At 44.3% G+C, this 70,077-nt stretch overlaps 22 non-coding genes and 2 pseudogenes across 22 annotated transcripts; 22 read left to right on the top strand and 2 right to left on the bottom strand.

Moving 5' to 3' along the window:
- The first annotated feature begins 32,489 nt into the window (after positions 1-32,489).
- LOC135025907 (U1 spliceosomal RNA) lies at positions 32,490-32,653 on the top strand. Its single transcript, XR_010222591.1, has one exon. It is a non-coding gene; the product is annotated as a U1 spliceosomal RNA (small nuclear RNA).
- A 152-nt stretch (positions 32,654-32,805) lies between these two features.
- LOC135025912 (U1 spliceosomal RNA) lies at positions 32,806-32,947 on the top strand (annotated as a pseudogene).
- A 673-nt stretch (positions 32,948-33,620) lies between these two features.
- On the top strand, positions 33,621-33,784 carry LOC135026013 (U1 spliceosomal RNA). The gene has a single exon (XR_010222683.1). It is a non-coding gene; the product is annotated as a U1 spliceosomal RNA (small nuclear RNA).
- Positions 33,785-33,936: 152 nt separating this feature from the next.
- Positions 33,937-34,099, top strand: LOC135025961 (U1 spliceosomal RNA). Its single transcript, XR_010222640.1, has one exon. It is a non-coding gene; the product is annotated as a U1 spliceosomal RNA (small nuclear RNA).
- Positions 34,100-34,773: 674 nt separating this feature from the next.
- Positions 34,774-34,937, top strand: LOC135026003 (U1 spliceosomal RNA). Its single transcript, XR_010222673.1, has one exon. It is a non-coding gene; the product is annotated as a U1 spliceosomal RNA (small nuclear RNA).
- A 972-nt stretch (positions 34,938-35,909) lies between these two features.
- LOC135025949 (U1 spliceosomal RNA) lies at positions 35,910-36,076 on the top strand. The gene has a single exon (XR_010222631.1). It is a non-coding gene; the product is annotated as a U1 spliceosomal RNA (small nuclear RNA).
- A 152-nt stretch (positions 36,077-36,228) lies between these two features.
- LOC135025914 (U1 spliceosomal RNA) lies at positions 36,229-36,391 on the top strand. Its single transcript, XR_010222597.1, has one exon. It is a non-coding gene; the product is annotated as a U1 spliceosomal RNA (small nuclear RNA).
- A 671-nt stretch (positions 36,392-37,062) lies between these two features.
- On the top strand, positions 37,063-37,226 carry LOC135025997 (U1 spliceosomal RNA). Its single transcript, XR_010222668.1, has one exon. It is a non-coding gene; the product is annotated as a U1 spliceosomal RNA (small nuclear RNA).
- Positions 37,227-37,378: 152 nt separating this feature from the next.
- Positions 37,379-37,541, top strand: LOC135025939 (U1 spliceosomal RNA). The gene has a single exon (XR_010222622.1). It is a non-coding gene; the product is annotated as a U1 spliceosomal RNA (small nuclear RNA).
- Positions 37,542-38,212: 671 nt separating this feature from the next.
- Positions 38,213-38,377, top strand: LOC135025920 (U1 spliceosomal RNA). The gene has a single exon (XR_010222603.1). It is a non-coding gene; the product is annotated as a U1 spliceosomal RNA (small nuclear RNA).
- Positions 38,378-38,529: 152 nt separating this feature from the next.
- Positions 38,530-38,692, top strand: LOC135025919 (U1 spliceosomal RNA). Its single transcript, XR_010222602.1, has one exon. It is a non-coding gene; the product is annotated as a U1 spliceosomal RNA (small nuclear RNA).
- A 674-nt stretch (positions 38,693-39,366) lies between these two features.
- LOC135026027 (U1 spliceosomal RNA) lies at positions 39,367-39,530 on the top strand. The gene has a single exon (XR_010222696.1). It is a non-coding gene; the product is annotated as a U1 spliceosomal RNA (small nuclear RNA).
- Positions 39,531-39,682: 152 nt separating this feature from the next.
- LOC135025908 (U1 spliceosomal RNA) lies at positions 39,683-39,845 on the top strand. The gene has a single exon (XR_010222592.1). It is a non-coding gene; the product is annotated as a U1 spliceosomal RNA (small nuclear RNA).
- A 674-nt stretch (positions 39,846-40,519) lies between these two features.
- On the top strand, positions 40,520-40,683 carry LOC135026034 (U1 spliceosomal RNA). The gene has a single exon (XR_010222703.1). It is a non-coding gene; the product is annotated as a U1 spliceosomal RNA (small nuclear RNA).
- Positions 40,684-40,835: 152 nt separating this feature from the next.
- On the top strand, positions 40,836-40,998 carry LOC135025927 (U1 spliceosomal RNA). Its single transcript, XR_010222610.1, has one exon. It is a non-coding gene; the product is annotated as a U1 spliceosomal RNA (small nuclear RNA).
- Positions 40,999-41,672: 674 nt separating this feature from the next.
- On the top strand, positions 41,673-41,836 carry LOC135026033 (U1 spliceosomal RNA). The gene has a single exon (XR_010222702.1). It is a non-coding gene; the product is annotated as a U1 spliceosomal RNA (small nuclear RNA).
- A 152-nt stretch (positions 41,837-41,988) lies between these two features.
- Positions 41,989-42,151, top strand: LOC135025923 (U1 spliceosomal RNA). The gene has a single exon (XR_010222606.1). It is a non-coding gene; the product is annotated as a U1 spliceosomal RNA (small nuclear RNA).
- A 674-nt stretch (positions 42,152-42,825) lies between these two features.
- LOC135026030 (U1 spliceosomal RNA) lies at positions 42,826-42,989 on the top strand. Its single transcript, XR_010222699.1, has one exon. It is a non-coding gene; the product is annotated as a U1 spliceosomal RNA (small nuclear RNA).
- A 152-nt stretch (positions 42,990-43,141) lies between these two features.
- On the top strand, positions 43,142-43,302 carry LOC135025959 (U1 spliceosomal RNA). Its single transcript, XR_010222638.1, has one exon. It is a non-coding gene; the product is annotated as a U1 spliceosomal RNA (small nuclear RNA).
- Positions 43,303-43,976: 674 nt separating this feature from the next.
- LOC135026035 (U1 spliceosomal RNA) lies at positions 43,977-44,140 on the top strand. Its single transcript, XR_010222704.1, has one exon. It is a non-coding gene; the product is annotated as a U1 spliceosomal RNA (small nuclear RNA).
- Positions 44,141-44,292: 152 nt separating this feature from the next.
- LOC135025926 (U1 spliceosomal RNA) lies at positions 44,293-44,455 on the top strand. Its single transcript, XR_010222609.1, has one exon. It is a non-coding gene; the product is annotated as a U1 spliceosomal RNA (small nuclear RNA).
- An 824-nt stretch (positions 44,456-45,279) lies between these two features.
- LOC135025913 (U1 spliceosomal RNA) lies at positions 45,280-45,442 on the bottom strand. The gene has a single exon (XR_010222596.1). It is a non-coding gene; the product is annotated as a U1 spliceosomal RNA (small nuclear RNA).
- A 152-nt stretch (positions 45,443-45,594) lies between these two features.
- Positions 45,595-45,758, bottom strand: LOC135026037 (U1 spliceosomal RNA). The gene has a single exon (XR_010222706.1). It is a non-coding gene; the product is annotated as a U1 spliceosomal RNA (small nuclear RNA).
- A 3,497-nt stretch (positions 45,759-49,255) lies between these two features.
- LOC135025971 (U1 spliceosomal RNA) lies at positions 49,256-49,434 on the top strand (annotated as a pseudogene).
- Positions 49,435-70,077: the final 20,643 nt, after the last annotated feature.

Here is a 70,077-nt window from a genome sequence, read left to right as displayed (position 1 = left end):
CTTTTTGCAAAGTGTCTCTGTGGCGCAATCGGTTAGTGTGTTCAGCTATTAATCAAAAGGTTGGTGGTTCAATCCCACCCAGGGACGTAATTGACCTTGTGATCAGATTTTGGTGATATTTAAGTAGACAAGTCAAAATTTCGAAAACCCCTGTTATGGTGTAGGGTACCTGGCCTTCTCTGATGTAATCAGAGTTAGATTTGATTAAGTGATTTTATAAAAAATCAGCTAGGAAGCACAATTTAGCAGTGGGTTGCAGAGAAAAAGAAAAATGCTGGCAGAAAAATCCAATTGAGTGATTAAACAGCTCTTCATTTTCTGGCTTTATTTTTATGATAACAAATTTGTTCTCTGAAAAGTGTCCACAAAGCCAAGTATCTGATTAACATCTTTGTAGGGATGGTTTTTCACCTATTACTAAATTAAACTTGCTTCATTGGAAAGGCAGCAAGATGCATCCTCATTTCAATATCTACGGAAATAATACAGGTTGACACCAGGAAACATTAATGCCACTGCATCTTTGCTGTTTTCTCATGTGGAAGTCTGTTTAATGTGAAAACAAGGTGATATCTAATTAGCACACAGGTAAGGAATTAAGAAAATCTTTATTTAAGGGTGAAGATGTTTCTCACAAAATCGTTGCCCCAATGCATCATTGAAATTCAAGCTGGAAAGATGATTTTAATATATCACTTGTACATTTTGTATTGCTCTTCTGGTGACAATGTAGTTTGTTTTTGTCAATTACCATTTTAATAATCGGGTAAAGAAAATTAATTGGATTTTTGAAAGAAAACAATACTGTCAATATACTATTAAAACAAATTAAAATGGTAAAAGTTATTGTACTTTAAGTAAAAATAAAAGAGCAAAAATATCAATCCCAGTTTTGGATTACTTTAATTAACAAAAAAAATGCATATAGCAGAGGATAGTTTCAATCTGCCTACCTCTGGGTTATGGACCCAGCATGCTTCCATTACAGTACTCTGCTGCACATGTAAGTGCAAGAGATCCTGAAGCACTCACTCATCATGGGAAAGTACCAATGTGTTTCTTCATTGGTTGATGGAAGAAACATCTTACAAAAACTCTCCACATTATTGACTTTTTAAAATGTTTCTAGGAATCGTTCTAGATGAATGCTTATTAGCCTTTGTCAGTACATAGTTTTGCAAAGTGTCGCTGTGGCGCAATCAGTTAGTGTGTAAGGCTATTAACCAAAAGGTTGGTGGTTCAATCCCACCCAGGGACTTAATTGACCTTGTTATCAGATTTTGGTGATCTTTAAGTAGACAAGTCAAAATTTCAAACCCCCTGTTATGGTGTAGGGTACCTGGCCTTCTCTGATGTAATCAGAGTTAGATTTGATTCAGTGATTTTATAAAAACAGCTAGGAAGCACAATTTAGCAGTGGGTTGCAGAGAAAAAGAAATATGCTGGCAGAAAAATCCAATTGAGTGATTAAACAGCTCTTCATTTTCTGGCTTTATTTTTATGCTAACTAATTTGTTCTCTGAAAAGTGTCCACAAAGCCAAGTATCTGATTAACATATTTGTAGTGATGGTTTTTCACCTATTACTAAATTAAACTTGCTTCATTGGAAAGGCAGCAAGATGCATCCTCATTTCAATATCTACTGAAATAATACAGGTTGACACCAGGAAACATTAACGCCACTGCATCCTTGCTGCTTTCTCATGTGGAAGTCTGTTTAATGTGAAAACAAGGTGATATCTAATTAGCACACAGGTAAGGAATTAAGAAAATCTTTATTTAAGGGTGAAGATGTTTCTCACAAAATCGTTGCCCCAATGCATCATTGAAATTCAAGCTGGAAAGATGATTTTAATATATCACTTGTACATTTTGTATTGCTCTTCTGGTGACAATGTAGTTTGTTTTTGTCAATTACCATTTTAATAATCGGGTAAAGAAAATTAATTGGATTTTTGAAAGAAAACAATACTGTCAATATACTATTAAAACAAATTAAAATGGTAAAAGTTATTGTACTTTAAGTAAAAATAAAAGCTAAAATATCAATCCCAGTTTTGGATTACTTTAATGAACAAAAAAAAATGCATATAGCAAAGGATAGTTTCAATCTGCCTACCTCTGGGTTATGGGCCCAGCATGCTTCCAGTGCAGTACTCTGCTGCACATGTAAGTGCAAGAGATCCTGAAGCACTCACTCATCATGCGAAAGTACCAATGTGTTTCTTCATTGGTTGCTGGAAGAAACATCTTACAAAAACTCTCCAGATTATTGACTTTTTAAAGTTTTTCTAGGAAACGTTCTAGATGAATGCTTATTAGTCTTTGTCAGTATGTACTTTTTGCAAAGTGTCTCTGTGGCGCAATCGGTTAGTGTGTTCAGCTATTAATCAAAAGGTTGGTGGTTCAATCCCACCCAGGGACGTAATTGACCTTGTGATCAGATTTTGGTGATATTTAAGTAGACAAGTCAAAATTTCGAAAACCCCTGTTATGGTGTAGGGTACCTGGCCTTCTCTGATGTAATCAGAGTTAGATTTGATTCAGTGATTTTATAAAAACAGCTAGGAAGCACAATTTAGCAGTGGGTTGCAGAGAAAAAGAAATATGCTGGCAAAAAAATCCAATTGACTGATTAAACAGCTCTTCATTTTCTGGCTTTATTTTTATGCTAACAAATTTGTTCTCTGAAAAGTGTCCACAAAGCCAAGTATCTGATTAACATCTTTGTAGGGATGGTTTTTCACCTATTACTAAATTAAACTTGCTTCATTGGAAAGGCAGCAAGATGCATCCTCATTTCAATATCTACTGAAATAATACAGGTTGACACCAGGAAACATTAACGCCACTGCATCCTTGCTGCTTTCTCATGTGGAAGTCTGTTTAATGTGAAAACAAGGTGATATCTAATTAGCACACAGGTAAGGAATTAAGAAAATCTTTATTTAAGGGTGAAGATGTTTCTCACAAAATCGTTGCCCCAATGCATCATTGAAATTCAAGCTGGAAAGATGATTTTAATATATCACTTGTACATTTTGTATTGCTCTTCTGGTGACAATGTAGTTTGTTTTTGTCAATTACCATTTTAATAATCGGGTAAAGAAAATTAATTGGATTTTTGAAAGAAAACAATACTGTCAATATACTATTAAAACAAATTAAAATGGTAAAAGTTATTGTACTTTAAGTAAAAATAAAAGAGCAAAAATATCAATCCCAGTTTTGGATTACTTTAATTAACAAAAAAAATGCATATAGCAGAGGATAGTTTCAATCTGCCTACCTCTGGGTTATGGACCCAGCATGCTTCCATTACAGTACTCTGCTGCACATGTAAGTGCAAGAGATCCTGAAGCACTCACTCATCATGGGAAAGTACCAATGTGTTTCTTCATTGGTTGATGGAAGAAACATCTTACAAAAACTCTCCACATTATTGACTTTTTAAAATGTTTCTAGGAATCGTTCTAGATGAATGCTTATTAGCCTTTGTCAGTATATAGTTTTACAAAGTGTCGCTGTGGCGCAATCAGTTAGTGTGTAAGGCTATTAACCAAAAGGTTGGTGGTTCAATCCCACCCAGGGACTTAATTGACCTTGTTATCAGATTTTGGTGATCTTTAAGTAGACAAGTCAAAATTTCAAACCCCCTGTTATGGTGTAGGGTACCTGGCCTTCTCTGATGTAATCAGAGTTAGATTTGATTCAGTGATTTTATAAAAACAGCTAGGAAGCACAATTTAGCAGTGGGTTGCAGAGAAAAAGAAATATGCTGGCAGAAAAATCCAATTGAGTGATTAAACAGCTCTTCATTTTCTGGCTTTATTTTTATGCTAACTAATTTGTTCTCTGAAAAGTGTCCAAAAAGCCAAGTATCTGATTAACATATTTGTAGTGATGGTTTTTCACCTATTACTAAATTAAACTTGCTTCATTGGAAAGGCAGCAAGATGCATCCTCATTTCAATATCTACTGAAATAATACAGGTTGACACCAGGAAACATTAACGCCACTGCATCCTTGCTGCTTTCTCATGTGGAAGTCTGTTTAATGTGAAAACAAGGTGATATCTAATTAGCACACAGGTAAGGAATTAAGAAAATCTTTATTTAAGGGTGAAGATGTTTCTCACATAATCGTTGCCCCAATGCATCATTGAAATTCAAGCTGGAAAGATGATTTTAATATATCACTTGTACATTTTGTATTGCTCTTCTGGTGACAATGTAGTTTGTTTTTGTCAATTACCATTTTAATAATCGGGTAAAGAAAATTAATTGGATTTTTGAAAGAAAACAATACTGTCAATATACTATTAAAACAAATTAAAATGGTAAAAGTTATTGTACTTTAAGTAAAAATAAAAGCTAAAATATCAATCCCAGTTTTGGATTACTTTAATGAACAAAAAAAAATGCATATAGCAAAGGATAGTTTCAATCTGCCTACCTCTGGGTTATGGACCCAGCATGCTTCCAGTGCAGTACTCTGCTGCACATGTAAGTGCAAGAGATCCTGAAGCACTCACTCATCATGCGAAAGTACCAATGTGTTTCTTCATTGGTTGCTGGAAGAAACATCTTACAAAAACTCTCCAGATTATTGACTTTTTAAAGTTTTTCTAGGAAACGTTCTAGATGAATGCTAATTAGTCTTTGTCAGTATGTACTTTTTGCAAAGTGTCTCTGTGGCGCAATCGGTTAGTGTGTTCAGCTATTAATCAAAAGGTTGGTGGTTCAATCCCACCCAGGGACGTAATTGACCTTGTGATCAGATTTTGGTGATATTTAAGTAGACAAGTCAAAATTTCGAAAACCCCTGTTATGGTGTAGGGTACCTGGCCTTCTCTGATGTAATCAGAGTTAGATTTGATTCAGTGATTTTATAAAAACAGCTAGGAAGCACAATTTAGCAGTGGGTTGCAGAGAAAAAGAAATATGCTGGCAAAAAAATCCAATTGACTGATTAAACAGCTCTTCATTTTCTGGCTTTATTTTTATGCTAACAAATTTGTTCTCTGAAAAGTGTCCACAAAGCCAAGTATCTGATTAACATCTTTGTAGGGATGGTTTTTCACCTATTACTAAATTAAACTTGCTTCATTGGAAAGGCAGCAAGATGCATCCTCATTTCAATATCTACTGAAATAATACAGGTTGACACCAGGAAACATTAACGCCACTGCATCCTTGCTGCTTTCTCATGTGGAAGTCTGTTTAATGTGAAAACAAGGTGATATCTAATTAGCACACAGGTAAGGAATTAAGAAAATCTTTATTTAAGGGTGAAGATGTTTCTCACAAAATCGTTGCCCCAATGCATCATTGAAATTCAAGCTGGAAAGATGATTTTAATATATCACTTGTACATTTTGTATTGCTCTTCTGGTGACAATGTAGTTTGTTTTTGTCAATTACCATTTTAATAATCGGGTAAAGAAAATTAATTGGATTTTTGAAAGAAAACAATACTGTCAATATACTATTAAAACAAATTAAAATGGTAAAAGTTATTGTACTTTAAGTAAAAATAAAAGAGCAAAAATATCAATCCCAGTTTTGGATTACTTTAATTAACAAAAAAAATGCATATAGCAGAGGATAGTTTCAATCTGCCTACCTCTGGGTTATGGACCCAGCATGCTTCCATTACAGTACTCTGCTGCACATGTAAGTGCAAGAGATCCTGAAGCACTCACTCATCATGGGAAAGTACCAATGTGTTTCTTCATTGGTTGATGGAAGAAACATCTTACAAAAACTCTCCACATTATTGACTTTTTAAAATGTTTCTAGGAATCGTTCTAGATGAATGCTTATTAGCCTTTGTCAGTATATAGTTTTGCAAAGTGTCGCTGTGGCGCAATCAGTTAGTGTGTAAGGCTATTAACCAAAAGGTTGGTGGTTCAATCCCACCCAGGGACTTAATTGACCTTGTTATCAGATTTTGGTGATCTTTAAGTAGACAAGTCAAAATTTCAAACCCCCTGTTATGGTGTAGGGTACCTGGCCTTCTCTGATGTAATCAGAGTTAGATTTGATTCAGTGATTTTATAAAAACAGCTAGGAAGCACAATTTAGCAGTGGGTTGCAGAGAAAAAGAAATATGCTGGCAGAAAAATCCAATTGAGTGATTAAACAGCTCTTCATTTTCTGGCTTTATTTTTATGCTAACTAATTTGTTCTCTGAAAAGTGTCCACAAAGCCAAGTATCTGATTAACATATTTGTAGTGATGGTTTTTCACCTATTACTAAATTAAACTTGCTTCATTGGAAAGGCAGCAAGATGCATCCTCATTTCAATATCTACTGAAATAATACAGGTTGACACCAGGAAACATTAACGCCACTGCATCCTTGCTGCTTTCTCATGTGGAAGTCTGTTTAATGTGAAAACAAGGTGATATCTAATTAGCACACAGGTAAGGAATTAAGAAAATCTTTATTTAAGGGTGAAGATGTTTCTCACATAATCGTTGCCCCAATGCATCATTGAAATTCAAGCTGGAAAGATGATTTTAATATATCACTTGTACATTTTGTATTGCTCTTCTGGTGACAATGTAGTTTGTTTTTGTCAATTACCATTTTAATAATCGGGTAAAGAAAATTAATTGGATTTTTGAAAGAAAACAATACTGTCAATATACTATTAAAACAAATTAAAATGGTAAAAGTTATTGTACTTTAAGTAAAAATAAAAGCTAAAATATCAATCCCAGTTTTGGATTACTTTAATGAACAAAAAAAAATGCATATAGCAAAGGATAGTTTCAATCTGCCTACCTCTGGGTTATGGACCCAGCATGCTTCCAGTGCAGTACTCTGCTGCACATGTAAGTGCAAGAGATCCTGAAGCACTCACTCATCATGCGAAAGTACCAATGTGTTTCTTCATTGGTTGCTGGAAGAAACATCTTACAAAAACTCTCCAGATTATTGACTTTTTAAAGTTTTTCTAGGAAACGTTCTAGATGAATGCTTATTAGTCTTTGTCAGTATGTACTTTTTGCAAAGTGTCTCTGTGGCGCAATCGGTTAGTGTGTTCAGCTATTAATCAAAAGGTTGGTGGTTCAATCCCACCCAGGGACGTAATTGACCTTGTGATCAGATTTTGGTGATATTTAAGTAGACAAGTCAAAATTTCGAAAACCCCTGTTATGGTGTAGGGTACCTGGCCTTCTCTGATGTAATCAGAGTTAGATTTGATTCAGTGATTTTATAAAAACAGCTAGGAAGCACAATTTAGCAGTGGGTTGCAGAGAAAAAGAAATATGCTGGCAAAAAAATCCAATTGACTGATTAAACAGCTCTTCATTTTCTGGCTTTATTTTTATGCTAACAAATTTGTTCTCTGAAAAGTGTCCACAAAGCCAAGTATCTGATTAACATCTTTGTAGGGATGGTTTTTCACCTATTACTAAATTAAACTTGCTTCATTGGAAAGGCAGCAAGATGCATCCTCATTTCAATATCTACTGAAATAATACAGGTTGACACCAGGAAACATTAACGCCACTGCATCCTTGCTGCTTTCTCATGTGGAAGTCTGTTTAATGTGAAAACAAGGTGATATCTAATTAGCACACAGGTAAGGAATTAAGAAAATCTTTATTTAAGGGTGAAGATGTTTCTCACAAAATCGTTGCCCCAATGCATCATTGAAATTCAAGCTGGAAAGATGATTTTAATATATCACTTGTACATTTTGTATTGCTCTTCTGGTGACAATGTAGTTTGTTTTTGTCAATTACCATTTTAATACTCGGGTAAAGAAAATTAATTGGATTTTTGAAAGAAAACAATACTGTCAATATACTATTAAAACAAATTAAAATGGTAAAAGTTATTGTACTTTAAGTAAAAATAAAAGCTAAAATATCAATCCCAGTTTTGGATTACTTTAATGAACAAAAAAAAATGCATATAGCAAAGGATAGTTTCAATCTGCCTACCTCTGGGTTATGGGCCCAGCATGCTTCCAGTGCAGTACTCTGCTGCACATGTAAGTGCAAGAGATCCTGAAGCACTCACTCATCATGCGAAAGTACCAATGTGTTTCTTCATTGGTTGCTGGAAGAAACATCTTACAAAAACTCTCCAGATTATTGACTTTTTAAAGTTTTTCTAGGAAACGTTCTAGATGAATGCTTATTAGTCTTTGTCAGTATGTACTTTTTGCAAAGTGTCTCTGTGGCGCAATCGGTTAGTGCGTTCAGCTATTAATCAAAAGGTTGGTGGTTCAATCCCACCCAGGGACGTAATTGACCTTGTGATCAGATTTTGGTGATATTTAAGTAGACAAGTCAAAATTTCGAAAACCCCTGTTATGGTGTAGGGTACCTGGCCTTCTCTGATGTAATCAGAGTTAGATTTGATTCAGTGATTTTATAAAAACAGCTAGGAAGCACAATTTAGCAGTGGGTTGCAGAGAAAAAGAAATATGCTGGCAAAAAAATCCAATTGACTGATTAAACAGCTCTTCATTTTCTGGCTTTATTTTTATGCTAACAAATTTGTTCTCTGAAAAGTGTCCACAAAGCCAAGTATCTGATTAACATCTTTGTAGGGATGGTTTTTCACCTATTACTAAATTAAACTTGCTTCATTGGAAAGGCAGCAAGATGCATCCTCATTTCAATATCTACTGAAATAATACAGGTTGACACCAGGAAACATTAACGCCACTGCATCCTTGCTGCTTTCTCATGTGGAAGTCTGTTTAATGTGAAAACAAGGTGATATCTAATTAGCACACAGGTAAGGAATTAAGAAAATCTTTATTTAAGGGTGAAGATGTTTCTCACAAAATCGTTGCCCCAATGCATCATTGAAATTCAAGCTGGAAAGATGATTTTAATATATCACTTGTACATTTTGTATTGCTCTTCTGGTGACAATGTAGTTTGTTTTTGTCAATTACCATTTTAATAATCGGGTAAAGAAAATTAATTGGATTTTTGAAAGAAAACAATACTGTCAATATACTATTAAAACAAATTAAAATGGTAAAAGTTATTGTACTTTAAGTAAAAATAAAAGAGCAAAAATATCAATCCCAGTTTTGGATTACTTTAATTAACAAAAAAAATGCATATAGCAGAGGATAGTTTCAATCTGCCTACCTCTGGGTTATGGACCCAGCATGCTTCCATTACAGTACTCTGCTGCACATGTAAGTGCAAGAGATCCTGAAGCACTCACTCATCATGGGAAAGTACCAATGTGTTTCTTCATTGGTTGATGGAAGAAACATCTTACAAAAACTCTCCACATTATTGACTTTTTAAAATGTTTCTAGGAATCGTTCTAGATGAATGCTTATTAGCCTTTGTCAGTATATAGTTTTGCAAAGTGTCGCTGTGGCGCAATCAGTTAGTGTGTAAGGCTATTAACCAAAAGGTTGGTGGTTCAATCCCACCCAGGGACTTAATTGACCTTGTTATCAGATTTTGGTGATCTTTAAGTAGACAAGTCAAAATTTCAAACCCCCTGTTATGGTGTAGGGTACCTGGCCTTCTCTGATGTAATCAGAGTTAGATTTGATTCAGTGATTTTATAAAAACAGCTAGGAAGCACAATTTAGCAGTGGGTTGCAGAGAAAAAGAAATATGCTGGCAGAAAAATCCAATTGAGTGATTAAACAGCTCTTCATTTTCTGGCTTTATTTTTATGCTAACTAATTTGTTCTCTGAAAAGTGTCCACAAAGCCAAGTATCTGATTAACATATTTGTAGTGATGGTTTTTCACCTATTACTAAATTAAACTTGCTTCATTGGAAAGGCAGCAAGATGCATCCTCATTTCAATATCTACTGAAATAATACAGGTTGACACCAGGAAACATTAACGCCACTGCATCCTTGCTGCTTTCTCATGTGGAAGTCTGTTTAATGTGAAAACAAGGTGATATCTAATTAGCACACAGGTAAGGAATTAAGAAAATCTTTATTTAAGGGTGAAGATGTTTCTCACATAATCGTTGCCCCAATGCATCATTGAAATTCAAGCTGGAAAGATGATTTTAATATATCACTTGTACATTTTGTATTGCTCTTCTGGTGACAATGTAGTTTGTTTTTGTCAATTACCATTTTAATAATCGGGTAAAGAAAATTAATTGGATTTTTGAAAGAAAACAATACTGTCAATATACTATTAAAACAAATTAAAATGGTAAAAGTTATTGTACTTTAAGTAAAAATAAAAGCTAAAATATCAATCCCAGTTTTGGATTACTTTAATGAACAAAAAAAAATGCATATAGCAAAGGATAGTTTCAATCTGCCTACCTCTGGGTTATGGACCCAGCATGCTTCCAGTGCAGTACTCTGCTGCACATGTAAGTGCAAGAGATCCTGAAGCACTCACTCATCATGCGAAAGTACCAATGTGTTTCTTCATTGGTTGCTGGAAGAAACATCTTACAAAAACTCTCCAGATTATTGACTTTTTAAAGTTTTTCTAGGAAACGTTCTAGATGAATGCTTATTAGTCTTTGTCAGTATGTACTTTTTGCAAAGTGTCTCTGTGGCGCAATCGGTTAGTGTGTTCAGGGACGTAATTGACCTTGTGATCAGATTTTGGTGATATTTAAGTAGACAAGTCAAAATTTCGAAAACCCCTGTTATGGTGTAGGGTACCTGGCCTTCTCTGATGTAATCAGAGTTAGATTTGATTCAGTGATTTTATAAAAACAGCTAGGAAGCACAATTTAGCAGTGGGTTGCAGAGAAAAAGAAATATGCTGGCAAAAAAATCCAATTGACTGATTAAACAGCTCTTCATTTTCTGGCTTTATTTTTATGCTAACAAATTTGTTCTCTGAAAAGTGTCCACAAAGCCAAGTATCTGATTAACATCTTTGTAGGGATGGTTTTTCACCTATTACTAAATTAAACTTGCTTCATTGGAAAGGCAGCAAGATGCATCCTCATTTCAATATCTACTGAAATAATACAGGTTGACACCAGGAAACATTAACGCCACTGCATCCTTGCTGCTTTCTCATGTGGAAGTCTGTTTAATGTGAAAACAAGGTGATATCTAATTAGCACACAGGTAAGGAATTAAGAAAATCTTTATTTAAGGGTGAAGATGTTTCTCACAAAATCGTTGCCCCAATGCATCATTGAAATTCAAGCTGGAAAGATGATTTTAATATATCACTTGTACATTTTGTATTGCTCTTCTGGTGACAATGTAGTTTGTTTTTGTCAATTACCATTTTAATAATCGGGTAAAGAAAATTAATTGGATTTTTGAAAGAAAACAATACTGTCAATATACTATTAAAACAAATTAAAATGGTAAAAGTTATTGTACTTTAAGTAAAAATAAAAGAGCAAAAATATCAATCCCAGTTTTGGATTACTTTAATTAACAAAAAAAATGCATATAGCAGAGGATAGTTTCAATCTGCCTACCTCTGGGTTATGGACCCAGCATGCTTCCATTACAGTACTCTGCTGCACATGTAAGTGCAAGAGATCCTGAAGCACTCACTCATCATGGGAAAGTACCAATGTGTTTCTTCATTGGTTGATGGAAGAAACATCTTACAAAAACTCTCCACATTATTGACTTTTTAAAATGTTTCTAGGAATCGTTCTAGATGAATGCTTATTAGCCTTTGTCAGTATATAGTTTTGCAAAGTGTCGCTGTGGCGTAATCAGTTAGTGTGTAAGGCTATTAACCAAAAGGTTGGTGGTTCAATCCCACCCAGGGACTTAATTGACCTTGTTATCAGATTTTGGTGATCTTTAAGTAGACAAGTCAAAATTTCAAACCCCCTGTTATGGTGTAGGGTACCTGGCCTTCTCTGATGTAATCAGAGTTAGATTTGATTCAGTGATTTTATAAAAACAGCTAGGAAGCACAATTTAGCAGTGGGTTGCAGAGAAAAAGAAATATGCTGGCAGAAAAATCCAATTGAGTGATTAAACAGCTCTTCATTTTCTGGCTTTATTTTTATGCTAACTAATTTGTTCTCTGAAAAGTGTCCACAAAGCCAAGTATCTGATTAACATATTTGTAGTGATGGTTTTTCACCTATTACTAAATTAAACTTGCTTCATTGGAAAGGCAGCAAGATGCATCCTCATTTCAATATCTACTGAAATAATACAGGTTGACACCAGGAAACATTAACGCCACTGCATCCTTGCTGCTTTCTCATGTGGAAGTCTGTTTAATGTGAAAACAAGGTGATATCTAATTAGCACACAGGTAAGGAATTAAGAAAATCTTTATTTAAGGGTGAAGATGTTTCTCACATAATCGTTGCCCCAATGCATCATTGAAATTCAAGCTGGAAAGATGATTTTAATATATCACTTGTACATTTTGTATTGCTCTTCTGGTGACAATGTAGTTTGTTTTTGTCAATTACCATTTTAATAATCGGGTAAAGAAAATTAATTGGATTTTTGAAAGAAAACAATACTGTCAATATACTATTAAAACAAATTAAAATGGTAAAAGTTATTGTACTTTAAGTAAAAATAAAAGCTAAAATATCAATCCCAGTTTTGGATTACTTTAATGAACAAAAAAAAATGCATATAGCAAAGGATAGTTTCAATCTGCCTACCTCTGGGTTATGGACCCAGCATGCTTCCAGTGCAGTACTCTGCTGCACATGTAAGTGCAAGAGATCCTGAAGCACTCACTCATCATGCAAAAGTACCAATGTGTTTCTTCATTGGTTGCTGGAAGAAACATCTTACAAAAACTCTCCAGATTATTGACTTTTTAAAGTTTTTCTAGGAAACGTTCTAGATGAATGCTTATTAGTCTTTGTCAGTATGTACTTTTTGCAAAGTGTCTCTGTGGCGCAATCGGTTAGTGTGTTCAGCTATTAATCAAAAGGTTGGTGGTTCAATCCCACCCAGGGACGTAATTGACCTTGTGATCAGATTTTGGTGATATTTAAGTAGACAAGTCAAAATTTCGAAAACCCCTGTTATGGTGTAGGGTACCTGGCCTTCTCTGATGTAATCAGAGTTAGATTTGATTCAGTGATTTTATAAAAACAGCTAGGAAGCACAATTTAGCAGTGGGTTGCAGAGAAAAAGAAATATGCTGGCAAAAAAATCCAATTGACTGATTAAACAGCTCTTCATTTTCTGGCTTTATTTTTATGCTAACAAATTTGTTCTCTGAAAAGTGTCCACAAAGCCAAGTATCTGATTAACATCTTTGTAGGGATGGTTTTTCACCTATTACTAAATTAAACTTGCTTCATTGGAAAGGCAGCAAGATGCATCCTCATTTCAATATCTACTGAAATAATACAGGTTGACACCAGGAAACATTAACGCCACTGCATCCTTGCTGCTTTCTCATGTGGAAGTCTGTTTAATGTGAAAACAAGGTGATATCTAATTAGCACACAGGTAAGGAATTAAGAAAATCTTTATTTAAGGGTGAAGATGTTTCTCACAAAATCGTTGCCCCAATGCATCATTGAAATTCAAGCTGGAAAGATGATTTTAATATATCACTTGTACATTTTGTATTGCTCTTCTGGTGACAATGTAGTTTGTTTTTGTCAATTACCATTTTAATACTCGGGTAAAGAAAATTAATTGGATTTTTGAAAGAAAACAATACTGTCAATATACTATTAAAACAAATTAAAATGGTAAAAGTTATTGTACTTTAAGTAAAAATAAAAGCTAAAATATCAATCCCAGTTTTGGATTACTTTAATGAACAAAAAAAAAATGCATATAGCAAAGGATAGTTTCAATCTGCCTACCTCTGGGTTATGGGCCCAGCATGCTTCCAGTGCAGTACTCTGCTGCACATGTAAGTGCAAGAGATCCTGAAGCACTCACTCATCATGCGAAAGTACCAATGTGTTTCTTCATTGGTTGCTGGAAGAAACATCTTACAAAAACTCTCCAGATTATTGACTTTTTAAAGTTTTTCTAGGAAACGTTCTAGATGAATGCTTATTAGTCTTTGTCAGTATGTACTTTTTGCAAAGTGTCTCTGTGGCGCAATCGGTTAGTGTGTTCAGCTATTAATCAAAAGGTTGGTGGTTCAATCCCACCCAGGGACGTAATTGACCTTGTGATCAGATTTTGGTGATATTTAAGTAGACAAGTCAAAATTTCGAAAACCCCTGTTATGGTGTAGGGTACCTGGCCTTCTCTGATGTAATCAGAGTTAGATTTGATTCAGTGATTTTATAAAAACAGCTAGGAAGCACAATTTAGCAGTGGGTTGCAGAGAAAAAGAAATATGCTGGCAAAAAAATCCAATTGACTGATTAAACAGCTCTTCATTTTCTGGCTTTATTTTTATGCTAACAAATTTGTTCTCTGAAAAGTGTCCACAAAGCCAAGTATCTGATTAACATCTTTGTAGGGATGGTTTTTCACCTATTACTAAATTAAACTTGCTTCATTGGAAAGGCAGCAAGATGCATCCTCATTTCAATATCTACTGAAATAATACAGGTTGACACCAGGAAACATTAACGCCACTGCATCCTTGCTGCTTTCTCATGTGGAAGTCTGTTTAATGTGAAAACAAGGTGATATCTAATTAGCACACAGGTAAGGAATTAAGAAAATCTTTATTTAAGGGTGAAGATGTTTCTCACAAAATCGTTGCCCCAATGCATCATTGAAATTCAAGCTGGAAAGATGATTTTAATATATCACTTGTACATTTTGTATTGCTCTTCTGGTGACAATGTAGTTTGCTTTTGTCAATTACCATTTTAATAATCGGGTAAAGAAAATTAATTGGATTTTTGAAAGAAAACAATACTGTCAATATACTATTAAAAAAAATTAAAATGGTAAAAGTTATTGTACTTTAAGTAAAAATAAAAGCTAAAATATCAATCCCAGTTTTGGATTACTTTAATGAACAAAAAAAAAAATGCATATAGCAAAGGATAGTTTCAATCTGCCTACCTCTGGGTTATGGGCCCAGCATGCTTCCAGTGCAGTACTCTGCTGCACATTTAAGTGCAAGAGATCCTGAAGCACTCACTCATCATGCGAAAGTACCAATGTGTTTCTTCATTGGTTGCTGGAAGAAACATCTTACAAAAACTCTCCAGATTATTGACTTTTTAAAGTTTTTCTAGGAAACGTTCTAGATGAATGCTTATTAGTCTTTGTCAGTATGTACTTTTTGCAAAGTGTCTCTGTGGCGCAATCGGTTAGTGTGTTCAGCTATTAATCAAAAGGTTGGTGGTTCAATCCCACCCAGGGATGTAATTGACCTTGTGATCAGATTTTGGTGATATTTAAGTAGACAAGTCAAAATTTCGAAAACCCCTGTTATGGTGTAGGGTACCTGGCCTTCTCTGATGTAATCAGAGTTAGATTTGATTCAGTGATTTTATAAAAACAGCTAGGAAGCACAATTTAGCAGTGGGTTGCAGAGAAAAAGAAATATGCTGGCAAAAAAATCCATATGACTGATTAAACAGCTCTTCATTTTCTGGCTTTATTTTTATGCTAACAAATTTGTTCTCTGAAAAGTGTCCACAAAGCCAAGTATCTGATTAACATCTTTGTAGGGATGGTTTTTCACCTATTACTAAATTAAACTTGCTTCATTGGAAAGGCAGCAAGATGCATCCTCATTTCAATATCTACTGAAATAATACAGGTTGACACCAGGAAATATTAACGCCACTGCATCCTTGCTGCTTTCTCATGTGGAAGTCTGTTTAATGTGAAAACAAGGTGATATCTAATTAGCACACAGGTAAGGAATTAAGAAAATCTTTATTTAAGGGTGAAGATGTTTCTCACAAAATCGTTGCCCCAATGCATCATTGAAATTCAAGCTGGAAAGATGATTTTAATATATCACTTGTACATTTTGTATTGCTCTTCTGGTGACAATGTAGTTTGCTTTTGTCAATTACCATTTTAATAATCGGGTAAAGAAAATTAATTGGATTTTTGAAAGAAAACAATACTGTCAATATACTATTAAAACAAATTAAAATGGTAAAAGTTATTGTACTTTAAGTAAAAATAAAAGAGCAAAAATATCAATCCCAGTTTTGGATTACTTTAATTAACAAAAAAAAAATGCATATAGCAGAGGATAGTTTCAATCTGCCTACCTCTGGGTTATGGACCCAGCATGCTTCCATTACAGTACTCTGCTGCACATGTAAGTGCAAGAGATCCTGAAGCACTCACTTATCATGGGAAAGTACCAATGTGTTTCTTCATTGGTTGATGGAAGAAACATCATACAAAAACTCTCCACATTATTGACTTTTTAAAATGTTTCTAGGAATCGTTCTAGATGAATGCTTATTAGCCTTTGTCAGTATGTACTTTTGCAAAGTGTCGCGGTGGCGCAATCAGTTAGTGTGTAAGGCTATTAACCAAAAGGTTGGTGGTTCAATTCCACCCAGGGACTTAATTGACCTTGTTATCAGATTTTGGTGATCTTTAAGTAGACAAGTCAAAATTTCGAAAACCCCTGTTATGGTGTAGGGTACCTGGCCTTCTCTGATGTAATCAGAGTTAGATTTGATTCAGTGATTTTATAAAAACAGCTAGGAAGCACAATTTAGCAGTGGGTTGCAGAGAAAAAGAAATATGCTGGCAAAAAAATCCAATTGACTGATTAAACAGCTCTTCATTTTCTGGCTTTATTTTTATGCTAACAAATTTGTTCTCTGAAAAGTGTCCACAAAGCCAAGTATCTGATTAACATCTTTGTAGGGATGGTTTTTCACCTATTACTAAATTAAACTTGCTTCATTGGAAAGGCAGCAAGATGCATCCTCATTTCAATATCTACTGAAATAATACAGGTTGACACCAGGAAACATTAACGCCACTGCATCCTTGCTGCTTTCTCATGTGGAAGTCTGTTTAATGTGAAAACAAGGTGATATCTAATTAGCACACAGGTAAGGAATTAAGAAAATCTTTATTTAAGGGTGAAGATGTTTCTCACAAAATCGTTGCCCCAATGCATCATTGAAATTCAAGCTGGAAAGATGATTTTAATATATCACTTGTACATTTTGTATTGCTCTTCTGGTGACAATGTAGTTTGCTTTTGTCAATTACCATTTTAATAATCGGGTAAAGAAAATTAATTGGATTTTTGAAAGAAAACAATACTGTCAATATACTATTAAAACAAATTAAAATGGTAAAAGTTATTGTACTTTAAGTAAAAATAAAAGAGCAAAAATATCAATCCCAGTTTTGGATTACTTTAATTAACAAAAAAAAAATGCATATAGCAGAGGATAGTTTCAATCTGCCTACCTCTGGGTTATGGACCCAGCATGCTTCCATTACAGTACTCTGCTGCACATGTAAGTGCAAGAGATCCTGAAGCACTCACTCATCATGGGAAAGTACCAATGTGTTTCTTCATTGGTTGATGGAAGAAACATCATACAAAAACTCTCCACATTATTGACTTTTTAAAATGTTTCTAGGAATCGTTCTAGATGAATGCTTATTAGCCTTTGTCAGTATGTACTTTTGCAAAGTGTCGCGGTGGCGCAATCAGTTAGTGTGTAAGGCTATTAACCAAAAGGTTGGTGGTTCAATCCCACCCAGGGACTTAATTGACCTTGTTATCAGATTTTGGTGATCTTTAAGTAGACAAGTCAAAATTTCAAACCCCCTGTTATGGTGTAGGGTACCTGGCCTTCTCTGATGTAATCAGAGTTAGATTTGATTCAGTGATTTTATAAAAACAGCTAGGAAGCACAATTTAGCAGTGGGTTGCAGAGAAAAAGAAAAATGCTGGCAGAAAAATCCAATTGAGTGATTAAACAGCTCTTCATTTTCTGGCTTTATTTTTATGCTAACTAATTTGTTCTCTGAAAAGTGTCCACAAAGCCAAGTATCTGATTAACATATTTGTAGGGATGGTTTTTCACCTATTACTAAATTAAACTTGCTTCATTGGAAAGGCAGCAAGATGCATCCTCATTTCAATATCTACTGAAATAATACAGGTTGACACCAGGAAACATTAACGCCACTGCATCCTTGCTGCTTTCTCATGTGGAAGTCTGTTTAATGTGAAAACAAGGTGATATCTAATTAGCACACAGGTAAGGAATTAAGAAAATCTTTATTTAAGGGTGAAGATGTTTCTCACAAAATCGTTGCCCCAATGCATCATTGAAATTCAAGCTGGAAAGATGATTTTAATATATCACTTGTACATTTTGTATTGCCCTTCTGGTGACAATGTAGTTTGTTTTTGTCAATTACCATTTTAATAATAGGGTAAAGAAAATTAAGTGGATTTTTGAAAGAAAACAATACTGTCAATATACTATTAAAACAAATTAAAATGGTAAAAGTTATTGTACTTTAAGTAAAAATAAAAGCTAAAATATCAATCCCAGTTTTGGATTACTTTAATGAACAACAAAAAAATGCATATAGCAAAGGATAGTTTCAATCTGCCTACCTCTGGGTTATGGACCCAGCATGCTTCCATTGCAGTACTCTGCTGCACATGTAAGTGCAAGAGATCCTGAAGCACTCACTCATCATGCGAAAGTACCAATGTGTTTCTTCATTGGTTGCTGGAAGAAACATCTTACAAACACTCTCCAGATTATTGACTTTTTAAAGTTTTTCTAGGAAACGTTCTAGATGAATGCTTATTAGTCTTTGTCAGTATATACTTTTTGCAAAGTGTCTCTGTGGCGCAATCGGTTAGTGTGTTCAGCTATTAATCAAAAGGTTGGTGGTTCAATCCCACCCAGGGACGTAATTGACCTTGTGATCAGATTTTGGTGATATTTAAGTAGACAAGTCAAAATTGCAAACCCCCTCTTATGGTGTAGGGTACCTGGCCTTCTCTGATGTAATCAGAGTTAGATTTGATTCAGTGATTTTATAAAAAAACAGCTAGGAAGCACAATTTAGCAGTGGGTTGCAGAGAAAAAGAAAAATGCTGGCAGAAAAATCCAATTGAGTGATTAAACAGCTCTTCATTTTCTGGCTTTATTTTTATGCTAACTAATTTGTTCTCTGAAAAGTGTCCACAAAGCCAAGTATCTGATTAACATCTTTGTAGGGATGGTTTTTCACCTATTACTAAATTAAACTTGCTTCATTGGAAAGGCAGCAAGATGCATCCTCATTTCAATGTCTACGGAAATAATACAGGTTGACACCAGGAAACATTAACGCCACTGCATCTTTGCTGTTTTCTCATGTGGAAGTCTGTTTAATGTGAAAACAAGGTGATATCTAATTAGCACACAGGTAAGGAATTAAGAAAATCTTTATTTAAGGGTGAAGATGTTTCTCACAAAATCGTTGCGCCAATGCATCATTGAAATTCAAGCTGGAAAGATGATTTTAATATATCACTAGTACATTTTGTATTGCTCTTCTGGTGACAATGTAGTTTGTTTTTGTCAATTACCATTTTAATAATCGGGTAAAGAAAATTAAGTGGATTTTTGAAAGAAAACAATACTGTCAATTATAAGGGCACGGTCGTGCCCTTATATTAAGGCTGAATCGAACAAACGGAATTCTCCCATAGGGAACTTCTGAGATGGGGGCATGGTGTTTGAGGGGCTACACCTCAAAACTGATAGGACGTACTGAGCTGAAATTTGGCATGGACGCGTAGAATCGTCACCCGCTGCTGCAGGCCAAATTTCAGGGCAAAATAATAAAAAATGAGGAATTGGGAGTAAGCTAAATTCCAACTGTCAGTTTTTTTCTGCCACTCCCTCTGTGGCTTTTTGACAACGTTTTCCTATAGAGTGAATGAAGATTTTTTTGGGAAGGCATAACTCAGGATAGAGGACGAATTAAGACTTGGGGTTTGTTTTACTAGATAGAGTATGCCCCAGTGTAGTGCCTTTTGGGGTTGTGGTTTTTCAGAAAGTTATAGGGGTTTTTTAATTAAGAGAAATATGCCCCATTATAGAGATAGGGCATTTCAATTTGTTGCGCCTGCGCAGTGACCGCCAGCAGGGGGTGTACAGAGAGTAGCTCTGGCAGTTGGGCACGAGGAGACAGAGCGGGAAGGAGTCACGTGGAGCTGCAGGAGGACAGCCAGCGGTTCCCGGCGTGTGAGTTCATTGAGGTCCATGAAGCGGGAGGAGATCGCCGGAGCTGCGTAGCACTGGGTGAGTTCTGTCAGGCAGCCCACCGCTGTGTACCCAGCTTCCACTTCTCCCCCGCGTGTCCGGCCACCCTCCCTTCCCGCCCGCCCGGCCACCCTCCCCTCCCGCCCGCCCGCCCGCCCGCTCGCCCGCCCGCTTGCCCGCTGTGTGCCCGGCCGCCCGCCGGACCTTCCCTGGTGGCTGCCTGCGTCTCCTCCCCGCGTCTGTGGTGCGGCTGGCAGTAGGAGGCGTCTCGGGCAGTTGTGTCCGGCCACTCCTCCCTCCTCCTCCTCCCGCTGTGTCCGGCCCTCCCTACCTGCAGTATGCGGTATTTATCAAGGTCTCTATGGTCACCAGTCACCCCCCCTTCCCCCTCTCGCCCTCCCTGCTGTGTGTCCGTCTCCCCCCCCCTGCTGTGTGTCCGTCGCCCCCCCCCCTTGCCCTCCCTGCTGTGTGTCCCCCCCTCCTCCCTGCAGTGTGTTCCCCCCGTGCCCTCCCTGCTGTGTGTCCGGCCACCCTCCCCTCCTCCCGCTGTGTCCGGCCACCCCCCCTCCCGCTGTGTCCGGCCACCCCCCCCCCCTCTCGCTGTGTCCGTCCACCCCCCCCCTCCCGCTGTGTCCGGCCACCCCCCCCCTCCCGCTGTGACCGGCCACCCCCCCCACTCCCGCTGTGTCTGGCCACCCCCCCCCTCCCTCTGTGTCCGGCCACCCTCCCCTCCTCCCGCTGTGTCCGGCCACCCTCCCCTCCTCCCGCTGTGTCCGGCCACCCCCCCCTCCCGCTGTGTCCGGCCACCCCCCCTCCCGCTGTGTCCGTCCACCCCCCCCTCCCGCTGTGTCCGGCCACCCTCCCCCTCCCGCTGTGTCCGGCCACCCCCCCCTTCTCCCGCTGTGTCCGGCCACCCCCCCTCCTCCCGCTGTGTCAGGCCACCCCCCCTCCTCCCGCTGTGTCTGTCCACCCCCCCTCCTCCTCTCTGCTGTGTGTCCGTTCTCCCCCCGCCCTCCCTGCTGTGTGTCCGTCCCCCCCCGCCCTCCCTGCAGCGCCTGACACACGCACATGCAGCGCCTGACACACACGCACACACGCAGCACCTGACACACACACACAGACGCAGCACCTGACACTCACACGGACCTGACACACACGCACACACTCACACGCAGCGCCTGACACACACAGACACGCAGCGCCTGACACACACAGACACGCAGCGCCTGACACACACACACTCACGCACCTGACACACACACTCACGCACCTGACACACACTCACGCACCTGACACACACATACTCACGCACCTGACACACGCACACTCACGCACCTGACACACGCACACGGCACGCAGCACCTGACACACACACACACAGCACCTGACACACACACACACACGCAGCACCTGACACACAGACATGCAGCGCCTGACACACACACACAGACACGCAGCACCTGACACACACACGCAGACACGCAGCACCTGACACACACACACACACGCAGCACCTGACACACACACGCAGACATGCAGCACCTGACACACACACGCAGACACGCAGCACCTGACACACACACGCAGACACGCAGCACCTGACACAGACACGCAGCACCTGACACACACACACATACGCAGCACCTGACACACACACACACACAGCACCTGACACATACACACGCAGCACCTGACACAGACATGCAGCGCCTGACACACACACGCAGACATGCAGCACCTGACACACACATGCAGCACCTGACAGACACACACACACACACACACACACACATGCAGCACCTGACACACCCACACACACAGACATGCAGCACCTGACACACCCACACACACACGCAGCACCTGACACACATACATACATGTGGCATTTAACGCACACACGCACAGCACCTGACACACAATCATATACACTCAGAGCACCTAACACACACATACACTCGCAGCACCTCACACACACTCGTATACACACGCAGCACCTGCCACTCACACATATATACACATGTAGCACCTGCCACTCCCACATACATGAACAGCACCTAACACACACATATATACATGCAGCAACTGACACACACATACACGTGCAGCACCTGACAGTCACACACATACAGATGCGACACAAACACATACACGCTCAACACCTGACACCCACGTGGCAGCTGACGCATACAAATGCAGCACCTGAGATACACACATATACACGTGCAGCACCTGAGACACACACATACACGTACAGCACCTGACACACACACACATGTATGTACACGCGCGGCTCCAGGCACACACATACGTACGTACACACGCGGAATTTAACACACACACACACATACACGTGCGGCACCTGACACACATGTACGAACACGCGTGGCTCCTGACACACACACACGCGTGGCTCCTGACACACACACACACACATGTACGAACACGCGCGGCTCCTGACACACACACGTATATACGTATACGCACGGCACCTGACACCTACACGTATGTACGTATACGCACGGCTCCTGACACCCACACGCATGTACACGCGCGGCTCCTGGCACACACACACACACACACGTACGTACACGCGCGGCACCTGACACACGCCTGTACGTACACACATGCACAGCACCTGACATACACACATGTAGGTACGCGCCACCTGACACACACACACACACACACGTACACGTACGACACTTGACACACACGTACGTACACGCACGGCACTGACACGTATGTACGCGCACGGCACCTGACACTCACGTACATACTAGTGATGAGTGGGTTCGGTTCGTCGGAATCCGAACCCCCCGAACTTCACCCATTTTACACGGGTCCGAGGCAGGTTCGAACCTTCCCGCCTTGCTCGGCTAGCCTGAGCGCGCACGAACGTCATCATCCCGCTGTCGGATTCTCGCGAGATTCGGATGTCTGCATTCGTGGAAAGGGATCCCATGTGTAAACATGGGACCCCTTTCAGTCCGTCTGGTCCGGGTGTTCGGTTTGTTGTTTTGCCAAGTACGTGGATTTAATCTGGAACCTGGATCAGGTGAGTATAATTATCTTTTATTTTCAGGTACCCGTGGATTCTACTTGGAGAAGAGGACCGACTGCTTCATGTCAACATAGGTAAGTATGTGTGTGTCGGCAGGTGGGAAATAAAGTTATACTTTCACGGTGTCTGTGTCCTGTTTTTATTTGGGTATTTTTTCCCCAGTAGAACTACAGGTACCAGCGGGCCCGTTTTTCTCCTGCATGCTGGTACTTGTGGTTCTCCAAGTACCAGCTTGCGGGGGAGGCTTGCTGGGACTTGTAGTACTACTAGAAAAAACAATATTCTTTAAATTTTCTCAAGGCTATCAGCCTCCCATCCGCAGCCCTTGGATGGGGGGGACAGCCTCGGGCTTCACCCCTGGCCCTTAGGTGGCTGGGGGGGACCCCTTGATTGAAGGGGTCCCCACTCCCCCAGGGTACCCCGGCCAGGGGTGACTAGTTGGATATTTAATGCCACGGCCGCAGGGCACTGTATAAAAGTGACCCCCGGCTGTGGCATTATCTGTCCAGCTAGTGGAGCCCGATGCTGGTGTAAAAAATACGGGGGACCCCTACTCTTTTTGTCCCCCGTATTTTTTGCACCAGCACCAGGCGCAGAGCCCGGTGCTGGTTTTAAAATTACGGGGGATCCCCTGTCCGTTTTTCCCCCGGATTTTTAGAACCAGGACCGGCTCGAAGAGCCCGAGGCTGGTTATGCTTTGGAGGGGGGACCCACGCAATTTTTTTTTCGGGTTTTTCACATTCCATTTAAAAAATAAATAATATTTTAAAAAATATATAAATAATACTTGTGCCTCCAAAAAAGACAAACCAAGTACCTAATCCCTTCTAATATAAATAGATATGCTATTACCAAAAAAAAAAAACTGCAAAAAAAAAACATGTTTTTAAATTTTTTTTATTAGATTCCGCCAGCAAAGTGTGGCGGATTGAAAATGACGAATTTACTGTTTAAAAGCACTGTTGTCGAATTTACAAACTTCAATTGAATATACTTTTGTCGAATTGCCGCATTTGTACCATTGCAGAAAAGTCGAATTTGTCAAATGTCGAATTTTAAAGTCGAATTTTGAAAGCCTGTAAGAATAGGCTCCGTCCCCTTCTACCCCTGTACCTTGCTCTCTCCTGTCTGTGCTCTCTCCCGTCTGTAGGACTAGGCCCCGCCCCCTTCTTACCATCCTGTGACTGCTCTCTCCTGACAAGTGGACCAGGCCTGCCCCCTACACGCTGCTGGTGTCTTCATTGTTACTTGGTCTGGAGCTCCGTTGGGGAGAGAACTCACGTGAGCTCATTAAGAATGAGGAACTGGGATGTTTTAATTTTATTGTGAGTAGTGTAGTGTGGTGATGTAGTATGTTGTATGGGGGGTATAGTGTAATTATGAAGTGCAGCATATGGGAGGGCTGTAGCATAGTGATGTAGTGTGGCATATGGGGGGTGGTAGCGCATAGGCGTGCGTACAGGGGGTGCCTGGTGCGCACAGGCACTCCCTAATGTTCAGCACCGCTGCACGCCACGCTTGCTGTAGCACAGTGATCGCTGACTGTGTGATCGGTGGAGCCTAGCCTGCAGCTCATTTCCGTACCTCCCACCACCGCTGCACCCGACCCCCCTCTGCCTGCTGCTAATACTATGCTGAGTGCATTCGTCGGCGGCCTCACTGGGGGGACTGGCGTCACCTTGCAATGTGACGTGGTGATGTCCGCCCATGCTCTCCTCCCGCCCACCTGTGCTTTCCTCCTGCTGCGGTCTCTCAGTCCTAGTGTGCCGCGGCCGCCACACCACTGGCAGTGTTCCTCTAGGAGGGACTGGGAGCTGCTGGCAGACACATTCTGCTGAGACTTACTTGTCAGTGCGGGTTCCGGACGGCAGGCGGCGGGTGGGAGGGCAGACGGGGAGCAGGTGTCACAAGGAGTGTGTGGGTAACTAATTCACAATACTTCCGCTCAACGTGGCACTGCTGGTCCTTCATCTCCCATGTCTCTTCACCAGGTGGCGGGCGGCCCGGAAATTAAGTGATGTGTTGTGCAGCAGTCAGTGTGAAGTGACTGTGAGTAACACTGGTGGTGCTGATGATGCTGCTGCAGAATCTGGAAGCAATTAATTCATAAATATAATGTACTCTATCAGTGTTTCTCTGACGTCCTAGTGGATGCTGGGAACTCCGTAAGGACCATGGGGATTAGCGGCTCCGCAGGATACTGGGCACAAAAGTAAAGCTTTAGGACTACCGGTGTGCACTGGCTCCTCCCCCTATGACAATCCTCCAAGCCTCAGTTAGATTTTTGTGCCCGGCCGAGAAGGGTGCACACTAGGGGCTCTCCTGAGCTTCTTAGTGAAAGTTTAGTTTTAGGTTTTTTATTTTCAGTGAGACCTGCTGGCAACAGGCTCACTGCATCGAGGGACTAAGGGGAGAAGAAGCGAACTCACCTGCGTGCAGAGTGGATTGGGCTTCTTAGGCTACTGGACACCATTAGCTCCAGAGGGACCGAACACAGGCCCAGCCTCGGAGCTCGGTCCCAGAGCCGCGCCGCCGGCCCCCTTACAGAGCCAGAAGCAAGAAGAGGTCCGGAAAATCGGCGGCAGAAGACATCCTGTCTTCACCAAGGTAGCGCACAGCACTGCAGCTGTGCGCCATTGCGCCTCAGCACACTTCACACTTCGGTCACTGAGGGTGCAGGGCGCTAGGGGGGGGCACCCTGAGCAGCAATAGAAACACCTTGGCTGGCGAAAATACATCATATATAGCCCCCAGGGCTATATGGATGAATTTTAACCCCTGGCAGATTCCACAGAAAAACGGGAGAAAAGGCCGCCGAGAAGGGGGCGGAGCCTATCTCCTCAGCACACTGGCGCCATTTTCTCTCACAGCTCCGTTGGAGGGAAACTCCCTGGCTCTCCCCTGCAGTTACTACACTACAGAAAGGGGTTAAAAAAGAGAGGGGGGCACTAATTAGGCGTAGTATAACAATACAGCAGCTATAAGGGGAAAAACACTTATATAAGGTTATCCCTGTATATATATATATATATATAGCGCTCTGGTGTGTGCTGGCATACTCTCCCTCTGTCTCCCCAAAGGGCTAGTGGGGTCCTGTCCTCTATCAGAGCATTCCCTGTGTGTGTGTGTGTGTCGGTACGATTGTGTCGACATGTATGAGGAGGAAAATGGTGTGGAGGCGGAGCAATTGCCTGTAATGGAGTTGTCACCCCCTAGGGAGTCGACACCTGAGTGGCTGAGCTTATGGAAGGAATTACGTGACAGTGTCAGCTCTTTACAAAAGATTGATGACATGAGACAGCCGGCTACTCAGCCTGTGCCTGTCCAGGTGTCTCAAAAGCCATCAGGGGCTCTAAAACGCCCGTTACCGCAGATGGCAGATACAGACGCCGACACGGATACTGATTCCAGTGTCGACGATTAAGAGACGAATGTGACTTCCAGTAGGGCCACACGTTACATGATTGAGGCTATGGAAAATGTTTTTACACATTTCTGATAATACCAGTACCACTAAAAAGGGTATTATGTTGGGTGAGAAAAAACTGCCTGTAGTTTTTCCTGCATCTGAGGAATTAAATGAAGTGTGTGATGATGCGTGGGTTTCCCCCGATAAAAACTGTTAATTCCTAAAAAGTTATTAGCATCATACCCCTTCCCGCCAGAGGATAGGGCACATTGGGAAACACCCCCTAGGGTGAATAAAGCGCTCACACGCTTGTCTAAACAGGTGGCACTACCGTCCCCGGATACGGCCGCCCTTAAGGAACCTGCTGACAGAAAGCAGTAAAATATCCTAAAATGTATATACACTCACACGGGTGTGATACTGCGACCAGCAATCGCCTCAGCCTGGATGTGCAGTGCTGGGGTGGCTTGGTCGGATTCCCTGACTGACAATATTGATACCCTAGATAGGGACAGTATATTACTGACTATAGAGCATTTAAAAGATGCTTTCTATATATGCGTGATGCACAGAGGGATATTTGCCGACTGGTATCAAGAGTAAGTGCGCTGTCCATTTCTGCCAGAAGAGGGTTATGGACAAGACAGTGGTCAGGTGATGCTGATTCCAAAAGGCATATGGAAGTATCGCCTTATAAAAGGGAGGAGTTATTTGGGGTAGGTCTAACAGACCTGGTGGCCACGGCAACGGCTGGGAAATCCACATTTTTACCCCAGGTAGCCTCTCAACATAAGAAGACGCCGTATTATCAGGCGCAGTCCTTTGGGCCCCATAAGGGCAAGCGGGCAAAAGGCTCCTCATTTCTGCCCCGTGGCAGAGGGAGAGGAAAAAGGCTGCAGCAAACAGCCAGTTCCCAGGAACAGAAACGGTGGGGGCCCGTCTCATAAATTTCAGCGTGCAGTGGGCTCACTCACAGGTGGACCCCTGGATCCTTCAGGTGGTATCTCAGGGGTACAAATTGGAATTCGAGACGTCTCCCCTTCGCCGTTTTCCTAAAGTCTGCTTTACCGACGTCTCCCTCCGACAGGGAGGCGGTATGGGAAGCCATTCACAAGCTGTATTCCCAGCAGGTGATAATCAAGGTACCCCTCCTACAACAGGGAAAGGGGTATTATTCCACGCTGTTTGTGGTACCGAAGCCGGACGGCTCGGTGAGACCTAATTTAAATCTGAAATCCTTGAACACTTACATACAAAGGTTCAAATTCAAGATGGAGTCACTCAGAGCGGTGATGGCAAACCGGGAAGAAGGGGATTATATGGTGTCTCTGGACATCAAGGATGCTTATCTCCATGTCCCAAATTACCCTTCTCACCAAGGGTACCTCAGGTTTGTGGTACAGAACTGTCACTATCAGTTTCAGACGCTGCCGTTTGGTTTGTCCACGGCACCCCGGGTCTTTACCAAAGTAATGGCCGAAATGATGATACTCCTTCGAAGGAAGGGAGTTTTAATTATCCCTTACTTGGACGATCTCCGGATAAGGGCAAGATCCAGGGAACAGTTGGTAGTCGGGGTAGCACTATCTCAAGTAGTGTTGCGGCAGCACGGTTGGATTCTTAATATTCCAAAATCGCAGCTGATTCCGACGACACGTCTTCTATTCCTAAGGATGATCCTGGACACAGTCCAGAAAATAAGAATTTACTTACCGATAATTCTATTTCTCATAGTCCGTAGTGGATGCTGGGGACTCCGAAAGGACCATGGGGAATAGCGGCTCCGCAGGAGACTGGGCACAAAGTAAAAGCTTTAGGACTAGCTGGTGTGCACTGGCTCCTCCCCCTATGACCCTCCTCCAAGCCTCAGTTAGGATACTGTGCCCGGACGAGCGTACACAATAAGGAAGGATTTTGAATCCCGGGTAAGACTCATACCAGCCACACCAATCACACCGTACAACTTGTGATCTGAACCCAGTTAACAGCATGATAACAGAAGGAGCCTCTGAAAAGATGGCTCACAACAACAATAACCCGATTTTTGTAACAATAACTATGTACAAGTAATGCAGACAATCCGCACTTGGGATGGGCGCCCAGCATCCACTATGGACTATGAGAAATAGAATTATCGGTAAGTAAATTCTTATTTTCTCTAACGTCCTAGTGGATGCTGGGGACTCCGAAAGGACCATGGGGATTATACCAAAGCTCCCAACCGGGTGGGAGAGTGCGGATGACTCTGCAGCACCGAATGAGAGAACTCCAGGTCCTCCTCAGCCAGGGTATCAAATTTGTAGAATTTAGCAAACATGTTTTCCCCTGACCAAGTAGCTGCTCGGCAAAGTTGTAAAGCCGAGACCCCTCGGGCAGCCGCCCAAGATGAGCCCACTTTCCGTGTGGAATGGGCTTTTACAGATTTTGGCTGTGGCAGGCCTGCCACAGAATGTGCAAGCTGAATTGTACTACAAATCCAACGAGCAATCGTCTGCTTAGAAGCAGGAGCACCCAGCTTGCTGGGTGCATACAGGATAAACAGCGAATCAGATTTTCTGACTCCAGCCGTCCTGGAAACATATATTTTCAGGGCCCTGACTACGTCCAGCAACTTGGAATCCTCCAAGTCCCTAGTAGCCGCAGGCACCACATATGAAAAATTAGGTAAGGGCTTTTATAGGATAAAGCCGCCAATTCTGAGACACGATGTACAGAGAGCCAACGTAAAAAATAACAATGTTTATTAATAAAACATATAAAAAGATTAATTGTCAAATAACCGGTGAAAAATATATATAAATATATATAAGAACATTCTACCTTTGAGAAAGTCACGTGAACGTGACGAAACGCGTCAGGACCCGCCCCTATCCACACTCAGCTCAGGTGAAATCTTCCAGGTGTTCCTTGGTCCCCGCTGCACCCTCCTTCTACAGCATCCGACATCAGCGGCTTCAGCGCACACGCCGCCACGACCGGGTTGTGAGAGAGACGGTCCATTCCTTTCCGCTGCACAGCGTATATGGGCATTGCAGGACATTGAAGCCGAGGACGCTCGGCTCTTACCAGCCCATTTTGGAAAGGTATTGAATATCAATTTCAACTGAGGGACTTTTTTATTCATTAGGATCCTACCAACACACCTGGTATTTATCAACTATCTAACAAGTGAATCACTGAACTTTTCACCCCAATAAGCTGAGTCATTACAATATACCACTAGTTCACGTCTAGTGACTGTTCTTATATATATTTGTATATATTTTTCACCGGTTATTTGACAATTAATCTTTTTATATGTTTTATTAATAAACATTGTTATTTTTTACGTTGGCTCTCTGTACATCATGTTTCGTTCCTGATATTCAGCGCAGCCGTTTGTTCTTTTTCTATGCTATCACCACAATACTACACATAGTATTCCGGCAAGCGCAGACTATCAGGAACATAAAATTGTGATTATTTAATTCTATGAAACACGTATTGGTTTTCACTTTTTATTTTGATGATTAGGCGCTCGTTTGTTGCAGTTTTTTGTTTTGGTCAATTCTGAGACACGCCTGGCTGAAGCCAGGGCTAACAGCATTACCACTTTCCATGTGAGATATTTTAAGTCCACAGTGGTGAGTGGTTCAAACCAATGTGATTTTAGGAATCCCAAAACTATATTGAGATCCCAAGGTGCCACTGGAGGCACAAAAGGAGGCTGTATATGCAGTACTCCCTTGACAAACGTCTGAACTTCAGGAACAGAAGCCAGTTCTTTTTGGAAGAATATTGACAGGGCCGAAATTTGAACCTTAATGGACCCTAATTTGAGGCCCATAGACAGTCCTGTTTGCAGGAAATGCAGGAAACGACCCAGTTGAAATTCCTCTGTAGGGGCCTTCCTGGCCTCGCACCACGCAACATATTTACGCCAAATACGGTGATAATGTTGTATGGTTACATCCTTCCTGGCTTTGATCAGGGTAGGGATGACTTCATCCGGAATGCCTTTTTCCTTCAGGATCCAGCGTTCAACCGCCATGCCGTCAAACGCAGCCGCGGTAAGTCTTGGAACAGACATGGTCCCTGCTGGAGCAGGTCCTTTCTTAGAGGTAGAGGCCACGGGTCTTCCGTGAGCATCTCTTGAATTTCCGGGTACCAAGTCCTTCTTGGCCAATCCGGAGCCACGAGTATAGTCTTTACTCCTCTCCTTCTTATGATTCTCAGTACTTTTGGTATGAGAGGAAGAGGAGGGAACACATACACTGACTGGTACACCCACGGTGTTACCAGAGAGTCCACAGCTATTGCCTGAGGGTCCCTTGACCTGGCGCAATATCTGTCCAGCTTTTTGTTGAGGCGGGACGCCATCATGTCCACCCTTTGGTTTTTCCCAACGGTTCACAATCATGTGGAAGACTTCTGGGTGAAGTCCCCACTCCCCCGGGTGAAGATCGTGTCTGCTGAGGAAGTCTGCTTCCCAGTTGTCCACTCCCGGAATGAACACTGCTGACAGTGCTATCACATGATTCTCCGCCCAGCGAAGAATCCTTGCCACTTCCATCATTGCCCTCCTGCTTCTTGTGCCGCCCTGTCTGTTTACGTGGGCGACTGCCGTGATGTTGTCCGACTGGATCAACACCGGCTGACCCTGAAGCAGAGGTCTTGCCTGACTTAGGGCATTGTAAATGGCCCTTAGTTCCAGGATATTTATGTGAAGTGACGTTTCCATGCTTGACCACAAGCCCAGGAAATTTCTTCCCTGTGTGACTGCTCCCCAGCCTCTCAGGCTGGCATCCGTGGTCACCAGGACCCAATCCTGAATGCCGAATCTGCGGCCCTCTAGGAGATGAGCACTCTGTAACCACCACAGGAGAGACATCCTTGTCCTTGGAGACAGGGTTATCCGCTGATGCATTTGAAGATGCGATCCGGACCATTTGTCCAGCAGATCCCACTGAAAAGTTCTTGCATGGAATCTGCCGAATGGAATCGCTTCGTAAGAAGCCACCATCTTTCCCAGGACCATTGTGCATTGTACTGACACTTGGCCTGGTCTTAGGAGGTTCCTGACTATGTCGGATAACTCCTTGGCTTTCTCCTCCGGGAGAAACACCTTTTTCTGTACTGTGTCCAGAATCATCCCTAGGAACAGCAGACGTGTCGTCGGAATCAGCTGCGATTTTGGAATATTTAGAATCCATCCGTGCTGTCGTAGTACTACTTGAGATAGTGCTACTCCGACCTCTAACTGTTCTCTGGACCTTGCCTGCTTACTTTGTGCCTTCCAATGCACAATGCAAACTACAGGTAGTGCTGCAGGGCCCACACCCTTTTACTTGCCGTACAGAGCAGCTCTGGAGCTGTTACAGTGCCCAGCTGCTGCAAGAAATCAGCTTGAATGCTTCAGGGGCTGGGGCATAGCCAACATGAGCCCCACACCGAAGGAGGGTGGAGGTGTTTAATGCGAACTAGGGGTCATCCAAGCACCGCAAAAGGCCGCCATGCCCTGCACGCCCCTTTTCTCTTTTCATATGCAGACGAGGGTTGAAGCCAACTTTGACCCACTGCTTGGATGACATCACCGTATGCAAATCCATCTGCTGCAGGCCTTCCCCCAGGAATGCTTGCACTAGTTGTTGCATTTGGTTTGTTGTTTGACCCACTGCTTGGATGACATCACCGTATGCAAATCCATCTGCTGCAGGCCTTCCCCCAGGAATGCTTGCACTAGTTGTTGCATTTGGTTTGTTGTTTGGGGGTGCTTCATTATTAGGCAGCCTTCTGTCCTCCCATGTTCATCTGAAAATTTGTGTTCTCCCTGCAGTTGTTGTCCCCAGATGAGAGTTCCCTTGTGCTGCCTCAGTTGAATCTCCTTTACTTGACAGAGATGTGCCTGAGCAGCGGCCCTCCCCAGCCCTATCCCAAATCATACTTATTTTGCATAGGAGATACCATGGTCATGAAGATTGTTCTCCCAGGGTGAGGTTCATTCATTGCATTCTGGGTATGCTGACCCCTGTGATTTCCCCAAATGTGGGAAACTCGACTGCATTATTTGTGGTAGTGGGGGACTGTGTTTGTGCTTTCCTCTGGTCAGCTCTGGTAAAAGTCAGATTTATTTGTCTCAGATCTTCCTCTAGCCTTGTTCTTCTTTCGAGAGTTCCCTTGTGCTGCCTCAGTTGGATCTCCTTCACTTGACAGGGTGGTACCCGAGCAGCGACCCTCCCCAGCTCTAGCCCAACTTCTACTTACCTGGCAGGTGAGATACTATGATCATGTAAGTGCTTCTCCCAGGGCAAGGCTCACCCATTGCACTCTGGGTGTGCTGCTCCTGCGATTTCCCCAAATGTGGGAAACTTGACTGCATAATTTGTGTTTCCCCTGGTCGGCTCTCATATAATTCAGATCTCTTTGTCTCAGGTCTCTCTCCAGCCTAGTTTGCTGTCTGTTTCAACTTCTCTTTTCTTGAGCCGCTCCCTTCTATGCCCTTGCGCACTATCCTGACTTCTCCCGTCTGCTTACTTTGTGCCTTCCAATGCACAATGCAAACTACAGGTAGTGCTGCAGGGCCCACACCCTTTTACTTGCCGTTCAGAGCAGCTCTGGAGCTGTTACAGTGCCCAGCTGCTGCAAGAAATCAGCTTGAATGCTTCAGGGGCTGGGGCATAGCCAACATGAGCCCCACACCGAAGGAGGGTGGAGGTGTTTAATGCGAACTAGGGGTCATCCAAGCGCCGCAAAAGGCCGCCATGCCCTGCACGCCCCTTTTCTCTTTGAAGCCAACTTTGACCCACTGCTTGGATGACATCACCATATGCAAATCCATCTGCTGCAGGCCTTCCCCCAGGAATGCTTGTACTAGTTGTTGCATTTGGTTTGTTGTTTGGGGGTGCTTCAGTATTAGGCAGCCTTCTGCCCTCCCATGTTTATCTGGAAATATGTGTTCTCCCTGCAGTTGTTGTCCCCAGATGAGAGTTCCCTTGTGCTGCCTCAGTTGAATCTCCTTTACTTGACAGAGATGTGCCTGAGCAGCGGCCCTCCCCAGCCCTATCCAAAATCATACTTATTTTGCATAGGCGATACCATGGTCATGAAGATTGTTCTCCCAGGGTGAGGTTCATTCATTGCATTCTGGGTATGCTGACCCCTGTGATTTCCCCAAATGTGGGAAACTCGACTGCATTATTTGTGGTAGTGGGGGACTGTGTTTGTGCTTTCCTCTGGACAGCTCTGGTAAAAGTCAGATTTATTTGTCTCAGATCTTCCTCTAGCCTTGTTCTTCTTTCGAGAGTTCCCTTGTGCTGCCTCAGTTGGATCTCTTTCACTTGACAGGGGGGTGCCAGAGCAGCGACCCTCCTCAGCTCTAGCCCAACTCCTACTTACCTGCCAGGTGAGATACTTTGATCATGAAGGTGCTTCTCCCAGGGCAAGGCTCACCCATTGCACTCTGGGTGTGGTGCCCCTGCGATTTCCCCAAATGTGGGAAGCTTGACTGCATAATTTGTGTTTCCCCTGGTCAGCTCTCGTATAATTCAGATCTCTTTGTCTCAGGTCTCTCTCCAGCCTAGTTTGCTGTCTGTTTCCACTTCTTTTTTCATGAGCCCCTCCCTTTTATACCCTTGTGCACTATCCTGACTTCTCCTCCTGTCTGCTTACTTTGTGCCTTCCAATGCACAATGCAAACTACAGGTAGTGCTGCAGGGCCCACACCCTTTTACTTGCCGTACAGAGCAGCTCTGGAGCTGTTACAGTGCCCAGCTGCTGCAAGAAATCAGCTTGAATGCTTCAGGGGCTGGGGCATAGCCAACATGAGCCCCACACCGAAGGAGGGTGGAGGTGTTTAATGTGAACTAGGGGTCATCCAAGCGCCGCAAAAGGCCGCCATGCCCTGCACGCCCCTTTTCTCTTTTCATATGCAGACGAGGGTTGAAGCCAACTTTGACCCACTGCTTGGATGACATCACCGTATGCAAATCCATCTGCTGCAGGCCTTCCCCCAGGAATGCTTGCACTAGTTGTTGCATTTGGTTTGTTGTTTGGGGGTGCTTCAGTATTAAGCAGCCTTCTGCCCTCCCATGTTCATCTGAAAATATGTGTTCTCCCTGCAGTTGTTGTCCCCAGATGAGAGTTCCCTTGTGCTGCCTCAGTTGAATCTCCTTTACTTGACAGAGATGTGCCTGAGCAGCGGCCCTCCCCAGCCCTATCCCAAATCATACTTATTTTGCATAGGAGATACCATGGTCATGAAGATTGTTCTCCCAGGGTGAGGTTCATTCATTGTATTCTGGGTATGCTGACCCCTGTGATTTCCCCAAATGTGGGAAACTCGACTGCATTATTTGTGGTAGTGGGGGACTGTGTTTGTGCTTTCCTCTGGTCAGCTCTGGTAAAAGTCAGATTTCTTTGTCTCAGATCTTCCTCTAGCCTTGTTCTTCTTTCGAGCGTTCCCTTGTGCTGCCTCAGTTGGATCTCTTTCACTTGACAGGGGGGTGCCCGAGCAGCGACCCTCCCCAGCTCTAGCCCAACTCCTACTTACCTGCCAGGTGAGATACTATGATCATGAAGGTGCTTCTCCCAGGGCAAGGCTCACCCATTGCACTCTGATTTCACCAAATGTGGGAAGCTTGACTGCATAATTTGTGTTTCCCCTGGTCGGCTCTCGTATAATTCAGATCTCTTTGTCTCAGGTCTCTCTCCAGCCTAATTTGCTGTCTGTTTCCACTTCTTTTTTCATGAGCCCCTCCCTTTTATACCCTTGTGCACTATCCTGACTTCTCCTCCTGTCTGCTTTCTTTGTGCCTTCCAATGCACAATGCAAACTACAGGTAGTGCTGCAGGGCCCACACCCTTTTACTTGCCGTACAGAGCAGCTCTGGAGCTGTTACAGTGCCCAGCTGCTGCAAGAAATCAGCTTGAATGCTTCAGGGGCTGGGGCATAGCCAACATGAGCCCCACACCGAAGGAGGGTGGAGGTGTTTAATGCGAACTAGGGGTCATCCAAGCGTCGCAAAAGGCCGCCATGCCCTGCACGCCCCTTTTCTCTTTTCATATGCAGACGAGGGTTGAAGCCAACTTTGACCCACTGCTTGGATGACATCACCGTATGCAAATCCATCTGCTGCAGGCCTTCCCCCAGGAATGCTTGCACTAGTTGTTGCATTTGGTTTGTTGTTTGGGGGTGCTTCAGTATTAGGCAGCCTTCTGCCCTCCCATGTTCATCTGAAAATATGTGTTCTCCCTGCAGTTGTTGTCCCCAGATGAGAGTTCCCTTGTGCTGCCTCAGTTGAATCTCCTTTACTTGACAGAGATGTGCATGAGCAGCGGCCCTCCCCAGCCCTATCCCAAATCATACTTATTTTGCATAGGAGATACCATGGTCATGAAGATTACTCTCCCAGGGTGAGGTTCATTCATTGCATTCTGGGTATGCTGACCCCTGTGATTTCCCCAAATGTGGGAAACGCGACTGCTTTTATTTGTTGGTAGTGGGGGGACTGTGTTTGTGCTTTCTTCTGGTCAGCTCTGGTAAAAGTCAGATTTCTTTGTCTCAGATCTTCCTCTAGCCTTGTTCTTCTTTCGAGAGTTCCTTTGTGCTGCCTCAGTTGGATCTCCTTCACTTGACAGGGGGGTGCCCGAGCAGCGACCCTCCCCAGCTCTTGCCCAACTCCTACTTACCTGCCAGGTGAGATACTATGATCATGAAGGTGCTTCTCCCAGGGCAAGGCTCACCCATTGCACTCTGGGTGTGCTGCCCCTGCGATTTCCCCAAATGTGGGAAACTTGACTGCATAATTTGTGTTTCCCCTGGTCGGCTCTCGTATAATTCAGATCTCTTTGTCTCAGGTCTCTCTCCAGCCTAGTTTGCTGTCTGTTTCCACTTCTCTTTTCTTGAGCCGCTCCCTTCTATGCCCTTGCGCACTATCCTGACTTCTCCCGTCTGCTTACTTTGTGCCTTCCTACGCACAATGCGAACTACAGGTAGTGCTGCAGGGCCCACACCCTTTTAGTTGCCTTACAGAGCAGCTCTGGAGCTGTTACAGTGCCCAGCTGCTGCAAGAAATCAGCTTGAATGCTTCAGGGGCTGGGGCATAGCCAACATGAGCCCCACACCCAAGGAGGGTGGAGGTGTTTAATGCGAACTAGGGGTCATCCAAGCGCCGCAAAAGGCCGCCATGCCCTGCATAACCCTTTTCTCTTTTCATATGCAGATGAGGGTTCCAGCCAACTTTGGCCCACTGCTTGGATGACATCACCGTATGCAAATCCGTCTTCTGCAGACCTTCACCCAGGAATGCTTTTACTAGTTGTTGCATTTGGTTTGTTGTTTGGGGGTGCTTCAGTATTAGGCAGCCTTCTGTCCTCCCATGTTCATCTGAAAATATGTGTTCTCCCTGCAGTTGTTGTCCCCAGATGAGAGTTCCCTTGTGCTGCCTCAGTTGAATCTCCTTTACTTGACAGAGATGTGCCTGAGCAGCGGCCCTCCCCAGCCCTATCCCAAATCATACTTATTTTGCATAGGAGATACCATGGTCATGAAGATTGTTCTCCCAGGGTGAGGTTCATTCATTGCATTCTGGGTATGCTGACCCCTGTGATTTCCCCAAATTTGGGAAACTCGACTGCATTATTTGTGGTAGTGGGGGACTGTGTTTGTGCTTTCCTCTGGTCAGCTCTGGTAAAAGTCAGATTTCTTTGTCTCAGATCTTCCTCTAGCCTTGTTCTTCTTTCGAGAGTTTCCTTGTGCTGCCTCAGTTGGATCTCCTTCACTTGACAGGGGGGTGCCCGAGCAGCGACCCTCCCAAGCTCTAGCCCAACTCCTACTTACCTGCCAGGTGAGATACTATAATCAGGAAGGTGCTTCTCCCAGGGCAAGGCTCACCCATTGCACTCTGGGTGTGCTGCTCCTGCGATTTCCCCAAATGTGGGAAACTTGACTGCATAATTTGTGTTTCCCCTGGTCGGCTCTCGTATAATTCAGATCTCTTTGTCTCAGGTCTCTCTCCAGCCTAGTTTGCTGTCTGTTTCAACTTCTCTTTTCTTGAGCCGCTCCCTTCTATGCCCTTGCGCACTATCCTGACTTCTCACGTCTGCTTACTTTGTGCCTTCCAATGCACAATGCAAACTACAGGTAGTGCTGCAGGGCCCACACCCTTTTACTTGCCGTTCAGAGCAGCTCTGGAGCTGTTACAGTGCCCAGCTGCTGCAATAAATCAGCTTGAATGCTTCAGGGGATGGGGCATGGCCAACATGAGCCCCACACCAAAGGAGGGTGGGGGTGTTTAATGCGAACTAGGGGTCATCCAAGCATCGCAAAAGGCCGCCATGCCCTGCACGCCCCTTTTCTCTTTTCATATGCAGATGAGGGTTGAAGCCAACTTTGACCCACTGCTTGGATGACATCACCGTATGCAAATCCGTCTTCTGCAGAACTTACCCCAGGAATGCTTGCACTAGTTGTTGCATTTGGTTTGTTGTTTGGGGGTGCTTCAGTATTAGGCAGCCTTCTGCCCTCCCATGTTCATCTGAAAATATGTGTTCTCCCTGCAGTTGTTGTCCCCAGATGAGAGTTCCCTTGTGCTGCCTCAGTTGAATCTCCTTTACTTGACAGAGATGTGCATGAGCAGCGGCCCTCCCCAGCCCTATCCCAAATCATACTTATTTTGCATAGGAGATACCATGGTCATGAAGATTACTCTCCCAGGGTGAGGTTCATTCATTGCATTCTGGGTATGCTGACCCCTGTGATTTCCCCAAATGTGGGAAACGCGACTGCTTTATTTGTTGGTAGTGGGGGACTGTGTTTGTGTTTTCCTCTGGTCAGCTCTGGTAAAAGTCAAATTTCTTTGTCTCAGATCTTCCTCTAGCCTTGTTCTTCTTTCGAGAGTTTCCTTGTGCTGCCTCAGTTGGATCTCCTTCACTTGACAGGGGGGTGCCCGAGCAGCGACCCTCCCCAGCTCTAGCCCAACTCCTACTTACCTGCCAGGTGAGATACTATGATCATGAAGGTGCTTCTCCCAGGGCAAGGCTCACCCATTGCACTCTGGGTGTGCTGCCCCTGCGATTTCCCCAAATGTGGGAAACTTGACTGCATAATTTGTGTTTCCCCTGGTCAGGTCTCGTATAATTCAGATCTCTTTGTCTCAGGTCTCTCTCCAGCCTAGTTTGCTGTCTGTTTCAACTTCTCTTTTCTTGAGCCGCTCCCTTTTATACCCTTGTGCACTATCCTGACTTCTCCTCCTGTCTGCTTACTTTGTGCCTTCCAATGCGCAATGCAAACTACAGGTAGTGCTGCAGGGCCCACACCCTTTTACTTGCCTAACAGAACAGCTCTGGAGCTGTTACAGTGCCAAGCTGCTGCAAGAAATCAGCTTGAATGCTTCAGGGGATGGGGCATGGCCAACATGAGCCCCACACCGAAGGAGGGTGGGGGTGTTTAATGCGAACTAAGGGTCATCCAAGCGCCGCAAAAGGCCGCCATGCCCTGCATACCCCTTTTCTCTTTTCATATGCAGATGAGGGTTCCAGCCAACTTTGGCCCACTGCTTGGATGACATCACCGTATGCAATTCCGTCTTCTGCAGAACTTCCCCCAGGAATGCTTGTACTAGTTGTTGCATTTGGTTTGTTGTTTGGGGGTGCTTCAGTATTAGGCAGCCTTCTGCCCTCCCATGTTCATCTGAAAATATGTGTTCTCCCTGCAGTTGTTGTCCCCAGATGAGAGTTTCCTTGTGCTGCCTCAGTTGAATCTCCTTTACTTGACAGAGATGTGCATGAGCAGCGGCCCTCCCCAGCCCTATCCCAAATCATACTTATTTTGCATAGGAGATACCATGGTCATGAAGATTGTTCTCCCAGGGTGAGGTTCATTCATTGCATTTTGGGTATGCTGACCCCTGTGATTTCCCCAAATGTGGGAAACTCGACTGCATTATTTGTGGTAGTGGGGGACTGTGTTTGTGCTTTCCTCTGGTCAGCTCTGGAAAAAGTCAGATTTCTTTGTCTCAGATCTTCCTCTAGCCTTGTTCTTCTTTCGAGAGTTCCCTTGTGCTGCCTCAGTTGGATCTCTTTCACTTGACAGGGGGGTGCCCGAACAGCGACTTTCCCCAGCTCTAGCCCAACTCCTACTTACCTGCCAGGTGAGATACTATGATCATGAAGGTGCTTCTCCCAGGGCAAGGCTCACCCATTGCACTCTGGGTGTGCTGCCCCTGCGATTTCCCCAAATGTGGGAAACTTGACTGCATAATTTGTGTTTCCCCTGGACGGCTCTCGTATAATTCAGATCTCTTTGTCTCAGGTCTCTCTCCAGCCTAGTTTGCTGTCTGTTTCCACTTCTCTTTTCTTCAGCCGCTCCCTTCTATACCCTTGTGCACTATCCTGACTTCTCCTCCCATCTGCTTACTTTGTGCCTTCCAATGCACAATGCAAACTACAGGTAGTGCTGCAGGGCCCACACCCTTTTACTTGCCTTACAGAGCAGCTCTGGAGCTGTTACAGTGCCCAGCTGCTGCAAGAAATCAGCTTGAATGCTTCAGGGGATGGGGCATGGCCAACATGAGCCCCACACCAAAGGAGGGTGGAGGTGTTTAATGCGAACTAGGGGTCATCCAAGCACCGCAAAAGGCCACCATGCCCTGCATGCCCCTTTTCTCTTTTCATATGCAGATGAGGGTTGAAGCCAACTTTGACCCACTGCTTGGATGACATCACCGTATGCAAATCCGTCTTCTGCAGAACTTCCCCCAGGAATGCTTGGACTAGTTGTTGCATTTGGTTTGTTGTTTGGGGGTGCTTCAGTATTAGGCAGCCTTCTGCCCTCCCATGTTCATCTGAAAATATGTGTTCTCCCTGCAGTTGTTGTCCCCAGATGAAAGTTCCCTTGTGCTGCCTCAGTTGAATCTCCTTTACTTGACAGAGATGTGCATGAGCAGCGGCCCTCCCCAGCCCTATTCCAAATCATACTTATTTTGCATAGGAGATACCATGGTCATGAAGATTTTTCTCCCAGGGTGAGGTTCATTCATTGCATTTTGGGTATGCTGACCCCTGTGATTTCCCCAAATGTGGGAAACTTGACTGCATTATTTGTGGTAGTGGGAGACTGTGTTTGTGCTTTCCTCTGGTCAGCTCTGGTAAAAGTCAGATTTCTTTGTCTCAGATTTTCCTTTAGCCTTGTTCTTCTTTCGAGAGTTCCCTTGTGCTGCCTCAGTTGGATCTCCTTCACTTTACAGGGGGGTACCCGAGCAGCGACCCTCCCCAGCTCTAGCCCAACTCCTACTTACCTGCCAGGTGAGATACTATGATCATGAAGGTGCTTCTCCCAGGGCAAGGCTCACCCATTGTACTCTGGGTGTGCTGCTCCTGCGATTTCCCCAAATGTGGGAAACTTGACTGCATAATTTGTGTTTCCCCTGGTCGGCTCTCGTATAATTCAGATCTCTTTGTCACAGGTCTCTCTCCAGCCTAGTTTGCTGTCTGTTTCCACTTCTCTTTTCTTCAGCCGCTCCCTTCTATACCCTTGTGCACTATCCTGACTTCTCCTCCCGTCTGCTTACTTTGTGCCTTCCAATGCACAATGCAAACTACAGGTAGTGCTGCAGGGCCCACACCCTTTTACTTGCCTTACAGAGCAGCTCTGGAGCTGTTACAGTGCCCAGCTGCTGCAAGAAATCAGCTTGAATGCTTCAGGGGATGGGGCATGGCCAACATGAGCCCCACACCAAAGGAGGGTGGAGGTGTTTAATGCGAACTAGGGGTCATCCAAGCACCGCAAAAGGCCGCCATGCCCTGCACGCCCCTTTTCTCTTTTCATATGCAGATGAGGGTTGAAGCCAACTTTGACCCACTGCTTGGATGACATCACCGTATGCAAATCCGTCTTCTGCAGAACTTCCCCCAGGAATGCTTGCACTAGTTGTTGCATTTGGTTTGTTGTTTGGGGGTGCTTCAGTATTAGGCAGCCTTCTGCCCTCCCATGTTCATCTGAAAATATGTGTTCTCCCTGCAGTTGTTGTCCCAAGATGAGAGTTCCCTTGTGCTGCCTCAGTTGAATCTCCTTTACTTGACAGAGATGTGCATGAGCAGCGGCCCTCCCCAGCCCTATTCCAAATCATACTTATTTTGCATAGGAGATACCATGGTCATGAAGATTTTTCTCCCAGGGTGAGGTTCATTCATTGCATTTTGGGTATGCTGACCCCTGTGATTTCCCCAAATGTGGGAAACTTGACTGCATTATTTGTGGTAGTGGGAGACTGTGTTTGTGCTTTCCTCTGGTCAGCTCTGGTAAAAGTCAGATTTCTTTGTCTCAGATTTTCCTTTAGCCTTGTTCTTCTTTCGAGAGTTCCCTTGTGCTGCCTCAGTTGGATCTCCTTCACTTTACAGGGGGGTACCCGAGCAGCGACCCTCCCCAGCTCTAGCCCAACTCCTACTTACCTGCCAGGTGAGATACTATGATCATGAAGGTGCTTCTCCCAGGGCAAGGCTCACCCATTGTACTCTGGGTGTGCTGCTCCTGCAATTTCCCCAAATGTGGGAAACTTGACTGCATAATTTGTGTTTCCCCTGGTCGGCTCTCGTATAATTCAGATCTCTTTGTCTCAGGTCTCTCTCCAGCCTAGTTTGCTGTCTGTTTCCACTTCTCTTTTCTTCAGCCGCTCCCTTCTATACCCTTGTGCACTATCCTGACTTCTCCTCCCGTCTGCTTACTTTGTGCCTTCCAATGCACAATGCAAACTACAGGTAGTGCTGCAGGGCCCACACCCTTTTACTTGCCTTACAGAGCAGCTCTGGAGCTGTTACAGTGCCCAGCTGCTGCAAGAAATCAGCTTGAATGCTTCAGGGGATGGGGCATGGCCAACATGAGCCCCACACCAAAGGAGGGTGGAGGTGTTTAATGCGAACTACGGGTCATCCAAGCACCGCAAAAGGCCGCCATGCCCTGCACGCCCCTTTTCTCTTTTCATATGCAGATGAGGGTTGAAGCCAACTTTGACCCACTGCTTGGATGACATCACCGTATGCAAATCCGTCTTCTGCAGAACTTCCCCCAGGAATGCTTGCACTAGTTGTTGCATTTGGTTTGTTGTTTGGGGGTGCTTCAGTATTAGGCAGCCTTCTGCCCTCCCATGTTCATCTGAAAATATGTGTTCTCCCTGCAGTTGCTGACCCAAGATGAGAGTTCCCTTGTGCTGCCTCAGTTGAATCTCCTTTACTTGACAGAGATGTGCATGAGCAGCGGCCCTCCCCAGCCCTATTCCAAATCATGCTTATTTTGCATAGGAGATACCATGGTCATGAAGATTTTTCTCCCAGGGTGAGGTTCATTCATTGCATTTTGGGTATGCTGACCCCTGTGATTTCCCCAAATGTGGGAAACTTGACTGCATTATTTGTGGTAGTGGGGGACTGTGTTTGTGCTTTCCTCTGGTCAGCTCTGGTAAAAGTCAGATTTCTTTGTCTCAGATTTTCCTCTAGCCTTGTTCTTCTTTCGAGAGTTCCCTTGTGCTGCCTCAGTTGGATCTCCTTCACTTTACAGGGGGGTACCCGAGCAGCGACCCTCCCCAGCTCTAGCCCAACTCCTACTTACCTGCCAGGTGAGATACTATGATCATGAAGGTGCTTCTCCCAGGGCAAGGCTCACCCATTGCTCTGGGTGTGCTGCTCCTGCGATTTCCCCAAATGTGGGAAACTTGACTGCATAATTTGTGTTTCCCCTGGTCGGCTCTCGTATAATTCAGATCTCTTTGTCTCAGGTCTCTCTCCAGCCTAGTTTGCTGTCTGTTTCCACTTCTCTTTTCTTGAGCCGCTCCCTTCTATGCCCTTGCGCACTATCCTGACTTCTCCTCCTGTCTGCTTACTTTGTGCCTTCCAACGCACAATGCGAACTACAGGTAGTGCTGCAGGGCCCACACCCTTTTACTTGCCTTACAGAGCAGCTCTGGAGCTGTTACAGTGCCCAGCTGCTGCAAGAAATCAGCTTGAATGCTTCAGGGGCTGGGGCATAGCCAACATGAGCCCCACACCAAAGGAGGGTGGAGGTGTTTAATGCAAACTAGGGGTCAGCCAAGCGCCGCAAAAGGCCACCATGCCCTGCACGCCCCTTTTCTCTTTTCATATGCAGACGAGGGTTGAAGCCAACTTTGACCCACTGCTTGGATGACATCACCATATGCAAATCCATCTGCGGCAGGCCTTCCCCCAGGAATGCTTGCACTAGTTGTTGCATTTGGTTTGTTGTTTGGGGGTGCTTCAGTATTAGGCAGCCTTCTGCCCTCCCATGTTCATCTGAAAATATATGTTCTCCCTGCAGTTGTTGTCCCCAGATGAGAGTTCCCTTGTGTTGCCTCAGTTAAATCTCCTTTACTTGACAGAGATGTGCATGAGCAGCGGCCCTCCCCAGCCCTATTCCAAATCATACTTATTTTGCATAGGAGATACCATGGTCATGAAGATTTTTCTCCCAGGGTGAGGTTTATTCATTGCATTTTGGGTATGCTGACCCCTGTGATTTCCCCAAATGTGGGAAACTTGACTGCATTATTTGTGGTAGTGGGAGGCTGTGTTTGTGATTTCTTCTGGTCAGCTCTGGTAAAAGTCAGATTTCTTTGTCTCAGATTTTCCTTTAGCCTTGTTCTTCTTTCGAGAGTTCCCTTGTGCTGCCTCAGTTGGATCTCCTTCACTTTACAGGGGGGTACCCGAGCAGCGACCCTCCCCAGCTCTAGCCCAACTCCTACTTACCTGCCAGGTGAGATACTATGATCATGAAGGTGCTTCTCCCAGGGCAAGGCTCACCCATTGTACTCTGGGTGTGCTGCTCCTGCGATTTCCCCAAATGTGGGAAACTTGACTGCATAATTTGTGTTTCCCCTGGTCGGCTCTCGTATAATTCAGATCTCTTTGTCTCAGGTCTCTCTCCAGCCTAGTTTGCTGTCTGTTTCCACTTCTCTTTTCTTCAGCCGCTCCCTTCTATACCCTTGTGCACTATCCTGACTTCTCCTCCCGTCTGCTTACTTTGTGCCTTCCAATGCACAATGCAAACTACAGGTAGTGCTGCAGGGCCCACACCCTTTTACTTGCCTTACAGAGCAGCTCTGGAGCTGTTACAGTGGCCAGCTGCTGCAAGAAATCAGCTTGAATGCTTCAGGGGCTGGGGAATAGCCAACATGAGCCCCACACCGAAGGAGGGTGGAGGTGTTTAATGCAAACTAGGGGTCAGTCAAGCGCCGCAAAAGGCCACCATGCCCTGCACGCCCCTTTTCTGTTTTCATATGCAGACGAGGGTTGAAGCCACCTTTGACCAACTGCTTGGATGACATCACCACAAATCCATCTGCGGCAGGCCTTCCCCCAGGAATGCTTGCACTAGTTGTTGCATTTGGTTTGTTGTTTGGGGGTGCTTCAGTATTAGGCAGCCTTCTGCTCCACCCTCCTTTGGTGTGGGGCTCATGTTGGCCATGTCCCATCCCCTGAAGCATTCAAGCAGATTTCTTGCAGCAGCTGGGCACTGTAACAGCTCCAGAGACGCTCTGTAAGGCAAGTAAAAGGGTGTGGGCCCTGCAGCACTACCTGTAGTTTGCATTGTGCATTGGAAGGCACAAAGTAAGCAGACGGGAGGAGAAGTCAGGATAGTGCACAAGGGTATAGAAGGGAGCGGCTGAAGAAAAGAGAAGTGGAAACAGACAGCAAACTAGGCTGGAGAGAGATCTGAGACAAAGAGATCTGAATTATACGAGAGCCGACCAGGGGAAACACAAATTATGCAGTCAAGTTTCCCACATTTGGGGAAATCGCAGGGGCAGCACACCCAGAGTGCAATGGGTGAGCCTTGCCCTGGGAGAAGCACCTTCATGATCATAGTATCTCACCTGGCAGGTAAGTAGGAGTTGGGCTAGAGCTGGGGAGGGTCGCTGCTCGGGCACCCCCCTGTTAAGTGAAGGAGATCCAACTGAGGCAGCACAAGGGAACTCTCGAAAGAAGAACAAGGCTAAAGGAAAATCTGAAACAAAGAAATCTGACTTTTACCAGAGCTGACCAGAAGAAATCACAAACACAGCCTCCCACTACCACAAATAATGCAGTCGAGTTTCCCACATTTGGGGAAATCACAGGGGTCAGCATACCCAAAATGCAATGAATGAACCTCACCCTGGGAGAAAAATCTTCATGACCATGGTATCTCCTATGCAAAATAAGTATGATTTGGAATAGGGCTGGGGAGGGCCGCTGCTCATGCACATCTCTGTCAAGGAAAGGAGATTCAACTGAGGCAGCACAAGGGAACTCTCATCTTGGGACAACAACTGCAGGGAGAACATATATTTTCAGATGAACATGGGAGGGCAGAAGGCTGCCTAATACTGAAGCACCCCCAAACAACAAACCAAATGCAACAACTAGTGCAAGCATTCCTGGGGGAAGGCCTGCCGCAGATGGATTTGCATATGGTGATGTCATCCAAGCAGTTGGTCAAAGTTGGCTTCAACCCTCGTCTGCATATGAAAAGAGAAAAGGGGCGTGCAGGGCATGGTGGCCTTTTGCGGCGCTAGGCTGACCCCTAGTTTGCATTAAACACCTCCACCCTCCTTTGGTGTGGGGCTCATGTTGGCTATGCCCCAGCCCCTGAAGCATTCAAGCTGAATTCTTGCAGCAGCTGGGCACTGTAACAGCTCCAGAGCTGCTCTGTAAGGCAAGTAAAAGGGTGTGGGCCCTGCAGCACTACCTGTAGTTCGCAGATGGATTTGCCGCCATAGAATGCGCCTGCTGAATCGTGTTACAGATCCAGAGAGCAATAGTCTGCTTTGAAGCAGGGGTGCCAATCTTGTTGGCTGCATACAGGACAAACAGTGCTTCTGTTTTTCTGACTCTAGCCGTTCTGGCCACGTAAATTTTCAAAGCCCTGACCACATCAAGGGACTCGGAATCCTCCAAGTCACGCGTAGCCACAGGCATCACAATAGGTTGGTTCATATGAAAGGATGATTCCACTTTTAGCAGGAATTGAGGACGGGTCTGCAATTCCGCTGCCACCGCGCTACAACCCCGGCCGACGCAATTGCCGGTCTGAGTAAGGTACCAGAATGTGTGTAAATGGACTTTAGGGTAACCTCCTGCTTGCGGTCAGCAGGGTCCCTGATGGTAGCCGTATCCTGGGATGGCAGCGCTACCTTTTTGGATAAGCGTGTCAATGCTTTATCAACCCTAGGGGAGGATTCCCACCGTATCCTGTCCATTGGCGGGAAAGGATACGCCATAAGAATCCTTTTGGGAATCTGCAGCTTTTTGTCTGGAGATTCCCAAGCTTTTTCACATAATTCGTTCAACTCATGTGAGGGGGGAAAGGTTATCTCAGGTTTCTTTCCCTTATACATGTGTACCCTCGTGTCAGGGACAGGGGACTCTGTGATGTGCAAAACATCTTTTAGTGCAATAATCATATATCGAATACATTTAGCCAATTTTGGCTGTAACTTTGCATCATCGTAGTCGACACTGGAGTCAGAATCCGTGTCGGTATCTGTGTCAACTATTTGGGATAGTGGGCGCTTTTGAGACCCCGAAGGTCCCTGCGACATAGGGACAGGCATGGGTTGACTCCCTGACTGTTCCCTAGCTTCAGCTTTGTCTAATCTCTTGTGTAATAAGTTTACATTAGCACTTAAAACATTCCACATATCCATCCAGTCAGGTGTCGGCGTTGTCGATGGAGACACCACATTAATTTGCTCCTGCTCCTCTCTAGGAGAGCCTTCTACCTCAGACATGTCGACACACGTGTACCGACACACCATACACTCAGGGAATCCTCTTATCTGAGGACAGTTCCCCAACAAGGCCCTTTGGAGAGACAGAGAGAGAGAGTATGCCAGCACACACCCCAGCGCTATATGACCCAGGAAAAAAACACAATAATTTTATGTTTACCCAGTAGCGCTGTATTTCCATATATATATGCGCCTAATTATGTGCCCCCCTCTTCTTTAAGACCCTCTTTCTACCGTGGTATAAGCAGGGGAGAGTCCGTGGAGCTTCCCCTCAGCGGTGCTGTGGAGAAAATGGCGCTGGTGAGTGCTGAGGGAGAAGCCCCACCCCCTCAGCGACGGGCTTCTGTCCCGCTCAAATATAGTAAAAAAAAGGCGGGGGCTCTTATATATATATACAGTGCCTAGCTGCATATATATTTATTTTGCCAAAGAGAGGTCTATATTGCTGCCCAGGGCGTCCCCCCTGCGCCCTTCACCCTTACACTGACTGCCGTGTGAGAGGTGTATGGGAGCAATGGAGCACAGCTTTACTGCTGTGCGTTACCTCAGTGAAGATCATGAAGTCTTCCGCCGCCTCTGAAGTCTTCTTTTCTTCTCATACTCACCCGGCTTCTATCTTCCGGCTCTGCGAGGGGGACGGCGGCGCGGCGCTGGGACGGACGGCGAGGGTGAGACCTGCGTACCGATCCCTCTGGAGCTAATGCTGTACAGTAGCCTAAGAAGCAGAGCCTATCAACTCACAGAAGTAGGTGTGCATCTCTCCCCTCCGCCCCTCGATGCAGGGAGTCTGTTGCCAGCAGGCTCCCTGAAAATAAAAAAATCTAACAAATATACTTTCTGTCAGGAAACTCAGGAGAGCTCCCTGAAAAGCACCCAGTCTCCTCTGGGCACAGTAGTAAACTGAGGTCTGGAGGAGGGGCATAGAGGGAGGAGCCAGTGCACACCCAGATCTAAAGTCTTTCTTAAAGTGCCCATGTCTCCTGCGGAGCCCGTCTATCCCCCATGGTCCTTACGGAGTCCCCAGCATCCTCTAGGACGTAAGAGAAAAATTATGCTGGCAGAAAAATCCAATTGAGTGATTAAACAGCTCCAGAGCTGCTCTGTAAGGCAAGTAAAAGGGTGTGGGCCCTGCAGCACTACCTGTAGTTTGCATTGTGCATTGGAAGCCTAGTTTGCTGTCTGTTTCCACTTCTTTTTTCTTGAGCCCCTCCCGTCTATACCCTTGTGCACTATCCTGACTTCTCTTCCCGTCTGCTTACTTTGTGCCTTCCAAAGCACAATGCAAACTACAGGTAGTGCTGCAGGGCCCACACCCTTTTACTTGCCTTACAGAGCAGCTCTTGAGCTGTTACAGTGCCCAGCTGCTGCAAGAAATCAGCGTGAATGCTTCAGGGGCTGGGGCATGGCCAACATGAGCCCCACACCGAAGGAGGGTGGGGGTGTTTAATGCGAACTAGGGGTCTCGCACAATGCGAACTACAGGTAGTGCTGCAGGGCCCACACCCTTTTACTTGCCTTACAGAGCAGCTCTGGAGCTGTTACAGTGCCCAGCTGCTGCAAGAAATGTGAACTAGGTGTCATCCAAGTGCCGCAAAAGGCCGCCATGCCCTGCACGCCCCTTTTCTCTTTTCATATGCAGACGAGGGTTGAAGCCAACTTTGACCCACTGCTTGGATGACATCGCCATATGCAAATCCATCTGCTGCAGGCCTTCCCCCAGGAATGCTTGCACTAGTTGTTGCATTTGGTTTGTTGTTTGGGGGTGCTTCAGTATTAGGCAGCCTTCTGCCCTCCCATGTTCATCTGAAAATATGTGTTCTCCCTGCAGTTGTTGTCCCCAGATGAGAGTTCCCTTGTGCTGCCTCAGTTGAATCTCCTTTACTTGACAGAGATGTGCCTGAGCAGCGGCCCTCCCCAGCCCTATCCCAAATCATACTTATTTTGCATAGGAGATACCATGGTCATGAAGACTGTTCTCCCAGGGAGCGGTTCATTCATTGCATTCTGGGTATGCTGACCCCTGTGATTTCCCCAAATGTGGGAAACTCGACTGCATTATTTAATGCGAACTAGGGGTCATCCAAGCACCGCAAAAGGCCGCCATGCCCTGCATACCCCTTTTCTCTTTTCATAAGCAGACGAGGTTTGAAGCCAACTTTGACCCACTGCTTGGATGACATCACTTGCTGCCTTTCCAATGAAGCAAGTTTAATTTAATAATAGGTGAAAAACCATCCCTACAAAGGTGTTAATCAGATACTTGGCTTTGTGGACACTTTTCAGAGCACAAATTTGTTAGCATAAAATAAAGCCAGAAAATGAAGAGCTGTTTAATCACTCAATTGGATTTTTCTGCCAGCATATTTCTTTTTCTCTGCAACCCACTGCTAAATTGTGCTTCCTAGCTGTTTTATAAAATCACTGAATCAAATCTAACTCTGATTACATCAGAGAAGGCCAGGTACCCTACACCATAACAGGGGGTTTGAAATTTTGACTTGTCTACTTAAAGATCACCAAAATCTGATAACAAGGTCAATTAAGTCTCTGGGTGGGATTGAACCACCAACCTTTTGGTTAATAGCCTTACACACTAACTGATTGCGCCACAGCAACACTTTGCAAAAGTTCATACTGACAAAGGCTAATAAGCATTCATCTAGAACGATTCCTAGAAACATTTTAAAAAGTCAATAATGTGGAGAGTTTTTGTAAGATGTTTCTTCCATCAACCAATGAAGAAACACATTGGTACTTTCCCATGATGAGTGAGTGCTTCAGGATCTTTTGCACTTACATGTGCAGCAGAGTACTGTAATGGAAGTGCTGGGTCCATAACCCAGAGGTAGGCAGATTGAAACTATCCTCTGCTATATGCATTTTTTTTTGTTAATTAAAGTAATCCAAAACTGGGATTGATATTTTTGCTCTTTTATTTTTACTTAAAGTACAATAACTTTTACCATTTTAATTTGTTTTAATAGTATATTGACAGTATTGTTTTCTTTCAAAAATCCAATTAATTTTCTTTACCCGATTATTAAAATGGTAATTGACAAAAACAAACTACATTGTCACCAGAAGAGCAATACAAAATGTACAAGTGATATATTAAAATCATCTTTCCAGCTTGAATTTCAATGATGCATTGGGGCAATGATTTTGTGAGAAACATCTTCACCCTTAAATAAAGATTTTCTTAATTCCTTACCTGTGTGCTAATTAGATATCACCTTGTTTTCATATTAAACAGACTTCCACATGAGAAAACAGCAAAGATGCAGTGGCGTTAATGTTTCCTGGTGTCAACCTGTATTATTTCCGTAGATATTGAAATGAGGATGCATCTTGCTGCCTTTCCAATGAAGCAAGTTTAATTTAGTAATAGGTGAAAAACCATCCCTACAAAGATGTTAATCAGATACTTGGCTTTGTGGACACTTTTCTGTGAACAAATTTGTTATCATAAAAATAAAGCCAGAAAATGAAGAGCTGTTTAATCACTCAATTGGATTTTTCTGCCAGCATTTTTCTTTTTCTCTGCAACCCACTGCTAAATTGTGCTTCCTAGCTGTTTTTTTTATAAAATCACTTAATCAAATCTAACTCTGATTACATCAGAGAAGGCCAGGTACCCTACACCATAAGAGGGGGTTTGCAATTTTGACTTGTCTACTTAAATATCACCAAAATCTGATCACAAGGTCAATTACGTCCCTGGGTGGGATTGAACCACCAACCTTTTGATAAATAGCTGAACACACTAACCGATTGCGCCACAGAGACACTTTGCAGAAAATACATACTGACAAAGACTAATAAGCATTCATCTAGAACGTTTCCTAGAAAAACTTTAAAAAGTCAATAATCTGGAGAGTTTTTGTAAGATGTTTCTTCCAGCAACCAATGAAGAAACACATTGGTACTTTCGCATGATGAGTGAGTGCTTCAGGATCTCTTGCACTTACATGTGCAGCAGAGTACTGCAATGGAAGCATGCTGGGCCCATAACCCAGAGGTAGGCAGATTGAAACTATCCTTTGCTATATGCATTATTTTTTTGTACATTAAAGTAATTCATAACTGGGATTGATATTTTAGCTTTTATTTTTACTTAAAGTACAATAACTTTTACCATTTTAATTTGTTTTAATAGTATATTGACAGTATTGTTTTCTTTCAAAAATCCAAGCCACTGCATCTTTGCTGTTTTCTCATATGGAAGTCTGTTTAATGTGAAAACAAGGTGATATCTAATTAGCACACAGGTAAGGAATTAAGAAAATCTTTATTTAAGGGTGAAGATGTTTCTCACAAAATCGTTGCCCCAATGCATCATTGAAATTCAAGCTGGAAAGATGATTTTAATATATCACTTGTACATTTTGTATTGCTCTTCTGGTGACAATGTAGTTTGTTTTTGTCAATTACCATTTTAATAATCGGGTAAAGAAAATTAATTGGATTTTTGAAAGAAAACAATACTGTCAATATACTATTAAAACAAATTAAAATGGTAAAAGTTATTGTACTTTAAGTAAAAATAAAAGCTAAAATATCAATCCCAGTTTTGGATTACTTTAATGAACAAAAAAAAATGCATATAGCAAAGGATAGTTTCAATCTGCCTACCTCTGGGTTATGGGCCCAGCATGCTTCCAGTGCAGTACTCTGCTACACATGTAAGTGCAAGAGATCCTGAAGCACTCACTCATCATGCGAAAGTACCAATGTGTTTCTTCATTGGTTGCTGGAAGAAACATCTTACAAAAACTCTCCAGATTATTGACTTTTTAAAGTTTTTCTAGGAAACGTTCTAGATGAATGCTTATTAGTCTTTGTCAGTATGTACTTTTTGCAAAGTGTCTCTGTGGCGCAATCGGTTAGTGTGTTCAACTATTAATCAAAAGGTTGGTGGTTCAATCCCACCCAGGGACGTAATTGACCTTGTGATCAGATTTTGGTGATATTTAAGTAGACAAGTCAAAATTGCAAACCCCCTCTTATGGTGTAGGGTACCAGGCCTTCTCTGATGTAATCAGAGTTAGATTTGATTAAGTGATTTTATAAAAAAAACAGCTAGGAAGCACAATTTAGCAGTGGGTTGCAGAGAAAAAGAAAAATGCTGGCAGAAAAATCCAATTGAGTGATTAAACAGCTCTTCATTTTCTGGCTTTATTTTTATAACAAATTTGTTCTCTGAAAAGTGTCCACAAAGCCAAGTATCTGATTAACATCTTTGTAGGGATGGTTTTTCACCTATTACTAAATTAAACATGCTTCATTGGAAAGGCAGCAAGATGCATCCTCATTTCAATATCTACGGAAATAATACAGGTTGACACCAGGAAACATTAACGCCACTGCATCTTTGCTGTTTTCTCATGTGGAAGTCTGTTTAATGTGAAAACAAGGTGATATCTAATTAGCACACAGGTAAGGAATTAAGAAAATCTTTATTTAAGGGTGAAGATGTTTCTCACAAAATCGTTGCCCCAATGCATCATTGAAATTCAAGCTGGAAAGATGATTTTAATATATCACTTGTACATTTTGTATTGCTCTTCTGGTGACAATGTAGTTTGTTTTTGTCAATTACCATTTTAATAATCGGGTAAAGAAAATTAATTGGATTTTTGAAAGAAAACAATACTGTCAATATACTATTAAAACAAATTAAAATGGTAAAAGTTATTGTACTTTAAGTAAAAATAAAAGAGCAAAAATGTCAATCCCAGTTTTGGATTACTTTAATTAACAAAAAAAAATGCATATAGCAGAGGATAGTTTCAATCTGCCTACCTCTGGGTTATGGACCCAGCATGCTTCCATTACAGTACTCTGCTGCACATGTAAGTGCAAGAGATCCTGAAGCACTCACTCATCATGGGAAAGTACCAATGTGTTTCTTCATTGGTTGATGGAAGAAACATCTTACAAAAACTCTCCAGATTATTGACTATTTAAAGTTTTTATAGGAAACGTTCTAGATGAATGCTTATTAGCCTTTGTCAGTATGTACTTTTGAAAAGTATCGCTGTGGCGCAATCAGTTAGTGTGTACGGCAATTAACCAAAAGGTTGGTGGTTCAATCCCACCCAGGGACGTAATTGACCTTGTTATCAGATTTTGTTGATCTTTAAGTAGACAAGTCAAAATTTCGAATACCCCTGTTATGGTGTAGGGTACCTGGCCTTCTCTGATGGAATCAGAATTAGATTTGATTCAGTGATTTTATAAAAACAGCTAGGAAGCACAATTTAGCAGTGGGTTGCAGAGAAAAAGAAATATGCTGGCAAAAAAATCCAATTGAGTGATTAAACAGCTCTTCATTTTCTGGCTTTATTTTTATGCTAACAAATTTGTTCTCTGAAAAGTGTCCACAAAGCCAAGTATCTGATTAACATCTTTGTAGGGATGGTTTTTCACCTATTACTAAATTAAACTTGCTTCATTGGAAAGGCAGCAAGATGCATCCTCATTTCAATATCTACTGAAATAATACAGGTTGACACCAGGAAACATCAACGCCACTGCATCCTTGCTGCTTTCTCATGTGGAAGTCTGTTTAATGTGAAAACAAGGAGATATCTAATTAGCACACAGGTAAGGAATTAAGAAAATCTTTATTTAAGGGTGAAGATGTTTCTCACAAAATCGTTGCCCCAATGCATCATTGAAATTCAAGCTGGAAAGATGATTTTAATATATCACTTGTACATTTTGTATTGCTCTTCTGGTGACAATGTAGTTTGCTTTTGTCAATTACCATTTTAATAATCGGGTAAAGAAAATTAATTGGATTTTTGAAAGAAAACAATACTGTCAATATACTATTAAAACAAATTAAAATGGTAAAAGTTATTGTACTTTAAGTAAAAATAAAAGAGCAAAAATTTCAATCCCAGTTTTGGATTACTTTAATTAACAAAAAAAAATGCATATAGCAGAGGATAGTTTCAATCTGCCTACCTCTGGGTTATGGACCCAGCATGCTTCCATTACAGTACTCTGCTGCACATGTAAGTGCAAGAGATCCTGAAGCACTCACTCATCATGGGAAAGTACCAATGTGTTTCTTCATTGGTTGATGGAAGAAACATCTTACAAAAACTCTCCACATTATTGACTTTTTAAAATGTTTCTAGGAATCGTTCTAGATGAATGCTTATTAGCCTTTGTCAGTATATACTTTTGCAAAGTGTTGCTGTGGCGCAATCAGTTAGTGTGTAAGGCTATTAACCAAAAGGTTGGTGGTTCAATTCCACCCAGGGACTTAATTGACCTTGTTATCAGATTTTGGTGATCTTTAAGTAGACAAGTCAAAATTTCAAACCCCCTGTTATGGTGTAGGGTACCTGGCCTTCTCTGATGTAATCAGAGTTAGATTTGATTCAGTGATTTTATAAAAACAGCTAGGAAGCACAATTTAGCAGTGGGTTGCAGAGAAAAAGAAATATGCTGGCAGAAAAATCCAATTGAGTGATTAAACAGCTCTTCATTTTCTGGCTTTATTTTTATGCTAACTAATTTGTTCTCTGAAAAGTGTCCACAAAGCCAAGTATCTGATTAACATATTTGTAGGGATGGTTTTTCACCTATTACTAAATTAAACTTGCTTCATTGGAAAGGCAGCAAGATGCATCCTCATTTCAATATCTACTGAAATAATACAGGTTGACACCAGGAAACATTAACGCCACTGCATCCTTGCTGCTTTCTCATGTGGAAGTCTGTTTAATGTGAAAACAAGGTGATATCTAATTAGCACACAGGTAAGGAATTAAGAAAATCTTTATTTAAGGGTGAAGATGTTTCTCACAAAATCGTTGCCCCAATGCATCATTGAAATTCAAGCTGGAAAGATGATTTTAATATATCACTTGTACATTTTGTATTGCTCTTCTGGTGACAATGTAGTTTGTTTTTGTCAATTACCATTTTAATAATAGGGTAAAGAAAATTAAGTGGATTTTTGAAAGAAAACAATACTGTCAATATACTATTAAAACAAATTAAAATGGTAAAAGTTATTGTACTTTAAGTAAAAATAAAAGCTAAAATATCAATCCCAGTTTTGGATTACTTTAATGAACAAAAAAAAATGCATATAGCAAAGGATAGTTTCAATCTGCCTACCTCTGGGTTATGGGCCCAGCATGCTTCCATTGCAGTACTCTGCTGCACATGTAAGTGCAAGATATCCTGAAGCACTCACTCATCATGCGAAAGTACCAATGTGTTTCTTCATTGGTTGCTGGAAGAAACATCTTACAAAAACTCTCCAGATTATTGACTTTTTAAAGTTTTTCTAGGAAACGTTCTAGATGAATGCTTATTAGTCTTTGTCAGTATATAGTTTTTGCAAAGTGTCTCTGTGGCGCAATCGGTTAATGTGTTCAGCTATTAATCAAAAGGTTGGTGGTTCAATCCCACCCAGGGACGTAATTGACCTTGTGATCAGATTTTGGTGATATTTAAGTAGACAAGTCAAAATTGCAAACCCCCTCTTATGGTGTAGGGTACCTGGCCTTCTCTGATGTAATCAGAGTTAGATTTGATTAAGTGATTTTATAAAAAAACAGCTAGGAAGCACAATTTAGCAGTGGGTTGCAGAGAAAAAGAAAAATGCTGGCAGAAAAATCCAATTGAGTGATTAAACAGCTCTTCATTTTCTGGCTTTATTTTTATGATAACAAATTTGTTCTCTGAAAAGTGTCCACAAAGCCAAGTATCTGATTAACATCTTTGTAGGGATGGTTTTTCACCTATTACTAAATTAAACTTGCTTCATTGGAAAGGCAGCAAGATGCATCCTCATTTCAATATCTACGGAAATAATACAGGTTGACACCAGGAAACATTAACGCCACTGCATCTTTGCTGTTTTCTCATGTGGAAGTCTGTTTAATGTGAAAACAAGGTGATATCTAATTAGCACACAGGTAAGGAATTAAGAAAATCTTTATTTAAGGGTGAAGATGTTTCTCACAAAATCGTTGCCCCAATGCATCATTGAAATTCAAGCTGGAAAGATGATTTTAATATATCACTTGTACATTTTGTATTGCTCTTCTGGTGACAATGTAGTTTGTTTTTGTCAATTACCATTTTAATAATCGGGTAAAGAAAATTAAGTGGATTTTTGAAAGAAAACAATACAGTCAATTATAAGGGCACGGTCGTGCCCTTATATTAAGGCTGAATCGAACAAACGGAATTCTCCCATAGGGAACTTCTGAGATGGGGGCATGGTGTTTGAGGGGCTACACCTCAAAACTGATTGGACGTACTGAGCTGAAATTTGGTATGGACGCGTAGAATCGTCACCCGCTGCTGCAGGACAAATTTCAGGGCAAAATAATAAAAAATGAGGAATTGGGAGTAAGCTAAATTTCCAACTGTCAGTTTTTTTCTGCCACTCCCTCTGTGGCTTTTTGACAACGTTTTCCCATAGAGTGAATGAAGATTTTTTTGGGAAGGCATAAGTCAGGATAGAGGACGAATTAAGACTTGGGGTTTGTTTTACTAGATAGAGTATGCCCCAGTGTAGTGCCTTTTGGGGTTGTGGTTTTTCAGAAAGTTATAGGGTTTTTTTAATTAAGAGAAATATGCCCCATTATAGAGATAGGGCATTTCAATTTGTTGCGCCTGCGCAGTGACCGCCAGCAGGGGGTGTACAGAGAGTAGCTCTGGCAGTTGGGCACGAGGAGACAGAGCGGGAAGGAGTCACGTGGAGCTGCAGGAGGACAGCCAGCGGTTCCCGGCGTGTGAGTTCATTGAGGTCCATGAAGCGGGAGGAGATCGCCGGAGCTGCGTAGCACTGGGTGAGTTCTGTCAGGCAGCCCACCGCTGTGTACCCAGCTTCCACTTCTCCCCCGCGTGTCCGGCCACCCTCCCCTCCCGCCCGCCCGGCCACCCTCCCCTCCCGCCCGCCCGCCCGCCCGCTCGCCCGCCCGCTCGCCCGCTGTGTGCCCGGCCGCCCGCCGGACCTTCCCTGGTGGCTGCCTGCGTCTCCTCCCCGCGTCTGTAGTGCGGCTGGCAGTAGGAGGCGCCTCGGGCAGCTGTGTCCGGCCACTCCTCCCTCCTCCTCCTCCCGCTGTGTCCGGCCCTCCCTCCGTGCAGTATGCGGTATTTATCAAGGTCTCTATGGTCACCAGTCACCCCCCCCCTCCCCCTCTCGCCCTCCCTGCTGTGTGTCCGTCTCCCTCCCCCCCCCTGCTGTGTGTCCGTCGCCCCCCCCCTTGCCCTCCCTGCTGTGTGTCCCCCCCCCCCCTCCTCCCTGCAGTGTGTTCCCCACCGCGCCCTCCCTGCTGTGTGTCCGGCCACCCTCCCCTCCTCCCGCTGTGTCCGGCCACCCTCCCCTCCTCCCGCTGTGTCCGGCCACCCCCCCCTCCCGCTGTGTCCGGCCACCCCCCCTCTCGCTGTGTCCGTCCACCCCCCCTCCCGCTGTGTCCGGCCACCACCCCCTCCCGCTGTGTCCGGCCACCCCCCCCTCCCGCTGTGTCTGGCCACCCCCCCTCCCGCTGTGTCCGGCCACCCTCCCCTCCTCCCGCTGTGTCCGGCCACCCCCCCCCTCCCGCTGTGTCCGGCCACCCCCCCTCCCGCTGTGTCCGTCCACCCCCCCCTCCCGCTGTGTCCGGCCACCCCCCCTCCCGCTGTGTCCGGCCACCCCCCCCTCCCGCTGTGTCCGGCCACCCCCTCTCCTCCCGCTGTGTCCGGCCACCCCCCCTCCTCCCGCTGTGTCCGGCCACCCCCCTCCTCCCGCTGTGTCCGGCCACCCCCCCTCCTCCCGCTGTGTCCGGCCACCCCCCCTCCTCCTCTCTGCTGTGTGTCCGTTCTCCCCCCGCCCTCCCTGCTGTGTGTCCGTCCCCCCCCCGCCCTCCCTGCTGTCCGTCCTTCCCGCCCTCCCTGCAGCGCCTGACACACGCACACGCAGCGCCTGACACACACGCACACACGCAGCACCTGACACACACACACAGACGCAGCACCTGACACTCACACGGACCTGACACACACGCACACACTCACACGCAGCGCCTTACACACACAGACACGCAGCGCCTGACACACACAGACACGCAGCGCCTGACACACACACACTCACGCACCTGACACACACACTCACGCACCTGACACACACACACACACTCACGCACCTGACACACACACACTCACGCACCTGACACACGCACACTCACGCACCTGACACACGCACACGGCACGCAGCACCTGACACACACACACAGCACCTGACACACACACACGCAGCACCTGACACACAGACATGCAGCGCCTGACACACACACGCAGACATGCAGCACCTGACACACACACGCAGACACGCAGCACCTGACACACACACACACACACACACGCAGCACCTGACACACACACGCAGACACGCAGCACCTGACACACACACGCAGACACGCAGCACCTGACACACACACACACACACACAGCACCTGACACACACACACACACGCAGCACCTGACACAGACATGCAGCGCCTGACACACACGCAGACATGCAGCACCTGACACACACATGCAGCACCTGACAGACACACACACACACACACACATGCAGCACCTGACACACCCACACACACAGACATGCAGCACCTGACACACCCACACACACACGCAGCACCTGACACACATACATACATACATGTGGCATTTAACGCACACACGCACAGCACCTGACACACAATCATATACACTCAGAGCACCTAACACACACATACACTCGCAGCACCTCACACACACTCGTATACACACGCAGCACCTGCCACTCACACATATATACACATGTAGCACCTGCCACTCCCACATACATGAACAGCACCTAACACACACATATATACATGCAGCACCTGACACACACATACACGTGCAGCACCTGACAGTCACACACATACAGATGCGACACAAACACATACACGCTCAACACCTGACACCCACGTGGCAGCTGACGCATACAAATGCAGCACCTGAGATACACACATATACACGTGCAGCACCTGAGACACACACATACACGTACAGCACCTGACACACACACACATGTATGTACACGCGCGGCTCCAGGCACACACATACGTACGTACACACGCGGAATTTAACACACACACACACACATACACGTGCGGCACCTGACACACATGTACGAACACGCGCGGCTCCTGACACACACACACACGCGTGGCTCCTGACACACACACACATGTACGAACACGCGCGGCTCCTGACACACACACGTATATACGTATACGCACGGCACCTGACACCTACACGTATGTACGTATACGCACGGCTCCTGACACCCACACGCATGTACACGCGCGGCTCCTGGCACACACACACACGTACGTACACGGCACCTGACACACGCCTGTACGTACACACATGCACAGCACCTGACATACACACATGTAGGTACGCGCCACCTGACACACACACACACACGTACACGCACGACACTTGACACACACGTACGTACACACACGGCACTGACACGTATGTACGCGCACGGCACCTGACACTCACGTACATACTAGTGATGAGTGGGTTCGGTTCGTCGGAATCCGAACCCCCCGAACTTCACCCATTTTACACGGGTCCGAGGCAGGTTCGAACCTTCCCGCCTTGCTCGGCTAGCCCGAGCGCGCACGAACGTCATCATCCCGCTGTCGGATTCTCGCGAGATTCGGATGTCTGCATTCGTGGAAAGGGATCCCATGTGTAAACATGGGACCCCTTTCAGTCCGTCTGGTCCGGGTGTTCGGTTTGTTGTTTTGCCAAGTACGTGGATTTAATCTGGAACCTGGATCAGGTGAGTATAATTATCTTTTATTTTCAGGTACCCGTGGATTCTACTTGGAGAAGAGGACCGACTGCTTCATGTCAACATAGGTAAGTATGGGTGTGTCGGCAGGTGGGAAATAAAGTTAAATTTTTACGGTGTCTGTGTCCTGTTTTTATTTGGGTATTTTTTCCCCAGTAGAACTACAGGTACCAGCGGGCCCGTTTTTCTCCTGCATGCTGGTACTTGTGGTTCTCCAAGTACCAGCTTGCGGGGGAGGCTTGCTGGGACTTGTAGTACTACTAGAAAAAACAATATTATTTAAATTTTCTCAAGGCTATCAGCCTCCCATCCGCAGCCCTTGGATGGGGGGGACAGCCTCGGGCTTCACCCCTGGCCCTTGGGTGGCTGGGGGGGACCCCTTGATTGAAGGGGTCCCCACTCCCCAAGGGTACCCCGGCCAGGGGTGACTAGTTGGATATTTAATGCCACGGCCGCAGGGCACTGTATAAAAGTGACCCCCGGCTGTGGCATTATCTGTCCAGCTAGTGGAGCCCGATGCTGGTGTAAAAAATACGGGGGACCCCTACTCTTTTTGTTCCCTGTATTTTTTGCACCAGCACCAGGCGCAGAGCCCGGTGCTGGTTTTAAAAATACGGGGGATCCCCTGTCCGTTTTTCCCCCAGATTTTTAGAACCAGGACCGGCTCGAAGAGCCCGAGGCTCGTTATGCTTTGGAGGGGGGACCCACGCAATTTTTTTTCGGGTTTTTCACATTCCATTTAAAAAATAAATAATATTTTAAAAAATATATAAATAATACTTGTGCCTCCAAAAAAGACAAACCAAGTACCTAATCCCTTCTAATATAAATAGATATGCTATTACCAAAAAAAAAAAAACTGCAAAAAAAAAACATGTTTTTAAATTTTTTTTATTAGATTCCGCCAGCAAAGTGTGGCGGATTGAAAATGACGAATTTACTGTTTAAAAGCACTGTTGTCGAATTTACAAACTTCAATTGAATATACTTTTGTCGAATTGCCGCATTTGTACCATTGCAGAAAAGTCGAATTTGTCAAATGTCGAATTTTAAAGTCGAATTTTGAAAGCGTGTAAGAATAGGCTCCGTCCCCTTCTACCCCTGTACCTTGCTCTCTCCTGTCTGTGCTCTCTCCCGTCTGTAGGACTAGGCCCCGCCCCCTTCTTACCCTCCTGTGACTGCTCTCTCCTGACAAGTGGACCAGGCCTGCCCCCTACACGCTGCTGGTGTCTTCATTGTTACTTGGTCTGGAGCTCCGTTGGGGAGAGAACTCACGTGAGCTCATTAAGAATGAGGAACTGGGATGTTTTAATTTTATTGTGAGTAGTGTAGTGTGGTGATGTAGTATGTTGTATGGGGGGTATAGTGTAATTATGAAGTGCAGCATATGGGAGGGCTGTAGCATAGTGATGTAGTGTGGCATATGGGTGGTGGTAGCGCATAGGCGTGCGTACAGGGGGTGCCTGGTGCGCACAGGCACTCCCTAATGTCCAGCACCGCTGCACGCCACGCTTGCTGTAGCACAGTGATCGCTGAGTGTGTGATCGGTGGAGCCTAGCCTGCAGCTCATTTCCGTACCTCCCACCACCGCTGCACCCGACCCCCCTCTGCCTGCTGCTAATACTATGCTGAGTGCATTCGTCGGCGGCCTCACTGGGGGGACTGGCGTCACCTTGCAATGTGACATGGTGATGTCCGCCCATGCTCTCCTCCCGCCCACCTGTGCTTTCCTCCTGCTGCGGTCTCTCAGTCCTAGTGTGCCGCGGCCGCCACACCACTGGCAGTGTTCCTCTAGGAGGGACTGGGAGCTGCTGGCAGACACATTCTGCTGAGACTTACTTGTCAGTGCGGGTTCCGGACGGCAGGCGGCGGGTGGGAGGGCAGACGGGGAGCAGGTGTCACAAGGAGTGTGTGGGTAACTAATTCACAATACTTCCGCTCAACGTGGCACTGCTGGTCCTTCATCTCCCATGTCTCTTCACCAGGTGGCGGGCGGCCCGGAAATTAAGTGATGTGTTGTGCAGCAGTCAGTGTGAAGTGACTGTGAGTAACACTGGTGGTGCTGATGATGCTGCTGCAGAATCTGGAAGCAATTAATTCATAAATATAATGTACTCTATCAGTGTTTCTCTGACGTCCTAGTGGATGCTGGGAACTCCATAAGGACCATGGGGATTAGCGGCTCCGCTGGAGACTGGGCACAAAAGTAAAGCTTTAGGACTACCTGGTGTGCACTGGCTCCTCCCCCTATGACAATCCTCCAAGCCTCAGTTAGATTTTTGTGCCCGGCCGAGAAGGGTGCACACTAGGGGCTCTCCTGAGCTTCTTAGTGAAAGTTTAGTTTTAGGTTTTTTATTTTCAGTGAGACCTGCTGGCAACAGGCTCACTGCATCGAGGGACTAAGGGGAGAAGAAGCGAACTCACCTGCGTGCAGAGTGGATTGGGCTTCTTAGGCTACTGGACACCATTAGCTCCAGAGGGACCGAACACAGGCCCAGCCTCGGAGCTCGGTCCCAGAGCCGCGCCGCCGGCCCCCTTACAGAGCCAGAAGCAAGAAGAGGTCCGGAAAATCGGCGGCAGAAGACATCCTGTCTTCACCAAGGTAGCGCACAGCACTGCAGCTGTGCGCCATTGCTCCTCAGCACACTTCACACTTCGGTCACTGAGGGTGCAGGGCGCTAGGGGGGGGCGCCCTGAGCAGCAATAGAAACACCTTGGCTGGCGAAAATACATCACATATAGCCCCCAGGGCTATATGGATGAATTTTAACCCCTGCCAGATTCCACAGAAAAACGTGAGAAAAGGCCGCCGAGAAGGGGGCGGAGCCTATCTCCTCAGCACACTGGCGCCATTTTCTCTCACAGCTCCGTTGGAGGGAAGCTCCCTGGCTCTCCCCTGCAGTTACTACACTACAGAAAGGGGTTAAAAAAGAGAGGGGGGCACTAATTAGGCGTAGTATAACAATACAGCAGCTATAAGGGGAAAAACACTTATATAAGGTTATCCCTGTATATATATTATTAGCGCTCTGGTGTGTGCTGGCATACTCTCCCTCTGTCTCCCCAAAGGGCTAGTGGGGTCCTGTCCTCTATCAGAGCATTCCCTGTGTGTGTGCTGTGTGTCGGTACGATTGTGTCGACATGTATGAGGAGGAAAATGGTGTGGAGGCGGAGCAATTGCCTGTAATGGAGTTGTCACCCCCTAGGGAGTCAACACCTGAGTGGCTGAGCTTATGGAAGGAATTACGTGACAGTGTCAGCTCTTTACAAAAGATTGATGACATGAGACAGCCGGCTACTCAGCCTGTGCCTGTCCAGGTGTCTCAAAAGCCATCAGGGGCTCTAAAACGCCCGTTACCGCAGATGGCAGATACAGACGCCGACACGGATACTGATTCCGGTGTCGACGATTAAGAGACGAATGTGACTTCCAGTAGGGCCACACGTTACATGATTGAGGCTATGGAAAATGTTTTTACACATTTCTGATAATACCAGTACCACTAAAAAGGGTATTATGTTGGGTGAGAAAAAACTGCCTGTAGTTTTTCCTGCATCTGAGGAATTAAATGAAGTGTGTAATGATGCGTGGGTTTCCCCCGATAAAAACTGTTAATTCCTAAAAAGTTATTAGCATCATACCCCTTCCCGCCAGAGGATAGGGCACATTGGGAAACACCCCCTAGGGTGAATAAAGCGCTCACACGCTTGTCTAAACAGGTGGCACTACCGTCCCCGGATACGGCCGCCCTTAAGGAACCTGCTGACAGAAAGCAGTAAAATATCCTAAAATGTATATACACTCACACGGGTGTGATACTGCGACCAGCAATCGCCTCAGCCTGGATGTGCAGTGCTGGGGTGGCTTGGTCGGATTCCCTGACTGACAATATTGATACCCTAGATAGGGACAGTATATTACTGACTATAGAGCATTTAAAATATGCTTTCTATATATGCGTGATGCACAGAGGGATATTTGCCGACTGGCATCAAGAGTAAGTGCGCTGTCCATTTCTGCCAGAAGAGGGTTATGGACAAGACAGTGGTCAGGTGATGCTGATTCCAAAAGGCATATGGAAGTATCGCCTTATAAAAGGGAGGAGTTATTTGGGGTAGGTCTAACAGACCTGGTGGCCACGGCAACGGCTGGGAAATCCACATTTTTACCCCAGGTAGCCTCTCAACATAAGAAGACGCCGTATTATCAGGCGCAGTCCTTTGGGCCCCATAAGGGCAAGCAGGCAAAAGGCTCCTCATTTCTGCCCCGTGGCAGAGGGAGAGGAAAAAGGCTGCAGCAAACAGCCAGTTCCCAGGAACAGAAACGGTGTGGGCCCGTCTCATAAATTTCAGCGTGCAGTGGGCTCACTCACAGGTGGACCCCTGGATCCTTCAGGTGGTATCTCAGGGGTACAAATTGGAATTCGAGACGTCTCCCCTTCGCCGTTTTCCTAAAGTCTGCTTTACCGACGTCTCCCTCCGACAGGGAGGCGGTATGGGAAGCCATTCACAAGCTGTATTCCCAGCAGGTGATAATCAAGGTACCCCTCCTACAACAGGGAAAGGGGTATTATTCCACGCTGTTTGTGGTACCGAAGCCGGACGGCTCGGTGAGACCTAATTTAAATCTGAAATCCTTGAACACTTACATACAAAGGTTCAAATTCAAGATGGAGTCACTCAGAGCGGTGATGGCAAACCGGGAAGAAGGGGATTATATGGTGTCTCTGGACATCAAGGATGCTTATCTCCATGTCCCAAATTACCCTTCTCACCAAGGGTACCTCAGGTTTGTGGTACAGAACTGTCACTATCAGTTTCAGACGCTGCCGTTTGGTTTGTCCACGGCACCCCGGGTCTTTACCAAAGTAATGGCCGAAATGATGATACTCCTTCGAAGGAAGGGAGTTTTAATTATCCCTTACTTGGACGATCTCCGGATAAGGGCAAGATCCAGGGAACAGTTGGTAGTCGGGGTAGCACTATCTCAGGTAGTGTTGCGGCAGCACGGTTGGATTCTTAATATTCCAAAATCGCAGCTGATCCCGACGACACGTCTTCTATTCCTAAGGATGATCCTGGACACAGTCCAGAAAATAAGAATTTACTTACCGATAATTCTATTTCTCATAGTCCGTAGTGGATGCTGGGGACTCCGAAAGGACCATGGGGAATAGCGGCTCCGCAGGAGACTGGGCACAAAGTAAAAGCTTTAGGACTAGCTGGTGTGCACTGGCTCCTCCCCCTATGACCCTCCTCCAAGCCTCAGTTAGGATACTGTGCCCGGACGAGCGTACACAATAAGGAAGGATTTTGAATCCCGGGTAAGACTCATACCAGCCACACCAATCACACCGTACAACTTGTGATCTGAACCCAGTTAACAGCATGATAACAAAGAGATAGGCATTGGAAAATTCAGGGCTATAACAAGTAGATGAAGCACTAACAGGAGGCTTTAAAATTTTCATTCTAGTGTCTTTCGTTTGGGAGAAAAATGCAAAGGTACAATACAGCTTTTCCTTGCCGATATCTCTCTTTTGCAAAGAGATAGGCATTGGAAAATTCAGGGCTATAACGTGTAGATGAAGCATTAACAGGAGGCTTTAAAATTTTCATTCTAGTGTCCTTCGTTTGGGAGAAAAATGCAAAGGTACAATACAGCTTTTCCTTGCCGATATCTCTCTTTTGCAAAGAGATAGGCATTGGAAAATTCAGGGCTATAACGTGTAGATGAAGCACTAACAGGAGGCTTTAAAATTTTTATTCTAGTGTCCTTCGTTTGGGAGAAAAATGCAAAGGTACAATACAGCTTTTCCTTGCCGATATCTCTCTTTTGCAAAGAGATAGGCATTGGAAAATTCAGGGCTATAACGTGTAGATGAAGCACTAACAGGAGGCTTTAAAATTTTCATTCTAGTGTCTTTCGTTTGGGAGAAAAATGCAAAAGTACAATGCAGCTTTTCCTTGCCGATATCTCTCTTTTGCAAAGAGATAGGCATTGGAAAATGCAGGGCTATAACGTGTAGATGAAGCACTAACAGGAGGCTTTAAAATTTTCATTCTAGTGTCTTTCGTTTGGGAGAAAAATGCAAAGGTACAATACAGCATTTCCTTGCCGATATCTCTCTTTTGCAAAGAGATAGGCATTGGAAAATTCAGGGCTATTACGTGTAGATGAAGCACTAACAGGAGGCTTTAAAATTTTCATTCTAGTGTCTTTCGTTTGGGAGAAAAATGCAAAAGTACAATGCAGCTTTTCCTTGCCGATATCTCTCTTTTGCAAAGAGATAGGCATTGGAAAATGCAGGGCTATAACGTGTAGATGAAGCACTAACAGGAGGCTTTAAAATTTTCATTCTAGTGTCTTTCGTTTGGGAGAAAAATGCAAAGGTACAATACAGCATTTCCTTGCCGATATCTCTCTTTTGCAAAGAGATAGGCATTGGAAAATTCAGGGCTATAACGTGTAGATTAAGCACTAACAGGAGGCTTTAAAATTTTCATTCTAGTGTCCTTCGTTTGGGAGAAAAATGCAAAGGTGCAATACAGCTTTTCCTTGCCGATATCTCTCTTTTGCAAAGAGATAGGCATTGGAAAATTCAGGGCTATAACGTGTAGTTGAAGCACTAATAGGAGGCTTTAAAATTTTCATTCTAGTGTCCTTCGTTTGGGAGAAAAATGCAAAGGTACAATACAGCTTTTCCTTGCCGATATCTCTCTTTTGCAAAGAGATAGGCATTGGAAAATTCAGGGCTATAACGTGTAGATGAAGCACTAATAGGAGGCTTTAAAATTTTCATTCTAGTGTCCTTCGTTTGGGAGAAAAATGCAAAGGTACAATACAGCTTTTCCTTGCCGATATCTCTCTTTTGCAAAGAGATAGGAATTGGAAAATTCAGGGCTATAACGTGTAGATGAAGCACTAACAGGAGGCTTTAAAATTTTCATTCTAGTGTCTTTCTTTTGGGAGAAAAATGCAAAAGTACAATGCAGCTTTTCCTTGCCGATATCTCTCTTTTGCAAAGAGATAGGCATTGGAAAATGCAGGGCTATAACGTGTAGATGAAGCACTAACAGGAGGCTTTAAAATTTTCATTCTAGTGTCTTTCGTTTGGGAGAAAAATGCAAAGGTACAATACAGCATTTCCTTGCCGATATCTCTCTTTTGCAAAGAGATAGGCATTGGAAAATTCAGGGCTATTACGTGTAGATGAAGCACTAACAGGAGGCTTTAAAATTTTCATTCTAGTGTCCTTCGTTTGGGAGAAAAATGCAAAGGTACAATACAGCTTTTCCTTGCCGATATCTCTCTTTTGCAAAGAGATAGGCATTGGAAAATTCAGGGCTATAACGTGTAGACGACGCACTAACAGGAGGCTTTAAAATTTTCATTCTAGTGTCTTTCGTTTGGGAGAAAAATGCAAAGGTACAATACAGCTTTTCCTTGCCGATATCTCTCTTTTGCAAAGAGCTAGGCATTGGAAAATTCAGAGCTATAACGTGTAGATGAAGCACTAACAGTAGGCTTTAAAATTTTCATTCTAGTGTCTTTCGTTTGGGAGAAAAATGCAAAGGTACAATACAGCTTTTCCTTGCCAATATCTCTCTTTTGCAAAGAGATAGGCATTGGAAAATGCAGGGCTATAACGTGTAGATGAAGCACTAACAGGAGGCTTTAAAATTTTCATTCTAGTGTCCTTCGTTTGGGAGAAAAATGCAAAGGTACAATACAGCTTTTCCTTGCCGATATCTCTCTTTTGCAAAGAGATAGGCATTGGAAAATGCAGGGCTATAACGTGTAGATGAAGCACTAACAGGAGGCTTTAAAATTTTCATTCTAGTGTCTTTCGTTTGGGAGAAAAATGCAAAGGTACAATACAGCATTTCCTTGCCGATATCTCTCTTTTGCAAAGAGATAGGCATTGGAAAATTCAGGACTATTACGTGTAGATGAAGCACTAAAAGGAGGCTTTAAAATTTTCATTCTAGTGTCTTTCGTTTGGGAGAAAAATGCAAAAGTACAATGCAGCTTTTCCTTGCCGATATCTCTCTTTTGCAAAGAGATAGGCATTGGAAAATTCAGGGCTATAACGTGTAGATGAAGCACTAACAGGAGGCTTTACAATTTTCATTCTAGTGTCTTTCGTTTGGGAGAAAAATGCAAAGGTACAATGCAGCTTTTCCTTGCCGATATCTCTCTTTTGCAAAGAGATAGCCATTGGAAAATGCAGGGCTATAACGTGTAGATGAAGCACTAACAGGAGGCTTTAAAATTTTCATTCTAGTGTCTTTCGTTTGGGAGAAAAATGCAAAGGTACAATACAGCTTTTCCTTGCCGATATCTCTCTTTTGCAAAGAGATAGGCATTGGAAAATTCAGGGCTATAACGTGTAGATGAAGCACTAACAGGAGGCTTTAAAATTTTCATTCTAGTGTCTTTCGTTTGGGAGAAAAATGCAAAGGTACAATACAGCATTTCCTTGCCGATATCTCTCTTTTGCAAAGAGATAGGCATTGGAAAATGCAGGGCTATAACGTGTAGATGAAGCACTAACAGGAGGCTTTAAAATTTTCGCTAGTGTCTTTCGTTTGGGAGAAAAATGCAAAGGTACAATACAGCATTTCCTTGCCGATATCTCTCTTTTGCAAAGAGATAGGCATTGGAAAATTCAGGACTATTACGTGTAGATGAAGCACTAAAAGGAGGCTTTACAATTTTCATTCTAGTGTCTTTCGTTTGGGAGAAAAATGCAAAAGTACAATGCAGCTTTTCCTTGCCGATATCTCTCTTTTGCAAAGAGATAGGCATTGGAAAATTCAGGGCTATAACGTGTAGATGAAGCACTAACAGGAGGCTTTACAATTTTCATTCTAGTGTCTTTCGTTTGGGAGAAAAATGCAAAGGTACAATGCAGCTTTTCCTTGACGATATCTCTCTTTTGCAAAGAGATAGGCATTGGAAAATGCAGGGCTATAACGTGTAGATGAAGCACTAACAGGAGGCTTTAAAATTTTCATTCTAGTGTCTTTCGTTTGGGAGAAAAATGCAAAAGTACAATGCAGCTTTTCCTTGCCGATATCTCTCTTTTGCAAAGAGATAGGCATTGGAAAATTCAGGGCTATAACGTGTAGATGAAGCACTAACAGGAGGCTTTACAATTTTCATTCTAGTGTCTTTCGTTTGGGAGAAAAATGCAAAGGTACAATGCAGCTTTTCCTTGCCGATATCTCTCTTTTGCAAAGAGATAGGCATTGGAAAATGCAGGGCTATAACGTGTAGATGAAGCACTAACAGGAGGCTTTAAAATTTCCATTCTAGTGTCTTTCGTTTGGGAGAAAAATGCAAAGGTACAATACAGCATTTCCTTGCCGATATCTCTCTTTTGCACAGAGATAGGCATTGGAAAATTCAGGGCTATAACGTGTAGATGAAGCACTAACAGGAGGCTTTAAAATTTTCATTCTAGTGTCTTTCGTTTGGGAGAAAAATGCAAAGGTACAATACAGCTTTTCCTTGCCGATATCTCTCTTTTGCAAAGAGATAGGCATTGGAAAATTCAGGGCTATAACGTGTAGATGAAGCACTAACAGGAGGCTTTAAAATTTTCATTCTAGTGTCCTTCGTTTGGGAGAAAAATGCAAAGGTACAATACAGCTTTTCCGTGCCGATATCTCTCTTTTGCAAAGAGATAGGCATTGGAAAATTCAGGGCTATAACGTGTAGATGAAGCACTAATAGGAGGCTTTAAAATTTTCAATCTAGTGTCCTTCGTTTGGGAGAAAAATGCAAAGGTACAATACAGCTTTTCCTTGCCAATATCTCTCTTTTGCAAAGAGCTAGGCATTGGAAAATTCAGGGCTATAACGTGTAGATGAAGCACTAACAGGAGGCTTT

This window comes from Pseudophryne corroboree, unplaced genomic scaffold (genome assembly GCF_028390025.1).
Source record: "Pseudophryne corroboree isolate aPseCor3 unplaced genomic scaffold, aPseCor3.hap2 scaffold_429, whole genome shotgun sequence".
Taxonomy (NCBI): domain Eukaryota; kingdom Metazoa; phylum Chordata; class Amphibia; order Anura; family Myobatrachidae; genus Pseudophryne; species Pseudophryne corroboree.
This window is presented reverse-complemented; position numbering and strand designations above follow the sequence as displayed.